Here is a 72,089-nt window from a genome sequence, read left to right as displayed (position 1 = left end):
CCAAATATTGAATTCATACAAAGAAATCAGAACATTTAAGTATACAAGTTCAGTCATAATAAATAAAGTGAAATGACACAGGGAATAAGTATTGAACACATGAAGGTGCAAAATGTTATAGAAACCCAGGAGATCACCTGAAATCTGTCAGTATTGAGAGAGAAACCCTGCCCCCTATCAGTACTAATTGATATCAGCTGCTTCAGTCCTAATTGATGGCCTATAAAGGCTTCTTATTACCTAGAGGCATACAGGAAATACTTCATGATGGGTAAAAGCAATGAACTCTCTGTAGATCTTCGTAACCTTATCGTTGAAAACCATTTTGATGGGAATGGGTATAGGCGCATTTCCAGAATGCAGAATGTTCCTGTGGGGCAATTATCTGGAAATGGAAAGAGCATCAGTTCACCATAAACCGGCCACGATCAGGTGCTCCACGTAAGATCCCTGTCCGAGGAGTCCAAAGAATAATCAGGAGAGTTCTCCAAGAGCCAAGAACCACTCGGGCAGAACTTCAGGAAGACCTTGCATCAGCAGGTACTGTTGATTCAAAGAAAACTATAAGCAATGCGCTGAACCGCCATGAAATCCATGCACGCTCAACACGCAAGACTCCATTGCTGAACAAAAAGCATGTTGAGGCTTGGTCAAAGTTTGCGAAAGAGCATTTGGAGAAGCCTGTGGATTATTGGGAGAATATAGTATGGTCAGATGAAAGCAAAATTTAACTTTTTGGCAGTCATTCTACACACCATGTTTGGAGAAGAAATGGCACTGCCCACCACCCCTAGAACACCATACCAACAGTTAAGTGTGGGGTTGGAAGCATCATGGTTTGGGGCTGCTTTTCAGCAAGAGGTACTGGCAGACTTCATATTATTGAAGACAGAAAATCAAGCTGCTTGAATGGCCCAGTCAATCACCTGACCTAAATCCCATAGAAAATCTATGGAGAGAACTGAAGATCAAAGTTCATAAAAGAGGCCCAAGGAACTTTCAAAATTAAAATACCATTTGTGTGGAAGAAAGGGCCAGAATCACTCCTGAGCAATGCAGATGACTGGTCTCTCCATACAAGAGGCGTCTAGAAGCTGTGATCACCAACAAAGGCTTTTCTACAAAGTATTAAATAAAGAGTGTTCAATACTTATTCCCTGTGTCATTTCACTTTATTTATTATGACTGAACTTGTATACTTAAATGTTCTGATTTCTTTGTATGAATTCAATATTTGGCTTGATGGCTACATCTGGTGGAAATTTTGTGTCAATAGCCCACTTAGAAATCCCCTTACTGATAAAAATGCTGATGTGTCAAATACTTATTTTCCCCGCTGTATGAGAGTTGAGTGACGAAGTGTATTAAATAACCCAGAATTCCCGTAAAAAAAACTGGGAAAAGCAATTGCTATGTGAGCTGAAAAGATCGCAGCCGATTAAGCCAAGCATGATAAGCAAATAGCCGTGTAGTCACAAATATCATCTGTAACGTCCTTGATCACGACCGATCAGAGCGCGTGAATATCGGCTGGTTCAACTGCGAATGCAAACAAAGGGTAAGTGGCGATCTTATATACTCCAAGTGTTAGATGAGGATTGGTTAGGTCTATACGTAGTAAGTGAAGCTTCCATTTCTGTGGAAGAAAGAAAGTCAGAAAGGCTGGAAATGATTAGAGGGTGGGGAAAGATTGCGGAATTTTCAGTTTGGGTTGAACTTTCATTTTAATAGACAGTATAGCCAGTTTTAATTGGACAGGTTTTGAAAGTCGTCTGGCTCAGTTTTTGTGTTTTATTCTGCACTGTTGGCTAAAGTTAGTTCCCATCTCAGTTTTTATGTCGTAACCAGAGACGTCCTTTACCAGGGAACTTGCACTGTATCTGCCAGGTTGCCATGGGAAACAAAATACCCCTGTGCCATGCTGAGAGGATTGACTACTGCGTCAGCAGGGTCAAACAACTAGAATGAGCATGCTTCAACATGTTGAATCGGCGGCGGAGCTCATCTGGGAGTCAGATCATTTTGATTGGCTTTTCGGCTTAGCGATCTAGTGTACAAGAAAAAAGCAGAAATAATGAAACCAAGAAAACAACGAAGATGCTCTTCTCATTTGTTTTAATCTATCATACTAATACAACATGCACTTTTATATCTAAAAATAAAGGCAGTATGGATTATGTATGTGTTGTAATGTTACAACAACAAAAATAACTTTAGCTTGCCAATCAGTATTCAAGAAAAATAGTTTATCAGTGCATTCCCCTACAGAGATACCATCCTTGTAGTTTGGTAGGTATGATTGGACTTAGGTCCTTCAGCATGTGTAACAAACTGAAAATATATTATACAGACAGATATGTAGTAGTATCACCGTCTAGACATAGCACTGGGGACTGGAGGCCTCAGCGTGATGACCCTGCGTGTGGGAGACCTCACCCTGGAGACCTCCTGTGATTTATAAATGACCTCCCCACATTAGTATTTCATGTGACACGTTCGCATGGGATGATTTTACTCAAATTCACTGCCTTATTTCCCGGATATGATGGCAAAGTTTGTATAGCCTATAGTTGTATTGCGTTTAATGATATATGACCATACCTGTCAGCATTTGAGACCAGTGATCCCGAACAAAAGATCACCGCAATCACGGGTCTCAAATAGTACAATATTTCCATGATAAATAAACAAACGGGAGACTCCCGGTAACTTATGGATATCACCCAGCACCCAATATAGTACCAAAACACTTCAAAGCAGCCTCCATTATTTGCAAACGGTGTATAAAACCTTTATATATGAGCTCACCAAATCACAGAGATTGCGATTCGCATGGGCCTCTGCAATTAATAGAAATGACTAAAGGTCCCCAGGTAATACTAATCTCGTGCGTATAGATCTCAGGGCACATCAAGCGATCTCAAACAGAGCAATAGTTACGTATAGGACAAAAATTATTTACTCAAATGTAACCTGTCGGTTTTGGCTGATCTCCAAAAGCAAGGCTACTGACAGACTACGCCACCCCAATTAGACAAGAAGGGGGACCTGAATAACTTAAGCACGCAGGTTGTTCAATTCAATGAACTAATATAAACAAGACAAAACCAAACAAACTTAAATGCACTCAACAAATACTCGCGAAACTTCTCAGAAACTGCCCACTTAAGGGCCAACAGTTCTAGCTTCATTGAGCTTTAGTTGGTTATATTTCTCTCTGGAGGCGCAAACCTCGGCTAGCATAGGCAATAGGATGCCTCTGACCCTCCTGTTCCTGTGACAAAACAGCTCCAAGTCCCACCTGTCTAGCATCCAAACGGTTTAGAAAAGTCTGCATAACCCAACACTGGGGCTTCCACCAATTTCCTTTTCAGAGTCATAAAGGCATCTTCCATAGCTCCTGTCCATTTCCCTTCCTGCGAGGCATTGACCCCAGCAATCCATTTCTTACCCTTTCCCTGGAGTTCTCCCACCAACTTGTGCAATGGGGCAGCATGCTGAGTAAACCCTTCCACAAACCACCTATAATAAGAAGCAAACCCCAAAAAGGAGTGAAATTCCGACAGCTTACTAGGACGGTCCAGCTAGCCACTGCACTAACCTTCTCAGGATCGGTGGACACTCCACGTGAAGAAATAATATGACCAAGATATCGTACCTCCTTTTGGAAAAAATGGCACTTAGGAAGTCTCAACTTCAGGATATTCTGTTGGAGTCTCTCCAAGACGATCTCTAACCGCTGAAGATGCTGTTCAAAGGAACTCGAAAAGATGACAATATCTTCCAAATACAACAACAGGGACTGGAACCGTTGGTCACCAAAGACCCTTTCCATCAGCCGTTGAAAAGTACTAAGGGCATTGCACAACCCAAATGGCATCCGATTATACTCAAAATGTCAAAGGGTGTTCGAAAAGCAGTCTTCTCTTTGTCTCTCTCTGCCACTGGTACCTGGTTGTACCCACTAGCCAAATCAAGAGTAGAAAACCATTTTAGCACCTGTTAGTGCATCAAGTGACTCTCTTATTCGTGGTAGGGGATATGCATCTTTCCGTGTTTTCGGGTTAAGTTGACGATAGTCAACACAAAGAGGTATGCTACCATCCTTCTTCTGCACTACCACGATAGGTGACGAATAAGGGCTACTGATAGGCCTAACCACTCCCTGTTCCAGTAGCTCGTTAATGTGTGCTTTAACCTGCTCGTATTGGGAAGGGGGCAACCGGCGATAGCGTTGCCGAACTGGAACATTATCCATGCCAGGGATTTCCTGTTCCATCAATGGAGTACATCCCAAGTCACCTACACTCTTACTGAACACAGCACCAAACCTTGTCAAAAGGGACCCAACCTGCTGAGACTTTTACCTTAGAAAATGAGGGCCAGTCTTCGGTAGGGTTAAATGTTGGGTCACCACTAGTTTCCGTGACTTGATTACAAATGACAGATTTCAGCCTGGCGCCACCTACCCCATCCTCATTTCCCAATAATGGCAACCTAAACATATACAAATGTCCCAGGAAAGTTTTTGGTCTAAGCCACTGATCTCTCTCTCCCAGATTTACCACAGGGACACAAACTACACCTTGATATACAGGTAGCAGACTGTGACAAGTATCCCTTAGCGCAATCAGTGTCGCCATGGAAACAGAGGGTTTCAACGTGGCGCAGCTGCCGGTCGTCAGAAATTGATGAGAGACGGCATAAAAGCCAGACCAACCCAAGGCATGGTGAGCTACGACTCCATAGCATGAGTTACCTAACGTGTCTCTCCTGTTCTTCCAAACAGGCTCTGACGACTGGCGGCAAGGCTCGAGTTCACGCCACACTGTCACACGGGATACAGCACGAGGAATCACCAGATCATCACGCCATCTGCGAGCACATCACCCCCCATCACCTCCCGGACCGAAGCCACGAAGTCACAGACACTTGGGAAAACCCAACGGCCACGGGAGCACTACATCATTTAATAAAATTCCCCCCCGGGGTGTGTGTTTTTGAGATCCGGTGTACGTGTCGTTTCTCCACTCGCCACACAGACATTTAAAAATGAGAACATTAGCAGGTAAGGCACCATCCTCACTTATCGGTGGTTCCAAATAGACTGAAGTAATGGTCAGGCCACACTCTGGCCGCAATTCATGGGAACCCACTGAAGGGAACACGCTGGAACGCATATTGCAGGCCCTGCTCTCACAACTGCTTTACCCACACAACCAGTCCCTGCGGTCAGGGCTAAACTTTGACACTCAGAGAGGGCTTGTCTCCACTCCCTTCCTGCCTGCTGTACTATGACCTAAGTACTGACAAAGAAGCTCTTGATAACAGAATTGAGAATGTTCATACCAAGAAGACCTAGAACTAAGAGTTTTTGTCGTCTCTTTAAGGAATCTTGGGGATCTTTCATGATTAGCACCCCCATATTAGGGAGAACTTTACCCAAAACCCTAACCTCAACCTCAAGCTCCACGTATCCACAATAGGGAATTCCCAGACCATTTGTGGCCTTTAACTGCAGCCAATCACAAGGCTGCAGACAATCCTTCACATGGGCAGGGAAGCTAGACTCAAAAAAACTTTCCGTCATCATAGACATCATAGATCCAGTGTCAAGGAGACAAGGGGTTTTAACACCCCCAAATAAAACTTCCACCACCGTACATTGACCAATGAGTCGTGGCAGCCATCTTCCACTACACATGAGCCTAAAAACCCTCCCTGCAGGTGCCAGGCTCCCAGCACCAGAGGGGGTTAGTTTCCCTGCTGCAAAGTCTCCTGCCCTACACATTGGCCTTGCGTCTTAGGCGACGGTCTAGTTACTAGTTCTCCCCTTATGGGTATGCTTCCCAGATCTACACGACACAATCTCGCAATATGTCCTACTTTGTTGCAATGTACGCAAATTGGTCTACCATCCGCCTGAAAGCGGGCAGTCCTAGGGCGAGGGGCAGCAGCACCAGCCACATTATCTGCAGTGTTCAAACTCAAAGGCTTCAAAAATTGTGTCTAATTGTCCCTGTTCCATACGGAGAGACTCTTTCAACGCTGTCAGTTCACTGGCAGGTTCGGAAGTCGAATTATGCGACGGGTACACACTAGCTATTTGAACATCTGCAGCACAGGAATGGGAACGAGGCCTGGCCCTAGGAGTTTCTCCTTCATCTGCCCATCTTATAGCTTCAGCACGCACTTCCAAAAATGACAGTTCAGCCTGCAATCGCACTTGTCTTTTTAATTCCCTGCGTAGATTACTGTAATGCATATGATCCACAAACTGGTCACGTAAGGTAAGATCTGGATCGCAAACTCCCTGAGGGTTCTTTCATTTCATTACCTCCATTAAAGCCATAAGAGCAAGTGAATACTCGTGCAGCAACTCCCCTTCTTGTTGCCGACGTTGGAAGAACTGCTTCTGCAAACTAACAAGGGACTGAGAACACCTATACCAATCAAGCAAGATCTTAAAAATTTCCCGGGATCATCCCCATTGCTTGGGGGCCGAAACTTTATTTCAGCCTTGGCTTCCCCATCTAATAAATCATACACAAACGAGGCCTTTTCGGCCATCGAAACAGGCCGTACCGTCAAAGCACTACGCACTTCTTCCACCCAATCCTATACAGTCAGCATATCTATGGACATTTTACCTGAAAATCTAGAACACTTCCTTTCACGTGGAATGTAAATAAACCGCTCTGGAGCAGGAGTGCTGACAGGGGCCCTGGGAGGAAGTGCATTACCACCATCTCAGGATGAGCAATCTCTCCCTCCTCAGGCTTAACGTCAACAACCCCTCTCTGCAATTCCTCTCGAAGCAGCCTATTATCTGCCTGTAGTTGTTGTACTAGTTCAGTCAAATTACAGAGTTGCTCTTCCATCATGAAAACAGGAAAAAGAAACTATAATAATATTAATATGAAGACATTCCTGTATCGCTGACACCGGAGCCAAATTCCAGAGTCCTCGGTCCAACGCCCTCACAACGACAGCCACTGTTTGGATGTGACGGGAAGTAGTGAACAGCGTACGGTCCCTTTAAGGGGGCGGGGGGAAGTAAATGGTCCGGGGTTTTTAGTCTCGTGGTAGTAGACAGGCTATCGTTTGTTCTCGTCTCTGCGAGCGCACGCGGCAGTAGTTCTCTCTGGATTGGCGATTGGAAGAAATGTAGGTGACTTCTGTTTGAGAACGTAAGTGTGGGATTTGCATGCAAGTAGTTTTATAAAAACGTACATAAGTGTAAGGGGGCAATGTTATGTGTTATGATAGGACTCTTATTTCGATTTTCTTATTTCCATATTTGGGGTCTCTAGGAGATGCCGTGTGCGACGGTCGTCTCCTTTATGAAAGAGGTGGCTTCTACAAGTCTAGTGGTGTTAATTATATAAATCAAGGTATGGCGTATGTATATATATTTATGATATTTGGGGAATGATTATGTAGCTGGGAGATGATAAACCTTTTTCTATTTATTTATAATAAATTGTGAAGATTTAAATGATTTGGGTTGGTGTTCTGTGACTCTAGGTTCATTGAATTGAACAACCTGCGTGCTTAAGTTATTCAGGTCCCCCTTCCTGTCAAATTGGGGCAGCGTAGTCTGTCAGTAGCCTTGATTTTGGAGATCAGGCGAAAGCGACGGGTTACACACATAAGATTGCTGCTCCATTCCTATCGGATCCAATATTGAAGACACGGCACTGCTTTTTAATTTTAGTCTCTCCACAAATTCAGTGTCGACCTGTGCATTGTTCACGAAGGAATCCTCAGAGAAATGAAACAAACAAATGCTACATGTTTTTCCCACATGAGCTGGAACGTCTTTAAAAACAAACTATAACCACACATTACTAATATCGGAATTTGAAGGAAGGTTTTGCAGTGACTGTATTCTTGCACAACCAGGGATGGCACAATATTTAGCAATCTTTAACAGCATGTTTGTTTATTGCTTGCTCCCTCCAACTGGTTCCGTGTTACTTGTGGTACTTCAGTTCTGTCATGCGAACCAGTGGGTGGGGCTAGAAAAGTATTCGTTGATATTCTTTCTGAGGAGGTGGTGTTCAACCTATCAATGTCGTGAATAGGTGCATTCCAGAACCTGGTGTTTGCTGGGCCTGGGGTCAATAACAGATGTTATCTCAGTAACAAGGGCATTTTCAGTTCTGACACTTACAGAATGTTCGTGTGAATATGATTCCCTCTTTTTTAACAAAAGCTTGGGTTAAAATTGTGATTTTAATTCATGCCTCCTTTAACAACTGTGCTTCTGTATGCTCAAGTCATCCTCACCAAGGATGCTCACAGAGAGCCATACAACTTTGTATCGCTATCGAGGTGAGCTTTGGGGGCATCAGCATGACTACCCTCTAGAATGAACACTTCAATCAAGCAGGCCCGGATTAACACAGTGTTGTGCCCTAGGGTGACCACATTTGAAGTTCCGCCCCCGAACTCACATGTTTGTATAACATGAACATTTCATACTAAATATGTTTATTTCCATCATAAATTGGATGAATGAGGACTACAAAAAATGTCCAAAAAATAATGCAAACATACCAATAGCGGAATTCAGCACCACAGAGAGCACAGCAGCAAAAACACACACAATGAACTTTACAAGCACCTAACTAACAAACACTAACAATGAAGACAAACGGTTATGTACAGAATCCTATGCAGAACAAAATCCACACTGGAGAATTAATGTATATTTGTTGTAGAGGACCTTAATTTTAGATTAACTTTCAACAAATTCCTTCGGTACTGAGATTTAACTTTTTAAACATATTTTTCTTGTAAACCAGCATCACATATTTGCCCAGAAATAATGGTAACTTTTAGCTTAAATTTAACAGAAAATCTTATTGACTTTGTGCATGAAACATCGTTAATTTAATCCTCGAAATCCATTTCCTGGACTAGTTCGGGTAAAATAGCAATCAGGAAGAGTGCAGACAGCCACTTCTGTCTCATGGTTGTCCTGTGTTTATTCTTTACTCTTTTAAGTTGTGAGAAAGATATCTCACCCTTGCAGTTTGTAACGCTCTCATCCATTTACATCTAGTAATTTAGCAGACGCTTTATCCAGTTTGATCCAAAGCAACTTACAAACTGAGAAATAATAAAAGCAATTACAATGCACATCTGGTTACCGCTTTTGCTTACAGGATTACATGCTCCTTGAGTCATACTGGTTGAGGCAATAGTTTTGATGCCTTCTGCTGGTGATGCCGATGTCTTTTCCTCATTTCAAAGAAAAAAGCGTGATATTGCAGGTACGTTTCGAAAGGGTGGCTTTGAGTCGTGATACCTTCTCTTTTTAAATTAACATTTTTGCACAACCGCTAAACTGATGCCTATCCATTTTGAAAAATAATCTAAATTGGCTGGCCCTGAGTGGGGGGAGGGGGAAAATACACTGTGATGTCAACCAATCGCAATTCTGTAATATTTTATATTTTCTCACTTTTTATTCTCTCTCTGTTTATTTACAATTGTACAATTAACTGTCATTTTGTATATGCATTTCTTCCAGCAAAGTAATACAAACATTTTAAAGGTCTAGGCATTCCTTTAATCATTTGGTGCCCCCCTATCTCATCCCAAATATTCGAGGATCCTACACTGTAAAAAAAGACATATTACTTATTAAAATACAGTCAAAACCCGTCAAATTATATTTCAAACATTTTATTTTGAACAGCAAATTTACAAGAACATGTGATTTTATAGGGAGAACTCTTTATATTTATGGTAAATTTCTTGATATTTTTGGTAAATTTCTGGTGCCCTAGCTGCTTAATTCTAATTTTTAATACGATCAAAAAGCATCAAAATAACAACACCCCAAAACTAGCTATAATATTCAGTTTGCACACAAATAATTCAATATTATTCTATCCATGCACTAGATGTCATGATCCCGGTCTTGTCGAGGTTTTATCTGGCGTGGGTGTGTGTTTCTTTTTTGTGCTTGTTGTTTTGACAGCTCACCATGTGCTCGGTGTCTGCGTCATTCACCCTGCCCTTGTGTTTCCCCATCAGGCTTTCCCTCTCACCGGTGTTTCATTACATCATCACTCTTGCACCTGTATCCTATATCCCAGATCATTATCGCCCCATTCACATATTATCCTCGCACCTAGCCTTTTGTCAGGTTTTTATCCCTCTGATTCTCTCGTCTTGTGTCTGACCGTTGTTCTAGTTTAGCTTTTTCAGACTGCCTTTGTCTTAGCCTTAGTCTCGCCATTGCCACAGCTATTATTATCCTCTGTCCTCTAGCCTTACCCTGTTTCCTCTAATCTGTGACCTCCTACAGTTCCCGTTGGCATCCTGGACCACTCTCCCCGACCACCAGGCAAGACTATTCCCCCGACGGGGGCTGAATTCTCTTTCTCTCATCGCCTTGGTCGAACAGTCTACCCACTGTTTCAATGGTTTCTCTCCCTGAGTGGGTCCTGCTCTCTCCTCTGCGAGGTTGTCATCTGTTCAGCAGGTCAAACCTCTCCCCAGCGGTCAATATGCTGCCGGTGGTGTCTGACATTATTAACTATATGGACTCTTTTCCAATAAACATTTCATTACCCCCGCACTTGAGTCTGACTCCTGGGCCTAAATGCCGGGGGGACGGAGGGGACACGTCCCCCTCCATCCGAGGGTTGTTCCCCCCAAATCATTAAAACTCGCAATGTCTGTTGTGATTAATATATCCATGTATAACTAAACCTAACTAACCTAAACCAAAAAATGTGTTTTAAGTTTAGAAACAGTTGAGTTCCCCCACTGCCTCACATTGGTTGGCCGTTTCCCCATTCATCTCACCTACACTTTGTACGCCACACATAAGTCAGGTATGCGGCTCAGTTAATCAGTGGCTGTAGAACTCCAATAAGAAGGCTATTTTATTCACTTTAAATGAAGTGATTCTCTTTAATGTAGTTGATGCCAATTCATTAATAAATTAGTTGTTGCAAAAAAAGGCTGATTACCGATGTATTTTCCATGAATCTGCTTTGTTAACGATTAAAACGTTACTTAGCTAGTTAACATTAGCTTGTTTACAGACTCAAGTGCGGGGGTAATGAAATGTTTATTGGAAAATAGTTTTATTTTGGTGTCCTGGCATGATGTGAACAATTAGCCAACGATCCTGCCATTCAGGTCCCATGTCACACACAGCCGCGAACATACCTGTGACAATTCAGTGACATTGCCATTATATTTAGCGAATTTCAGACCTATTTTGTCCACAAAAGGTGCACAAGCTTTTATTCAGTTGGAAAAGGTTGTTTTCTCCGCATCTATTTTGTGCAGTGTGTGCGCGGCAGATAAGCTAAACATGCAGTTGAATGAACTCAGGCGATTCATCAACAAAGAATTTAAGCATCGTTCACAGTTGCTGACTGTTTGGGTACTCGAACATGAACGTTTTACATCTATTTACGTAGTTTGTTGGCGGAGGCAGTGCACTACACTCTTTAATGTAGATGTATCGTGACCTTGTCAGGATAAAATGTGCTTAAGTGTTTGAAGTGACTCATTGTTAACATGTAGTATCATGGGTATTGTGTTTTTATACGTATTTCCGGTCTTGACAACAGATACAAAAAAAGATGTAAATGGAAACAGTTTTATTAGGTATTCACTTGTATTACAGTATGTGACAGTTCAGTTCAGTATTAAAATATTACTGCAAGTCTGGATGATAAACCTATAAACTTAATGCATATTGTTGCTTTGTTTCGTAGTAAGTACAATTTTGACTGTATTATTTGTATCCCCTTCAAAAATTGCTCTTGAGAAATGTTATGTTTATTGTCCCCCATACTGTTAAATGAGATTAACGCCCATGATGACACTAGAGGTGGATTTTGTTTGTACATCTGTCTATAATAGATAGTATCCACAAATCTGTCATCTAGCCATCCCTGATCTAACCATCCTACTATTACGGAGCCATAAATATGGGTAGATAAATGAATAAAATGTTGCCTACATTTCTGCAGTTATCCAATAGTGCATCTCTTAGGCTGTCAATCATAGAACAGACCTTTTCAGAAAGAGCATATCAAGTTTTTCTTTCCATTAAACAGGATTAAAATTATATTATTTTTTGCATTAAAATCACACCTCAGGGGAAAAACATGTCATGAACATGCCGTTAAAATGTATGGGAGCCTATTAAAGTGAAGTCAACAAAAATCAACACACCAATCCAGTTTGTCGAACATCAATGAATGAGTTATTTGTGTAAGGGGTGGGTTGTGAGATCTGAATGCTAGCATTACACAATAACTGTGCTTTGCCTTTTTCTTTACTTATGGCTGCTTCATGCATGTGGGCTTTTACATTGCCAACATGAATGCCTTTTTAAAAGTTTCATCGTCCATTTGTTCAGATGTTAGGTTAGGTTTCCAGAGACATTGTAACTCTATGAACAGGTAAACATCACGTATTCTTTTGTTTCATAGAAATGTGAGGGTGCTGGATTGTCTGTGCAATCATTTAAACCAGTGGTTCTCAAATCCAATCCTAGAGATACCTTTAACAGAATATTTTGGATATCTCCCTTTAAAAATTAGGTAATATGTAATAACATTTTAACAGGGAGTCTGATTCTTCTCCAGGAATTCCAGTTCTTTCCAAGTTTTGTAACAATCCACATACACTGAAGACAAACACGATCCAACACCGGGGTTAAGTGAAGCTGACTTACTTTAGACACAGTGTAATGACAAACATCCACAGGAAACAGATAATATCCAGGAGTACACAAAACATCAAAGGAAACAAGGGTAACACATGAACTATGAGGTCAGGGGATTTACAACAGGATAGAATACAAATAGACCTGACAATGACTGGTGGTGCAAGTGGAGGTTAAATGCCATGTGGGTAATTGAGTACAGGTGTGACTGAGGGGATACAGGTGTGACTGATCAGTTCAGATGAGTGAGTGCACAGAGTCCTGGGAAGTGTAGTGTAACTAAAAGTCTGGGGATAAAGTGTGAGGATATACATGAGGAGATGCTGGTGCCGGGGCCGTGGCCGTGGCCGAGACCGGTCTTGCGGGTGTCATAAGTTTGTTTCAAAGAACCAGTCATTCGTATTATCCTGGTGAATGTAAATACATCCAAACACATTAAATAAAGTCGAGTGAGTGCCTATAGCTGACATTTCATTTATTAAAAAAATATTATTCAATCATTTTATATATGTTTCCGGGGCAAAAACAACAGGACAAAAACTAAGAAACTAAATCACGACACAACGTCAAAACACAAGGCAGGGCAAGGCATGGCAAGGCAGGGCAAGGCAAGGCATGGCAAGGCAGGGCAGGGCAGGGCAGGGCAGGGCAGGGCAGGAATTAGACGAGGTAAGGTAATCCAAGGGTGTATGCAAGGCAAATAATCACACAGTCAGAGAAGCAACAAAAGCACAGAAGTGCAAAGAACGAGCACAGGACAATGGACATGAGGATATATATAGGGAGACAGACAAAGGATAATTAACAAGGGGACAGCTGTAGGGGATGAAACACTAATGGAGGGGAACAATTAGTGACAAGACCGGAGAGAGCACATGGAAGGTCAAGTGGGCCAAAATGTCTCTCTCCATAAAACCTAAGGCTTTGCCATACCAAGAAAGACATGACATGATGAGGCAGAGTCATGACAACTTCTGAAGGATATACAGTACAGTAAATAAAAGTAAACAAGTCTTTTAACAGAAACCATGATCAGGCTCATGACTGAGAGAGTAGTGGTGATTTGAGAACTGTTGAGACTGATCTTTGAGTAGAGTATTAGTATAGTAAGAAATAACAAATAGACAAAATAAATCATTTAAAATGCAAATTTACTTTTAGGTATCTCCAGCTTTGTAGTTGAACAAAAATATTTTATGTTTACATGCATTTAGTATTGAAATTGCTTTTCCTGATGTACAGACCTTGCATCTTTCCTGGACACACAGAAGCCCTTCGATCCAACCAACCCAAAACCAGTCACACAGAAATGAACCAAAAGATTAGACCAACTTGGTAAGAATAACTAAATGAGCAAAGGCTGCATGATATGACAGAAATCATTTGTTTAATTCTAAACTATTTTTACAACTTCAATTTTCAGTTTGTTTCTTAAATTACAGTATGAGGATAATATTTTACAGATTTACAAATTGATACCTGACTGATTTACTTTGTCCTCCCCAAATGCATCTACCCTGATAGTACACGTATATCCACATTTTCATCCGTAAGACATCTGGCAATTGCTGTTTGTTCATTGGCCCAACATCTCTGAGGTGTCTGCTGTCAGATATCATATAGACCTCTAGAAGATGTCTGTAAGATCTGTATGATTTAGAATGGATGTACAACAGCTTTTTCTAAGATGTTTAGTTTCTACGCAGCAGATGTTTTCCAGATCTTTAGCAGACATCTTACAGATGTTCTTGTGCTATTTGGGTATTAGCTCAGTATACTTCCTTGTATTTAATCTCATTCTGTCTTGTTCATCTTATATTTATTGCCTTTTTTTTGGGGGGGGGTTTACTTATAAAACATATCACACATTAAAAAAATGTTATTGATGATGCAAGAAAAAAATATTATTAGTTATGTTTTCCCTAGATTTTCTTTCGCAACTTCCTAGTTTATATTTGGCCAGTTTTTATGTCCTGTTACTGTCCGATTGACTCCTAAATTATTTTTATTTTCCCTGAGTATTACCTTTTGGCACATCTGTGGCCTGCATGGTCACTACAAGTTAATGCAGGTGAATATTGCCATTTGTAACTTTACTATACGTTTGGGCGAACCTCTGCCATTATTTTAGCTACACTAGTAAAACGTATGACTTTCACCTCATTTGACCCAGCATTTATATCTCGCCATAGATACTCGGGAGAGAGCAGCTTGCTAGGTTTGTTGTAAAGAAAATACCTGTTCAAGTGAGACTCATCGTGCCATAGTGCCTCGATGGATTTAGCACGATCAATACTCTGCTTCTCAGTGCATGTTTTGGTGAGATTATGCACCTCCTGCACTCTGCCACCAAACGCGCCACCAGCGTAGTAAAAATCACCTTCATCAGCTGGGATAAACGCTTCTGACTCTGGTCTACGTTCATTTGTGAATTTTTCCCTTGGATAATTATAAAACCAAGGGTGAATCACTGCTACCAGATTACTTAAAGTCTCCACACTCCAGCGGGCATGGAACATTGCATCCACATCGAAGCAGAAAATGTAGTCAGCCTCATTGTCCAGTTCACTCTCAGTTAGTTTTTCCAACGCTGGCATCCTGCCCATACTGATGTCCTGCCACCTATTCGAACTCGGTACCTTCCGCACTATCAGCTTACGTTCTTCACCGAGCTTGACATTAGGGATGGCTTCTGGTTGATCTGTAAATATGTAATAATGCACTCGATATCCAACAAAATAATGTGCTTCTGCTGACTCCAGAAAGTCTTTCAAAAATATCATGTATCTGAAAAAAAAAGAGAGCGCTCAATTTAAGAGTTTGTTTCTGGAAACATAAAAGAAACACCAAAAGTGTCACTCTAACATAAATTTGTTTTGGACCTTTTGTTGTAACAATAATTTCTTGATATTATAATTTTTCAGTACAAATTATGATTTGATCGCATTTAACTCACTTTCCCACCACAAAAACAGTAGTCGCTATGGTGAGGTTCTTTTGTTTGTAGACGTCGTCGATGAGTGTAGGATCAAAGGTTCCCTCCCAAACAATTGGTGCCAACCATGATGATACAGTAGCAATATCTCTTCGACTGATTTTAAAACACAAAACGCACTGTTGTCATTTACCATGCCATTTAAATTGAATGTGCACTGCTATATTTTAAAACTTACGCATCCAGAGCACTGGGCTGTTTGTAGTGCAGCCTGTCAAAAGATTGAAACAGAATAGAAGTTTTTATAATAGTTCATAGACTTAAATGTTGATATAAATTGAACACATCTTAACTATAACACCACTTACCAATATTTGAAAATATTTACTTTTGGATTATAAATGATCAGCTCACTGTACTAGAACAAGATTTTTGTACTATTGAGCTATACCCTTATACTATACTCTTCATTTGTTAAGTCTGACGTCTCACACCAGCGTTTCCGGGTTTAAATGCTCTTCCAGATGGCATAGGCAAACAATAAAAAATGCTAATATACACTCATGCATTGCTGTAAAATTAATTATCTCCATAACGATATCCCAGATGACCAGTTAGCGATTTTTTTCAATCATTTCTGAACATATTGAAGCCTGGAGTAAATGTGTGAAATTAATAAACAGAGCTCATAAGAACAGCTGTTCAAATAGTTGCCTTATGTGAAACGAGAGAAGACTTGAAACCAGAAATGGTACTGTTTACATCATGACTTTACAAATGGATAGAACTTGATCTGTCTCTGGGAATTTTCCAAACAGCATTTATGCACCCTTGAAGGACCTTTTCAGAAGTCTGTTAGCGTAGGGTACATTCCATGATCACTTAAAGGAAGTGAGTTCTGTTTGTGATCATGTGATCTTAGATTACGAGTTCTTGTGACGCATTTAAAAAAATATATAGAGTGAGATTAACGTTACCTATAACGTTAGTACAATAATTGAGTTACTATGTGTTTTATACTATTGTTATCAGTTATAAATATAATTTAAGATTATTCAAATAGATTAAATTTGTAAAGCCTTTTGTGTTGCACTTGTATGCTTGTGACCGATGTCCGCAAGCAGTTTTAGTGCTTCTTCAGTTTTAGATTTGCCTTCTAATTTTTTTTCTTTTTAATAGTGTGAGATTTATTTTTGAGATTTATTGTGAATTTTGGGGTGATGAGTTGAACTGATGTCGCGCAAATGCGCAAGGAGCGTTGTGGCGGAGTTGATCTCGCCACGATGAGAGACCTCGGTTAAAAAAGTAATCAAGAGTTATATTACCGATCGTGACCGCCTGCATTTTCTTTGTTCGAACCCTTCCGAGGATAGTGCCTGTTCCTTTTATCCATTCCCCTCTTAAAATAATTTGCTAATAATTTGTCATTTGGTTGATTATTTTATCTATTTAATGTGTACATTTAATTAATCTCTATCATAATATCATTGATCCGTGCAAAGCAATGGAAATCCTTTTACATTTTATTGGGAATTTCTGTCCCACCTTGAAATTCACTTCCTAAACTCTGTCCCCCCACGTTCCCCCTCATTTTAAAGGGTGAATAGCATATGATTTTTAAGGTTGTACATTGGTTTCTGGAGTGTCCAACAACAAATTTATGTACATAGTAGGTGTAAATACACTATTATGTCGTAATAATAGGTAATTATTCTTATCTTATTTCTTGACTGACTCTCAAATGATTCGTTACGCGATTCATCCATCTAATCCCCTCCTATCCGCTAGCATAGTGTCATGTGATTGGTCAGGTGATGTAGTCTGCTGTGATAGGTCAAACGCGTTTGTAACGAGTAATGATAATGAATGTCAGTTGCGCGTTGCACGGGTATCGCATCTCTTTGGAGGAGATCGGAAGCATAAAAGTACGAGCGACCGGAGTGAGGACCAGGCCTGGATTTTATGTTAAGTTTTATGTTTGTGTGGCCGGGAGTTGCCGACATTTTACTTTCGTTTTGTGGTTTGTTTATTTTTTATTAAAAGTTGTTGAACGTTCGCCAGTTCCCTCCTCCTTCTTCCCATTCCTTGAACTTGTTACATCATTCATTATGTGTCACAAATTGAACGCCTACCATCATTGCAGGATTACGGTTTACAGGTTATATATTATATACAGTGTATAGATAGAGATGTCTGGGATTTCACTTTACCAGTTTGAGCCCGAGTCTGACGAAGTAACATCAGACGATAGTAGATAATAGATAGACGATAATAGATTGAACACAAATTAGCCGGGTTCATAGATAGATAAACAAACTGTAATACCCCAGAAATAACGGTACATGTTAACTTTAGCGTTACCTGCATAGCTAAACACAGATATAAAGTATACAAATATTTCTTGAAGTTCAGACAAAAATAAATAGTCACACTTACAGGTTGTGATTCGGTGGAGCTGACATCCTGTTTCAATGATAGTCTTTTAACATATCCTGCAGTGAACGTGCCAAGATTATTGAAGCAATCTTCGGTGAAATGACGCATGCACAGTAAAACCCTGGTGTTATACTCCTTTGGTGTCATTTGAAAATTAATTGCAGGAGTCCCAGCAAAACGTAGGCGGGGACTATGTCTAGTGACGTAGATACGCGGTGGTTAGAGACACGTCTCATTTGCGTGATTCAGAGTCGACTCCCTTTTTTACAAGCCAATAAAATGTCAATATCAATGAGAAATGACCTATTAGTTAATTTGCAGTAATTCCTTGTAAATTACACATTAAATTAGAAACAGTATTCTTAAGTGTTACCTCATTATCTTTCATCAGAAACATTTCAATGCTTTATGGTTTCACAAATAAAATGCTGATTGACACGGAACTTTGATGATCACCAGCGACTGAAGCAGGTGAGTAAAAGATTTAATGTCAAAAGCTGAGGTGGCGTTTACACTAGTGCGTTTTTGTTTTGAAACGCCATTCTTTACCGCCATATTGACACACGTTTCAGAAGAAAATCTCCATCAACATTACACTATTGAAAATGCATGTCACTTGACCATTCAGACACTATAAAATGAATTTTACAATGAAAACGTCTTGGTTACATATGTAACATCAGTTCCCTGTTGGAGGGAACGATACGTTGTGTTGAACCGACAGAATGGGGTTTGATCATGAGAACCTATCTGTAGTGGAGTAGGCGGGGCGAGACGGTGTTTTTTTAGACCGGCAAGTAATTTTTTAATGAGCGCCAGCTGTGCGCGAACCAGTCTCGAATCACGTAGGAGATCGGGAGCATATAAGATAACGAGCGACCGGACCGTCGAGGAGAGAGGACCGGCCCGGACATGTTTTACGTTTGAATTTATGTTCTTTTTTTTTACTTTACTTGTTTTGGGATTTGTTTTGTTTGCCGGCGGTTGGCCGTGAGGGGCCGCCGGCTGTTATTATTTGATTACAACTTTATTTAAATGTCTGCCGGTTCCCGCATCCTTCCTTCCTTTTATTGAACCTTGTTACAGTATCATCTCAGATTGTCCTTTTTAAAAGGCAAATGAAGTTGGCAAGTAGGTAGGGCCCCAGGGCTCCACATGGACAGTACGGCTACAGTCGCAACTCGCCCGACACCTCCTCTATATGAATTACTACACCACTGGAAGGTTACGAATCACGGTTGAACTCACTTGTGACTCGCCCAGGGTGGTCAGTGTCGTTCCCCTGTATAGGAACTCCATTCTGTCAGTTCGACACAACGTTGAGTGAACGAAAGAAAGGGAACGTCTTGGTTACGTATGTAACATCAGTTCCCTGATGGAGGGAATCTGACTTTGGGTCCTTCATGAGACAATGCTTCGCCATCCGCTGCAGCGACTGGGAATGCCTCTCAGGTTCCTCAGCCCAAAGTTGAATGAAAGGGCACGCCATCTTCCGTTTTATACCCGTATGAATGGGGCGGAGACTGGCATTCGACTGTGTCCCTCGCGGCATCTTGTGGAGGGTGCTCTGGGAGTATGGGATTCTGGACCCTTTGCTAAGGGCTATCCGGTCCCTGTACGACCGAAGCAGGAGCTTGGTTCGCATTGCCGGCAGTAAGTCAGACTTGTTCCCGGTGCATGTTGGACCCCGGCAGGGCTGCCCTTTATCGCCGGTTCTGTTCACAATTTTTATGGATAGAATTTCTAGGCGCAACCAGGGGCCGGAGGGTGTTGGGTTTGGGGACCACACGATTTCATCTCTGCTCTTTGCGGATGATGTTGTCGTGCTGGCTTCATCAGACCAGGACCTTCAGCATGCACTGGGATGGTTTGCAGCCGAGTGTGAAGCGGCTGGGAGGAGAATCAGCACCTCCAAATCCGAGGCCATGGTTCTCAGTCGGAAAAGGGTGGCTTGCCCACTTCAGGTTGGTGGAGAGTTCCTGCCTCAAGTGGAGGAGTTCAAGTTTCTGGGGGTCTTGTTCACGAGTGAGGGAAGGATGGAACGGGAGATTGACAGACGGATCGGTGCAGCTTCTGCAGTATTACGGTCGCTGTACCGCTCTGTCGTGGTGAAGAAGGAGCAGAGCCGCAAGGCGAAGCTCTCGATTTACCGGTCAATCTACGTTCCTACTCTTACCTATGGTCATGAGCTGTGGGTCATGACCAAACGGACAAGAGTAGACTAAAAGCTCAGAGTAGAACCGCTGCTCCTCCACATCGAGAGGGGCCACCTGACTCGGGCATCTTTTCCGGATGCCCCCTGGACGCCTTCCAGGGAAGGTGTTCCGGGCATGTCCCACAGGGAGGAGACCCCGGGGAAGACCTAGGACACGCCGGAGGGACTATGTCTCCCAGCTGGCCTGGGAACGCCTCGGTGTCCCCCCAGAAGAGCTGGAGGAAGTGTCTAGGGAGAGGGAAGTCTGGGCATCCCTGCTTAGACTGCTGCCCCTGCGACCCGGCCCAGGATTAAGCGGAATAAGATGGATGGATGGAGGTACATATTGGTACCAAATAAATACATACCTGTACCGAAATGGTATTAGGACCTTTTAAAATGGTACTATCCCAGTGACAGCGTTTGTAAAAAAATCTCACAGTGTGTTCTCATTTCTTTATCATTCCCTATCTTTATATTTTAAACGAATAAGACATTTTGTGTATGTTGGTGTAGTTGTACACACCCAGGCGATGAGCGTAATCTCAAATCTTCATGCTTCTTCTCTGTCCTGGCAATAAAAAAAATCATATGAATTAAAATCATTAAAATCATGTGGCATCCAAGTAACTGGTCCTAAAGCACTTCCGGTTTCATGTTATTAATGGGGTCATATAATACGGCTAAAACCAATATTATCGTTGGCTTTAGATTTAATGTAATGTGTAAAAACGCTGTATTTTCCACACACCATGCATGTTTGTCTCCCCTGTTTGCCCCACCTCTCTGAAACGCACGGACTTTTGTCAAAGCTTGTCGCTCTGAAAAGCGAGGTGTCCTATGATTGACCAGTTAACCAGTGTGTAGTTATTGGTCGAAAAATGCAAGCGTGTGATCATCAGGTTCCAAATAAATTGTACTGACTGGTTCGCCCACCTTAATTGTGTATAACATTTTGGCAGTCTTAGTCAAATCATACCACAAACTGGCATAGATTTCTGGGGGTGTGGTTACACGAGGCGTTTCAGGCAGGTCTGGGTGAGCATTCGCTTTTAGATAGATTGCATCTCTTGTTCCAACACTTTAATTTTTGCAATCGTATGTGTTTAATACATGCATGGGAAACTTATAACACACCAAAGACACATGAAAACATATATGATTATCATACATATGACCCCTTTAAATTGTACAATTAAATCTTGAAGATATTTGTTTTAACATTTTAATCTGGTTGTAAATGTTCTGTTGGTTGTATTCTGTACAAATGTTTGTGTAGTGTTAAAAAAACTAAATAAGGAAGTTCTCATTGACCAGCATGTTTATGACCTTATTTGTGAGAGTTTCCCTTCAGACGCATACTTTATGGGAGTAGTATCACTCAATGAGATTTACCAACATTTGCACTCGTTAGTGTACTGGTATTTGTGCCATTATGTGAGAAGTATGAGGAGGCGTTTAGGCCTTAATTATTGAAATGACTCTTACAAACACTAGTGAAATAAAATCATCGATCGAATTTAGTAAAATTCCTCTTTCAAAACTAGTGAAATAAGTACATTGACCTACCTTAGTGAAATTCATTCATATGTATTACTGAAATACTTCGTATAACCACTAGTGAAACAAATTTATCAATCTGCAATAGTGAAATTATTCGATATGTATTAATGAAATGCATCTTACAAACACTACTGAATTCATTAATATGTATGACTGCAATATTTTATAAACACTAGCGAAAATCATACACATGTATTGAGAAACATCCTTTTACAAACACTAGTGAAATTCATTCATATGCATGCTAAAACGCCTCTTATTAACACTAGTGCACCACTGAGGCAAAATATTTCAGGTATAGTTGATAAAGATTTCTGTGTAGTTGATAAGAGTTTATTTCAATTGAAAAGTACGCTGCACCTGCACTTCCGTTAAGTTTGAGTTGAGCCCACTCAAAAATTTGCTATACATCTGTGGTTGTGTCGCAAAATGTATTTTTAGGAGTTCGTTAGAGCACAATGTGGTTGTTTAAACTTACAATCTGAGGTTGAGTTATAAAGGCGCGACTGGTTAAATAATGTGCTCTGTCATTTTAGGAGGTGCAAGGTAGGGCCCTGTGCGGGTTTTTGTAATCCCGCTCCCGGTTAATTTCTGACCAATCCCGCCCACTCCCGCAATTTGTGTGTTTAACTCCCGACCGCACCCGCAATTTGTGCGCTCGCTCCCGCCCGCACCCGTGTACAGTTTAGTTTAAAGATTTAAACAATGTTGAGGTATGCATACGTTCATAGCAACAGACACAGAACATTTGCGCTTAATTAAACGCTCATTTTACGGTTGATAAATATGTTCATGTTAGGGTTAAGTGCCACACGCCCGACAAATAATTTAACAAATGACGACATGTGACAAATTAAATTTTTTATTAGACCAACAAAACTTTTCGCTTCTGAAAGTCTATACAAATAACACAGGATGAACTCTAAGCCTTCAGCTGTGCCTATACAGCACACACAGTATTCAAACGTGACAAGTATAAAGAAAAGAGGTAGCATATAGCCAAACGAGGCACAATACTATATGAATTACTTTAACTTAAAACGTAAATTAAACATTGAACAAATTAATTAAAACAAAATAAATATGAAATAAATAAATTCTTGCGATCTCCCCTAGAAATGCCGTGATACCGTGGTTGGGTGAGGCATGCATCTTTAACATCAAATCTGCCATATTTAGCGGTAACATTAAGAAATGTTGAATGTCAACAAAGCCTTTCCCGGCAATGAATTCGTATGGCCGAATGTTCAACGCATTTCTCTGTAGTATCTTGCTTAACACATGCGGGGAGAAGTGGTTTATCTTTGAAGCAGAGCTTACTTTGACCAGTTAAAATCGAGCAGGTATGTCGCAAATGTCGCACAGTTGCACATTTAATGCAACTAACAAACTCTAATTCTTTATTTCTTTTGAGGAAAAAGTGTTCTTGTGGCACAATTCACCCTGTGCAATTGTGCCTTTGGGGAGAAAACGTTGGGGAAAATTGTGCCAATTTAACGTCCAGTGGTCTACCTTTCGAGTAGTCTTCAGTTTTATCCTGTATTTCTTCTACCTCAAGTTTTTTTTTTGTATGTTTCTTTTTCAAACCTTGGACCATTAGGATTATTTGTGTTGTATTTATTGAAGACCTTTTTTTGACTGGATTACTTTTGTTTACCTTTTTGGATATACCTTCTGGTTTCCACACCCCTGGTTTGGATTGCTTATCTTTTGCTGGAATTGTTTTTTAACCTTATTTTATTAAAAAGGGGTTCTGTGGGATTTAAGAAGTCTCGTACATCGGAGACCCGAGTTTGAGCCCCGCCGCTGACAAACGTAGGTTTTTATTTAACACCGTGGCTAAATTAACACAGATAAATCGTCAGCGATTTCAGATTCTGGATATCAGCATCATTGATGAATTTATGAACTATTTCACAAGTAAAATCCGAGATATTAGAGCAAAAATTATAACAACGCAACCAGAATTGAAACCCGCTGAACAAACTAGCTACAGCGCCCCCAATGAGAAATTGCAATTATTTCTACCTTAGGTCACAATGAACTGTCTGAAAACATTAGATCATCGAAATCAACAACATCATGCTATAAACTGTGTATTTATAATCCGACATTGCTCTGGTCATAATGTACATTTTTTACTTGCAAAAACTTGCAAAAATCCAACTCGACCCTAGAGAACATCTTGGTTACGAATGTAACCTCAGTTCCCTGATGGAGGGAATGAGACGTATCTCAATTTGAAGATTGTGCCCGTGAGCCAGCGCCACTGATAAAAGCTGTATGATTAAAAAAAAAGTCTCTTATTAAACACAAAAGAACGAAATGAATGATCTGCTGTTCATATAGAAATGCGTGGCTGACATGATATGTTTTACAAGTTCTTCGTCTGAAAGAGCTGATTTCAGTTTTAAATGCGAAATAATCAATTGAGTTCGTTGCGTGCAAGCAGAATCAGACATCACTACTGTGACTGACCAAAATTGTTCCGCATGTTAAAGTAGTTCTGCTGCGTTCAGGGTTTTCTTACGCATTTATTTTCATTATTTAGTACGATAACATCATATAATACATTTTTTCTTTAAGTAGCCTACGCACATATTTAAATAACAGCTATGAAGATTTTATATTTTTGAACTGTTAGAAGGATACACCCTCACAAAGCACACGTGGAGGAGCTGCGCAGTGCGCGTGACCGTGACAGGACCTCACCTCAGCATTACCGCCAGTTTTTGGATTAGAGGCGAAGCAGGTAAGATGTATATTTCTAAAAATATAAATACGTGTAAATTCTGGCTTTTCATTTTTTGAATGTATTATGGACCACATTTGGGAGCAGACCGGTTATCGTTTATCTTACAAAGTAGGCCTCAGTTGATGGTAATGTTACTGTGTATTTTTTTTCTTTGGGTGATTTTAACCAAGTCCTACTTTATGATTTGTTAGTTTTGTGGTTTTAGTGCGTTCTATTCCATTTCAAGAGTTTGAAAATGATTTTGAGTAAAGTTAACTGTTAAATGTAAACGCTCGTTTAACGTACACAAAAGAAGTCTGACGGATTTAGAGGGTTTTGCATCCGACCTCTTCATTTTGTTACTGGGTAACGTTAACTTCTACCTAATTTCCTTTCCAAATTTGCCGTTGACGAATATTGCATATTTTTACACTACACTGAGAATTTCGGATGAATATAAATATCTGCGGGTATATCGCCTAAATTAAAATATGCCGTTACTGAGCGATGGGTTAAAGTTGAGTTAATTAGAACGCCTGCATGGCGAATAGCGTTTAATACTTTAGTACGTTTAATATTTTGGACATTTCTCAGCATATTTCTTTGGATTTTTGTAGATCTCTTACATGTCCCTTACACTTATATGTTTGTTTTCATTCCTGCAGATAAGTTGCATGAACTGCCAAAATCAAGATCAGTGTGAAAAGGTCAGGCTCACCATGTGAAGATGTCTGCAAGTTACTCTTGTAATAGCTGTGGCTAGCTAGCTCATGTTGTTCTCAATTACTTCAGAGAGAAAGAGGATCAGATGTTCCATAAAGTTGATTAGAAAACCTTGCCTGATGAAGTGGACTGTACTGGTCTTCCAAGTACACCCTGCATAATTGTGTGTGGTATGTTTAAAAATGACAAAGTAAAGCTATATTTAATATTTGTTGTTATTCATGTTCTATTTTGTCACAGTGTTATATATCCCGTTTTTGCTTCATGTTACAATAGGATTTTCTCCTTTGACTGCAGAGTACTTTATGTTGTCTGTGGACCAGGTCATTGTTAACAGCCACATCACCATGTTCAGTGATACTGTCAGGTTGATGTTCGCCTCGTACTACTGCTTGAACATTTCCTATCCAGCTGACCAAGGAGCAACATTGAAATTTGTGCAGAGGTAAGACAGAAGCTAATATCAGTCAATATCCAAGCACATACCTTACACACATCATCACATACTCTCACTCTCAAACACACATCATCACATACTCTCACTCTCAAACACACATCCTCACATACACTCACTCTCAAACACACATCATTACATACTCTCACTCTCAAACACACATCTTGACATACACTCACTCTGAAACACACATCATCACATACACTCACTCTCAAACACACATCCTCACATACACTCACTCTCAAACACACATCATCACATACACTCACTCTCAAACACACATCTTGACATACTCTCACTCTCAAACACACATCCTCACGTACACTCACTCTCAAACACACATCCTCACATACACTCACTCTGAAACACACATCATCACATACACTCACACTCAAACACACATCATCACATACTCTCACTCTCAAACACACATACTCTCACTCTCAAACACACATCCTCACATACACTCACTCTCAAATACACATCATCACATACTCTCACTCTCAAACACACATCATCACATACTCTCACTCTCAAACACACATCATCACATACTCTCACTCTCAAACACACATACTCTCACTCTCAAACACACATCCTCACATACACTCACTCTCAAATACACATCATCACATACTCTCACTCTCAAACACACATCATCACATACTCTCACTCTCAAACACACATCTTCACATACTCTCACTCTCAATCACACATCATCACATACTCTCACTCTCAAACACACATCATCACATACTCTCACTCTCAAACACACATCCTCACATACACTCACTCTCAAACACACATCATTACATACTCTCACTCTCAAACACACATCATTACATACTCTCACTCTCAAACACACATCATCACATACTCTCGCTCTCAAACACACATCCTCACATACACTCACTCTCAAACACACATCATTACATACTCTCACTCTCAAACACATATACTTACATACACTCACTCTCAAACACACATCATGACATACTCTCACTCTCAAACACACTCACTCTCAAACACACATCCTCACATACACTCACTCTCAAACACACATCATTACATACTCTCACTCTCAAACACATATACTTACATACACTCAGTCTCAAACACACATCATGACATACTCTCACTCTCAAACACACATCCTCACATACACTCACTCAAACACACATCCTCACACACACTCACTCTCAAACACACATCATCACATAGTCTCACTCTCAAACACACATCCTCACATACACTCACTATCAAACACATATCCTCACATACACTCACTATCAAACAAACATCATGACATACACAAACTCTCAAACACACATCCTCATATACACTCACTCTCAAACACACATCATCACATACACTCACTCTCAAACACACATCCTCACATACTCTCACTCTCAAACACACATCCTCACATACTCTCACTCTCAAACACACATCCTCACGTACACTCACTCTCAAACACGCATCATCACATACACTCACTCTCAAACACGCATCATCACATACTCTCACTCTAAAAAAAACGCATCCTCACATACACTCACTCTCAAACACGCATCATCACATACTCTCACTCTCAAACACACATCCTCACATACTCTCACTCTCAAACACACATCATGACATACACAAACTCTCAAACACACATCATGACATACTCTCACTCTCAAACACACATCATCACATACTCTCACTCTCAAACACACACATACTCTCACATTCTCACATACTCTCACATTCTCGCATACACTCACGTCCTCACATAAACTCACTCTCAAACACACACATACTCGCATAAACTCACTCTTAAACGCACACATTCTCACATACACTCGCTCTTACCCAGCCCTGTGCAAATCCCCATCATGGTGTTATTTTTATTGCTAATATATTAAAGGTATAGTTCACCTTCAAAATGCAAATTGTGCATTATACACACCCTTTTTTCATTTGAAACCTTTGGGACTCTCTCTTCCGCAAAACACAAAAGAAAATGATGTTGGTAACAGAAAACCATTGGTCCCCATTGACTTGCATTGGTTTTGTGTCTATATAATAGAAGTCAATGGGGACAAAGGTTTTTGGTTACCAACATTTTTCAAAATACCTTTTGTTTGGCAGAAGAATAAAAATCCCACACGTTTAAATGACAACATGGTGAGTACATGCAGCATTTTCATTTAGAAGGTAAACTATTGCTTTGAGAATTATGTTACAGTCCTTTATTTTTTTTATTCAACCTATGCCTTTTCAAGATAAACCCAGAGAAGGGATCCAAAATTGAAAAGAGAACATCAAGAAACCAAAAGGCGGACAGTCCAAAGGTTATTTCTCTGTTTACTAAAATTGCAGACTATGAATGGATGGAGTAAATCTACTCCCACAATATACTCCCCCCATTATCTTCTCTTAAAATGTTTGGCTGTGTTACTGACTTGAAGTACATTTGGTTCTGTTGTTTAAAATTTTACTTTTTCATTCGTATTGTTGTATGCAAGTATTTTTATAGTTGAGCATCAGTTTTATTGCATGAATTGTATAAACCTGTCAGATTTTGTAAAAACCTCTCAGATTTTGTTCTCTTGTACTGCTACGTTGTTTTACCTATGTCATCAGTGAGATTACGGTGAGTTTTAGCTTTTACAGACAAGTTTGAGATTATTGTTATTATTCTCCTGCAAGAAATAAAAGCGAGTCTGTTTAACAAGATTCATCATGTTTTGTCGTGAAATATTCCGCCCATCTCAGGCAAAATTTTACTGCGGGTAAAACCATAACTGGTAATGATTAAAGCTCACAGAAGGTCTGTACACAAAACGTAGGCTAGTATGTCTAGTGATGTAGATGCATGGCGGTTAGAGACACGTCTCGTTTGTGTGATTCAGAGTCGACTCCCTTTTTTACAAGCCAATAACTTTTGTTATTTATTCACCTTAGGAACTATACAAATTGGCAGACTGCTTACTTTTAAACTGGCAACAGAACACACTGCATGAAATGTAATTTCCATGATCAAATGTGTCGCAAACGCCTACTATCATTGCTGGAATACGGTTTACAGGTTATATATTATTTTGCAACTGTAGAGAGACTAACAAATCCCCCTAGTCAAGTTCCCAGGGAAATGCTGTCTGATGACAAACTTTTTTCCTTCAAAAGATCAGTAATATCAGAATGGAAATCAGCAAAGCTCCATGCGGCAGTCAGGTCAGTCTGACTCCAGTACATCAGAAATTAGTAACTTTGTCTGAATTTCAGACAATTGATCACAAAACCCTGGAGGAAACGGTACAGCATCTTAAGGCGTCAACTTGCAGCCTTGACACACTTACCACATCCTTTTTGAAAAGAGTATTTTAACTGTTTGGAAGCAGATCTCCTAAAAATAGTTCATACCTCACTGCTCTCATGAACTTTCCCAGAGTCCCTAAAAAATGCAGTTTTCAAACCTCCACTAAAAAAGGGCAATCTAGACAAAACCTTGCTGTCTAACTACAGACCAATATCAAATCTTCCTTTTATAGGCAAGATCATTGAAAAGGTTGTCTTCAATCAGCTGACCAAATTCTTGAACTCAAATGGCTACCTGGACAATTGTCAGTCTGGTTTGCGTCAGCATCATAGCACAGAGACAGTGCTCATAAAGATAATTAATGATATTCGATTGAACTCGGATTCAGGCAAAATATCAGTTCTGGTTTTACTAGATCTCAGTGCTGCATTTGACACGGTAGATCACACCATACTCCTAAATAGGCTGGAAAACTGGGTAGGGATTTCTGGCTTGGTACTTAAATGGTTTGGGTCATACCTTAAAGGGAGTGGTTACTATGTGAATAGTAACCACTATAGGCAACCACAAATCTGACTGGACACCCATGACTTGGGGTGTTCCACAGGGCTCAATTCTTGCTCCGCTCTTCTTCAATTTATATATGCTCCCACTTGACCAAACAATGTAGTACCAAATTGCCTACCACAGCTATGCAGATGACACTCAGATCTACCTAGCCCTCTAACCCAATGACTACAGGCCTATTGACTCTCTTTGCAAGTGCATTGATGAAATTAACAGCTGGATGTGTCAAAACTTCCTTCAGGCTAAATAAAAACAAAACTGAAGTCATTGTTTTTGGTAACAAGGATGAAACTAACAAGGTAAACGCATACCTTGAATTTCGAGGTCTAAAGACACAAAATCTTGATGTCATTTTAGAGTCTGACCTTAGTTTCATAAGTAATGTCAAAGCAATAAGCAAATCAGCCTACTACCATCTCAGAAACATAGCCAGAATCAGATGCTTTGTCTCAAGCCAAGATTTAGAGAAACTAGTCCATGCTTTCATCACCAGCAGGGTGGATTACTGTAACGGACTCCTTACAGGTCTTCCCAAAAAGACCATCAGACAGCTGCAGCTCATACAGAACGCTGCTGCCAGGATTCTGACCAGAACCAAAAAATCTGAGCATATCAATCCAATCCTCAGGTCCTTCAACTGGTTACAAGTTACTGTTAGAATCAACTTCAAAGTATTATTAATTGTCTATAAATCACTCAATGGTCTAGGACCTAAATACATCTCAGATATGCTCATTGAATATAAACCAAACAGACTTCTCAGATCATCAGGATCAAGTCAGTTAGAGATAACAAGGGTTCACTCAAAACAGGGGGAGCTTAGCCATTACGCCACCTGTAGCTGGAATCTGCTTCCATAAGAAATCAGACGTTCAACAACATTAGCTACTTTTAAATCCAGATTAAAATCACACTTGTTTAGCTGTGCATTCACAACCTGAGCACTGTGCTGGTTTACAGTTGAAAGAAAAAGTATGTGAACCCTTTGGGCTTACTTGGATTTCTTCATAAATTGGTCATAAAATGTGTTCTGATCTTCATCTAAGTCACAACAATAGAGAAACACAGTCTGCTTAAACTAATACCGCACAAACATTATACGTTTTCATGTTTTTATTGAACACAACATGTAAACATTCATAGTGCAGGGTGGAAAAAGTATGTGAACCTTTGGGTTTAATAACTGGTTGAACATCCTTTGGCAGCAATAACCTCAACCAAACGTTTCCTATAGTTGCAAATCAGACCTGCACAACGGTCAGGAGAAATTTTGGACCATTCCTCTTTACAAAAGTGTTTCAGTTCAGCAATATTCTTGGGATGTCTGGTGTGAATCGCTCTCTTGAGGTCATGCCACAGCATCTAAATCGGGTTGAGGTCAGGACTCTGACTGGGCCACTCCAGAAGGCGTATTTTCTTCTGTTGAAGCCATTCTGTTGTTGATTTACTTCTATGCTTTGGGTCGTTGTCCTGTTGCATCGTCCATCCTCTGTTAAGCTTCAGTTGGCGGACAGATGGTCTTTCCTGCAAAATGTCTTGATAAACTTTGGAATTCATTTTTCCATCGATGACAGTAATCCGTCCAGGGCCTGAGGCAGCAAAGCAGCCCCAAACCATGATGCCCCCTCCACCATATTTCACAGTTGGGATGAGGTTTTGATGTTGGTGTGCTGTGCCTTTTGTTCTCCACACATAGCGTTGTGTGTTCTTTCCAATCAACTCAATTTTGGTTTCATCTGTCCACAGAATGTTTTGCCAGTAGTGCTGTGGAACATCCAGGTGCTCTTTTGCAAACTTCAAACGTGCTGCAATGTTTTTTTTTTGGACAGCAGTGGCTTCCTCCGTGGTGTCCTCCAATGAAATCCATTCTTGTTTAATGTTTTCCTTATTGTAGATTTGTCAACAAAAATGTTAGCATGTGCCAGAGATTTCTGTAAGTGTTTAGCTGACACTCTAGGATTCTTCTTCACCTCATTGAGCATTCTGCGCTGTGCTCTTGCAGTCATCTTTACAGGACGACCACGCCTAGGGAGTGTAGCAACAGTGCTGAACTTTCTCCATTTGTAGACAATCTGTCTTACCGTGGACACATGGACATCAAGGATTTTAGATATACTTTTGTAGCCCTTTCCAGCTTTATGCAAGTCAACAATTCTTGATCGTAGGTCTTCTGAGAGCTCTTTTGTGCGAGGCATGGTTCACATCAGACAACGCTTCTTCAGAACAGCAAACTCAAAACTGGTGTGTTATCACATTCAAAACACTCAAAACTGGAATCTCATCACATTGATTGGACCCCAGGTTGGCTGACTCCTGGCTCCAATTAGCTCTTGGAGAAGTCATTAGCCCAGGGTTTCACATACTTTTTCCACCCTGCACCCTGTATGAATGTTTACATGTTGTGTTCAATAAAAACATGAAAACTTATAATGTTTGTGCGGTTTTAGTTTAAGCAGACTGTGTTTCTCTATTGTTGTGACTTAGATGAAGATCAGAACACATTTTATGACCAATTTATGAAAAAATTGTAAAGTAAGCCCAAAGGGTTCACATACCTTTTCTTTCAACTGTACATCAACTGCACTTCTATTTCTAATGTATTTTTATTTTGCTCTCATTCTTTTTATATATACATTCACATTTTTTATCAATTTTATTGCTGATTTTTGTTTCATAAAATCTTAAAAAGTATTTGTGATCTTAAATTATTTGCATTTTAAACCTTATTACTATCTGTCAATCATTTGTAAAGCACTTTGAATAGCCCTTATGTATGAAATGTGCTGTATAAATAAACTTGCCTTGCCTTGCCTAAGGCTACTGACTCTTTAATGTCAAGCACAGAGTACATAGAACATTTTTTTAAAGTAGAAAAGTAGTGAGAGTGGTGAAGGATTAAAAAAAGCAAACCTATGATAATTTCTTTATTTGTCGTTTTTCTTTATATCTTAAAGAATTAGAAAAGACAGAATAGTAAGACATTTTGTGTGTATGTTGGTGTAGTTGTACAAACCCAGGTGATGAGTGCAATATCAAGTCTTCATGCTTGTCCACCGTCCTAAAAATAAAATACGGCATATATATAATGTGTGTTTGGGCATAAGGTTGTTTCGGTTTTATTCTATCCAATAATAACCACTCAAAACTTATAACATAGGGTCATCACTATGTCATCTTGACAGGTGCAGTTTATTACTACTTGTAAATGAAATATAAATATGTCTTTTCATGTACCTTTTTACACCTCAGACAAAAAATTAGACTGATAAGAAGTTATGTGTATGTTAGTGTAGTTGTACACACCTAGGTGTTGAGTTCAAGTCTTCATGCCCCCACTCTGTCCTGATAATAAAATAGTTGTTTATCACATGTATTGGGGCAAAACGTCTTGGTTACGTATGTAACCTCAGTTCCCTGATGGAGGGAACGAGACGTTGTGTCGAGAACGACAGATGGGGTTCGCCCTTGAGAACCAATCAACTCTGACTACTATAGAAAAGGCCAATGAAATTTGGCGAATGAAATTTGCCTGCCTGTCTCCGCCCCCCGATGTCCGGTATAAAAGGAAGCTGGCGTGAAGCATTCATTTACCTCTTGTTCTGAAGAGCATGAGAGCCTCTGACGACTGCAGCAGAATACGACACATGTTTGTGGCATAAGGGACACAACGTCTCGTTCCCTCCATCAGGGAACTGAGGTTACATAAGTAACCAAGACGTTCCCTTTCTGTCAGTCTCTCGACGTTGTGTCGAGAACGACAGATGGTGTTACCTATGGAAAACGCCACAACGCTGTATCGCGTCACAATCTCTAGCGAAGCGACTGTAACAGGCCGGGGCGTGTCAGCTCGAAGCTTTCGCGAAACTGTAACCTTCCAGTGTGGTGGTCGGGGGGTTCCAGAGCTTTCTAGGAGAAAGATGGGTACAGCCCTGATGGGTAACCTTTCATGGACGGGGCCTTAGCTCTCTACTGGCGAGTTGCCGTCCGGCTCGGGTTTAAACCAGGTTAGCGCAACTTCCTTAATCAGGGATGCGCTGCAGAGGCCACCTCTTACCCGTGGGGAGGAATATGGTGGATATAGGTATGGTCTCGTCTTTGGAGGAGAACGCATGGAACGTGCAAACTGAGTAGTTAACTGCGTGGTGTAGGTCCACCTGGGGAAGCTCATGGGATACCAAGAGTGGGAACCATTCTCATGAGGATACATCAGATGGAACAGCCCACGGAGGGGCTGTTACAGCGTCCTGTAGCACTAGGTCCAGATTGAGCTATCTGTGATAGGTCATATGGTGTTCCGGCCTAAGGGGGAAGGCTGCTCTGCCCAGCCAACCTCCATGGGGTGGTTGCTTAGTGATGGATGGAATGCCTGTTCTTAACCAGTATTTGGGTAAGAAGGAAGGTTGGTGATGTACCAGTTTCTTAGCCATGTGTTTGGGTAAGAAAAAAGGTAGATAGCACACTGACCCCACCTCTTGGAGGGTGGGAAGGTGCTTTCGGAGGTGCTTTTCCCCCCGGATGCCAGTCCTACATGTCGCCACGCAGGACGTGGGCTGAAAACGGGTTTACGCGAAGGTTGTTAACCCTTGCGAAGGTGTTTGGGCGTAGCCCAACCCGCAGCTCTACAAATGTTTGCTAGAGAGGCGCTTCTGGCCAATGCCCAGGAGTGGCTGTGCCCCGTGTGGAGTAAGCCCTCACTGCCAGTGGGCATGGGAGATTCTGAGATCGGAATGCCGTCGTAACGGCATCCACGACTCAGTGCACCAGCCTCTGCTTGGAGACAGCCTTCCCCTTCTGCTGTCCTCCAACACAGACAAGGAGCTGGTCAGAGCTACTGAAGCTCTGCGTGCGGTCCAGGACACAACACGGATGGGGTTGGGTCTTCCTCCCCCATGGGGAGTGTCTGCAAGTCCACCACTTGGTCCCAGAAGGGAGAACTGGGAATGTTGGGCACATATCCGGGCCTTGGTCTCAAGATAATGTGAGAGTTTGCCAGGGCCAAATTTCAGGAAGTCCGGGGACATAGAGAATGCTTGGAGGTCCCCTACCCTCTTGAAGGAAGCGAGCGCCAACAGGAGGGCCATCTTACTCGTCAGGTGAGGAATATCGGAACCTCCGAGGGGCTTTTGGACCCACGTTAGGGTCCCAAGAGGGTATGAAGCGGAGGTGAGGCGGCGGATTCGGCCCTCTCGTGCCCCTTAGGAAACTGGTGACCAGGTCGTGTTGCCCTAGAAACTTTCCATCAACTGAGTCGTGATGAGTGGCGATAGCGACTACATACACATTCAGTGTTGAGGGGAGATGTTGGTCTCCAGTCTCGTAAGTAGGACAACACAATCCTGATCGAGCACCTCAGTGGGTCTTTCTCGTTGAGAGAGACACCAGGACGTGAAGAGGCGGCATCTAGAGGCGTGTAACCGCCTAGTACAGGATAGTACCCTGGTGGTCTGCGGCGGCATTGCATGTGGTCCTTGACATGCCTTCCAGCCTACCTAATTTCACTATTAAAATCACTTTATTTCCATAATTTATTTTTCCAAACATTTTCATTTTTGCGCATTGGTGTGAATACTAAATTTAATGAAAATATTTAAAATAATTTGAGTTTGAGTTGAGATTCAAACTGACACAGGATAGGCTAGCTTTGCACCTATCAGGCTGTGTGGAGGTCACCACGACCAGAAATCCCACTAACAGGTAAGGAGTACCCCCCACACACACCCACACACACAAAATAGTGGGCCGCCGATTACTTGTTAGTCAGAATGGTGGTCCCTGGCACAGAACCAGTTGAAAACCCCTGGCCTAGTAGATTGTGCCCTAACCTGGGTGATGGTCTCTGCCGTAAAGGGGGAGTAGCCAACTCAGGATCGTCCTGTCTAGAGACCAGAAATGGGTGTTCCAGAGGTCTGATCTGGGATGCCAGAACGTGTCCTTCTCCTGAGAGAGCAGGTCCACTGTCAGGGGAAAGGTTCAGGTGGAGTCGCTGTCCAGAGCATCAACTCCGAAGCCAAGTGCGGTTAGACCAGTGCGGTGTAACACATAACACTTGGTGCTCCTCTTCCCTGACCTTGCACAGTGTCTGTGCAAGGAGGCTCCTGGGGGGGAAGGTGTGTTTCCACCCATCCCGTGGTCAGCTGTTCGCCGATCCGTGCCGAGGTGGGCCTCGGACAGGGAGTACCAAAGCGGGCAATGGGTGGTGTCGTGAGAGGCAAACAGGTTAACCTGTGCCTGTCCGAACAGCACCCAAATGAGCTGGACTGCACGGGGGTGGAGTCGCCACTCTCCGCAAGGCGTATACTGACGAGAGAGCGCATCGGCTGTCTGGTTCAGATCGCCTGGGATGTGTCTGACTCCACAGGAGGAGGCGTCGGGCAAGTCGATGTCGATCAATCCGAGAGGTATTACCACCGCGGTATATGTGTCCCAGGAGCCTCTGAAATTGTTTCAGTGGGACTGCCGACTGCCTGAATTGTTCCAGGCAGATCAACACTGACTGGGTGTGTGCTGCGGACAGCTGCGCCATCATGTTGGCAGAGTTTAGTAGCGTACCGAGAAAGAGGATGCTCTGCACGGGGGAGAGTTTTCTCTTTTCTCGGTTGACCTGAAATCCCAATCGATCTAGATGCCGGAGCACCAGGACCCTCAGTGTACAAAACAGATCTCGCGAGTGTGCAAAGATAAGCCAGTCGTCGAGATAGTTTAATTCCCGCACACCTTTTTCCCCAAGAGGAGAAAGGGCGGCTTTCAAGATCTTTGTGAAGACCCGTGAAGACGGGGACAGACCGAAAGGGAGGACTCTGTACTAATATGCCCAATGATGCCCCGAAACTTGGGAGGGTTCCTGGCAAACTGGATCGAGTAGCCAAGACGGACCGTCCGCATCAGCCACCGAGACAGTTTGGGCAACCGGGGAGAACAGAAAATCTCTGTGAGTAAGTAGGCGCCAGGCCCTTAGAAGGGTCCGGCTTTGGTGACGAGGCAGGAGCCGTCCCGTACCGACTGATCAGAGCCATGGCTGTGAAGGTCGGGCCCGATGCTCCAACCTCAGGAATCACGTATCCCCGGGTTAGCATCACTTCTGCATCAATTTTGCTTCCTCCTGAGCTCGACCGCTGGGGGTGGAGCTCGGATTTGTCAGAGTCGGCTGCCAGTCTCCCGCCGATGCTGCAAGCGACATCTCATCTACGTCACACATTGTTTCTGAGTGCGTGCCTGAGGATCTGGACGGTATGCCACCGCCGGTTGGGGAACGTTCAGAAGAGCGAATCGGGGTGCGATCAGCCCGTGAGCACTTGGCTGGCGGGTTTACGTTCGCAGAGGTCCCCACATCACTAACGCTGCTAATGAAGGTGGACTTCGGGGCCGTAGCCACCGATGTCACGGCCCGGGTAGCAGACGAAATAGTGGCTGGTTCCGGTAGGAAGACAGCCACCCGTGACCGCAACTTCTGAATGACAATCTGCCCGCAGTGCGGGCAAGATGCGTCAGCGAACACTGCTTCAGCGTGCTTGACACCCAGACAACTAATGCAGCGATCGTGTCCATCCCCCTCCTCGATGAGGGTGCCGCACCCAAGAGAACAGCGGGACATGCAGCGCTGGGGAATGCTCAGTCCTGAAAAGGATCTTTTTAGATAACATCTCTAACACCTCCGGAACCACCGTGACGCCCAGGGGAAGGTTGCTGCAGGTAGGGACGATCCGCTGCTCTTCTTCGTCGTACATACGGCAATGTAGAAGAAGAAGAATTCATTGAATTTCGTTTTGTTCGTAGTCATGAGCGAAGGCTCTGAAGAACAAAAGCTAAATGAACGCTGCACGCCGGCTTCCTTTTATAGCGGAAATCCGGGGGCGGAGACCGGCATGCAAATTTCATTCGCCAAATATCATTGGCCTTTTCTATAGTAGTCAGAGTTGATTTGTTCTCAAGGGCGAACCCCATCTGTCGTTCTCGACAAAACGTCGAGAGACCGACAGAAAGGGAAAGTATGTTTCACTTTTTTTGTATTTATGATATAATAGCAGCAAATTCTAAAATTGCATTTTTGTATGCCTACATATTAAGAACCTGCGAAACATTTAAGATATAAAGTATTTTACAGTATACTGTACATATAAATGCGTACATGAGGTTGCATGTGTGTATTTATTAGCACCTACTTGATTCTGTCTATTTGTTGAGGTCTGCAACTAAAAACATATTGTCATTTAAAATCACTTCACCACAGGTACATAGCCATTTTTATTTTACTTTTTACATAATGTATGTGTGTACTGTATGTATAGCTGTGTGAAATTTACCTCAGCCAATTGGAGGAGTACCCCAGAAAAAGGACCCTGTAAGAAAAGAAAGAATATTCTATTAAAATATATAACATTTTGTAAGAAAATAATAAAAGGTTATAGAAATGGTTAAAGAGTTCGGGAAAAGTATTAAAATTACAATCTTAAAGTCTGGACAAACAGAATGTGACAAGGACCACAGTATAAAGTGCACACCTACAGTCACTTTAAACTAGTCACAGGGAAATAAATTTTAGCTCACGTTCAGCATTTACTAATTAAGTCAAGTTTGAAATCTTAGGCCCGGTTTCACAGACACGTTTAAGCTTAAGCCAGGACTATGCCTTAGTTGAATAAAGATATGTGTCGCTTTTATAAACATGCCTAAGTAGAACACATACTGGTGTGCAACTTGAGACTATACAATAGCACTGATATATTTGAAGATATATTTGGCCAAGTTATATTCAAGACAGGTCACGATTTCATTTTAGTCTGAGACTGAGACTATCTGTGTGCGTGCTTGTGTGCGTGTAACACTGCTTTGCAACAATCCAACTGTGAGAAGGTCTATAGAAATAAATCTAAATTGAATATACATATGATGTTATTTACTGTTGGTTAGGTACAATATATCATTATTTTGAATATATTCAAATTTCCTTTAATTGGCGAAGGAGATAACATATTTTCACAACACGCTCTGTAGAGCAGTGTGTCTGTTTAGGGCTACTGTAAAAACAACATGATGAATTCCGTGGAAGAGACCTAAGGTGTATGTAGGGAAATAGCTCACAATGTAACAATGTAATAAAAACATAACGCTTTATTTGACGACATAATTATGTATACTCTATTGCATTTCTGTCAAAAGGTCCTCCAAAAATTACATACTGTACCTTTGAAAAGGTTTACCATGCAACAAAAAATTGCAATGAATGTGTAGAGTGACAAAACCAACACCCTGATCCATTCTTCAAAGATAAACCAGGTAGTGTGTTTTAACTAGGTGTGTTATCAAGGGAATATAACGTAATATAAATGCCTGCTGACAGAAATGTATCTTTGTTAATGCATTTTTTACACTGAGCACACCCATGAATGTATTTTCAACTATTTAATCTGGATGTTTTGTTTGTGTGACATATTGAGACTGTGAACTACTTAAAGTCTGATTTGTTCCTAAAGTTGGTACGTCTGTGTGATTATCTAGACTATAGCTTCCATATCCCATGCAGGTCATGTACCCCCACACATCAACTAAATAGACTAAATATAAAGAAAATATATGTTAAAAAAATACATTAACGTGTAAATTTTAGAATGTATTTACTATATTTACTGGATATGTCCAAACGATTTCAGAATACGTCTGTGATTAGGTGAGTACAGAATTAAGATGACCTTAAGATGATTATAGAATATTAATTAAGTCATCTATCAACTTGTCCTCCTTACAGTCTTGTGAGTTAAACGTAATGGCTACCCATTCAGTTACTTTGTGATCATAGAAAACACTTGGTATTAGGCAGAGCTATTGCAGAAAAAGTAAACTTTTTTTACCTTATAAACAACATTAAAAGTAAATACATTTGAATAGTTTGGGATAAAATCAGTGAATAGGTATGTATGTCTAAAAACTTTGTGATAAATCAAAATAATTTGCTTGTATAATGTATGTACAGTATATGTATATACAAACAATTTCTGAATTTATTAATTAGTGCATGTTTAAGTAAAATAATATTTTTTTTCATTCTGTGAAATAGTGACAACATTTTCCCCAAATTCCAAATGAAAATATTATTTTTATTTGCACTCATTAACAGAAAATTTAAAGGGGCAGACTGGTCAAAATAACAAAAAGATTTTTGTGGATCTTAGATACTGCAAAGAAAACAATCAAAAATGTTCATGTTTAAACAATTAAATCCTGATGTTTATACGTGCATTTTAGAAAAAGTTTAAAATGGAATATATGATATTATTGTCAATACTGGTATATTATGACACAATATATAGTCTTCAACATTAATGTTGGCTGATAATGCAAACATTGTGTTGCTATTGATGTTGGCTTTGCGAACCTACATCGGCATCCAAACACGGGGAAACCAACGTGTTCGAGCAGCTCGCCGTAACTTCTATAGACGGGTATTTCAAGCGATTTGTGCTAAGGCAGGACCAAACCGCTTTATGCAATTACAGGGGTGTGGTCGGTCAATAGGGATGTTTACATTTAGGTTATTGGGGATTTTTAACTTTTACTGCCAAAAACAAAGAGATCATTCATTTTATTAGTATATAAATATATATACTGAATGATTTAATAATATTATGGTTTAATAATAACCAGCCATTGTAACACACACTGTGAGTTAGTTGCTTCACCTATATGCCGCTAATTGGCTCACTTTTGGTGTGAGATCTCTAATCTAGATCATAACCTGCTTAGCCATGCAGTGTAAATTATCTTGGCGATGAAAACACAGGGTTGGTGCAAACGAATCCTACCTGGCTAGCCACCTAAACCGGCTTCATGGTAAAGACCTCAGGTCGAAAGGTTGGAGATTGATAGACTGATAGATACAAATACTTTATATTGCTGCATTTTGTTTACTTTCATGTGTCCGTATTCCTGCCCTGCATGACTGCACTAATTTTGTTAAAATAAGCACATTTTTAATGATCTTCATGCTTCGTCTTTGGTGGGAGAGAAGCAGCGCATGTGACTCGGAAAGGGTAAAAATTAAGCGCGTTTGGCGTTGGATAAAGATATAGCTGCAACAGATCAATTACATAAATGTTCCTGTGAGTGTGTGTGATGTGATTATCCATTGTATAGACAAAAAAAAAACGAAATTGTGAGATGTTTTAAATGGTTTATAAGGCAATGTCTTGAGGTATGGTTGGAACGAAGCAAAGGTCCGGATCCGGCCAGCAGTCCTCCAATTGAGAATGACTGCTTTAGTCGATCTCCTTTCATTTCTACAGCGTGAGGCGAATTGCAGTGCTGCCGTGTCTAAAAGCCCTTTAATTGCTGCGCTATTTAAGGCACGTTCAGTGAACAATAAAGCCTTGCTTCTGTCGAATTCTATAATGGACATTAAACTGGATTTGCTGGAATATTGTGGATGTGGAATTATAGTGGTCTACAAATTGCATTTATCCGGTATCTGTTCCTCTATTTAAATCATCAATCTAAATATATCTGCGCATCATACTCCTATGGTTACTATTTATAGACCTCCAAAACCAAATGGAAACTTTTTGTCTGAATTTGCTGATCTTCTGTCCATATTATCAGCCAAATTTATGAGATTTATGATTCTAGGTGATTTTAACATACATGTAGATCTGAACACCTGTCCTATGTCTAACGATTTTCTATCTCTGTTAGACTGTTTTAATCTCTTTCAGTTTGTAAATACCCCAACTCACTGTAAAGGCCATACGCTGGATTTAGTTATTGCAAATGACTCGTTTCTCTCTAATCTCTCAACTATGGATGTAGGTCTTTCAGAGCATTCAGCTTCTTTGATATTGAGATTGTTCATACTAGTATAAAGCCCACTCGTACTATTATACTTCGTAAATGGCAGTCGATTGAGCATGGTGTTTTTGCAAACTCAGTTCTCTCTACTTTAAATGCTATGCCCTCTGTTTCCCTCAACGATAACATTTCAGCATGTATTAATCCTCTCAAATCCAGTTTAGAAGTTTTTGTTACCCTAAAAACATGTCATGGCTTATTGGTACGGTCGGCCCCTAGGTATAATGATGATCTGCACTCAAAGAAGGTTGCATGCCGGAAATTGGAGCGAAAGTGGCGTTGTACTGGCTTAAATGTGTTTTACCAAGCTTGTAGAGACCGCCTGGCACATTATATAGTGGCTATTGATATTGCATGATCATCATTTTATTCATGTATTATTGAAAATAATCAAAATAATACTAGAAGGCTATTCCACACAATTAACAGTTCACTGAATGCAGATGCCTCCAGCTCCTTGACTGCATCTGATCAGTTGTGTAATGATTTTCTTCAGTTTTTCAGTTAATTATCCATATTTTAATGTCCACAAACTGAATGCAGTTCTTCTGAAACTGCGTTTTCAACTGTTTATTCATCAACCTTCTCCGGTAGGCCATTTTCTAACTTTATTCCAGAAATCCGAGTCACTCTGCAGGCAAGTCTTTCGAAGGAAAGCTTCAGCCTGAACACTCGACCTTCTGCCCTGTAGTCTCTTTAAATCATGCTTTGATTATTTTTGTCCTTCAGTGCTTGCTATAATAAATTAATCTTTAGTGAACTGGTGTTGTGTCTGTAGCACTTAAAACTGCTGCTGTCACTCCCATTTAAAAAAAGCAAAGCACTGATGTGAACTCTCTTTCTAACTATCGCCCGATCGAGTGTTCATTTTCTGGCTAAACTCTTAGAGGGTGTAGTTGGGGCCCAATTGAACAACCACCTAATAGAAAATAATCTATTTGAGCCCCATCAATCTGTGTTCTGGAATTTGCACAGCACCGAGACTGCGTTGGTCAAAGTTATTAACGATTTACTAAAAGCATCTGATTCTGGCTCTTTATCCCTTCTCATTTGCTTGGATCTAAGCTCAGATCTCTGTACACCATTGACCATTTAGTGCTACTTAATCGTCTTGAATCTGTATTTGGTCTGTCAGAGACAGTCCTAGACTGGTTCAGATATTATCTTAATGACCTCAGGCAATTTGTGTGTATGAGTGGCTATAGATCCAAGGTCGGTCCCTTGTATACTGGTGTTCCACAGGGGTCAGTTTTGGGCCCCTTACTTTTCAGCATGTATATTTATCCACTTGGTGAATTACAAAAATCGCTCAATCATAATTTTCATTTTTATGCTAATGACACACAGATTTAAATTCATTCAAGATCAGGCCAAAATGTCGACAATGTGCATCTCTCTTAATGTGTAATTATGATCAAGAACTGGATGTCTGACAATTTTCTGTCTCTAAATGGCTCCAAACAGAAACACTGCTAATCGGTTCTCCACATCAGCTGCGGAATGCCGGCCCTAGGACATTGTCTACTGATGGTGTTGCTTTGAATTTTCAAAACAAACTAAAAAGTCTTGGAGTCATCTTTGATACCTAGTAAACCTATTAGCCTTTTATTCAGAACTTGGTTAAGACATCCTTTTTCCACCTGAGAAATTTTGCTTGTTTTTGTCCTTTGTTGCCCTTCTAAGTTGTTGAAAGGTTGATCAATTGTTTTGTTTTCTTACGTATCGATTGTTGTAATGCACTTCATGCTGGACTATCAAAAGCTCAATTAGCAAACTACAATATGTACAAAACTCTGCAGCTAGAATTCTCAATACCTGCCTGATCAAACCTCCTTACAAACCTTGTCCAAATCTACGGTAGGTAAGACCTCAGTATGGTCTTTTAGATGTTCCCAAGACACGGCTCCGCTCCATGGGTGAGAGTATTTTCTGCTTATGCTCCTAAGATCTGGAACTCTCTCTCGATAAACGTCAGGGAGGCAAACTCTCTTTCAAATCTCGTCTTAAAACACTTCATTTCAGGACTTCTTTTACTTGATATATATATACAGTATATCCATGTGTATTTCTTTAGTGTGGTTGTCTGTTACTGTATGTGTGTGCGCTCGAGCATGTGCATTCTCCGCTCTGCAGCGCACTCCCGTCATTTAAAAATTAACGATCATTTCGATTTAGCTCACCCACTTACACATCAGTTTAGTGGTTAAATTATTTCATTTTTTTATTTAAAAAATACAGATTTGAGAGATGTGGTTGACGGGAGCCGTGAGGCGGGGCCGGTGACATGATAGTTGGAATCAGCTGTGCGCACACCGGTCCCGCATATCTCACGGAGGAGATTGGGAGCATAAGAGGGCGAGAGACGGGACTGCTGACGCATTCGCACCAATTGCGTATCACGCTGTGCATAATCGTATAATAAGGTATGGATTTTAGTTGTGGTTTGTTTTATTCGCCGGCAGTTGTCCGTGAGGGGATGCCGGCATTTTACTTCCTGTATTTGTTTGTTTATTTTATTAAAACTTTATTTAAATGTGCACCGGTTCCCGCATCCTTCCTTCGATCCTTCCTTTTAATTGAACCTTATTACAAGAGTAAACTTTTGTTTTCGTGATCTTTGATTGATTTGACACATCTAAATCAACAGACGCACAAGGGGATTAAATAAGGACCTTAATGCCATGTCCTTCTCACACTAAACACGTGATACTATCATCAGACACATAGTGTGGTTTTATTAAAAATGATAAATTGTATAAATCGAGAACTAGGCTACTTCAGTAATGAAAAAGTAATTATTAGGCTAAAAGAATAATCTAATGCATTGATTTCATCCTCCATATTGTGTGGGTTAATGCATTTAAATTATTTTTATTAGATTAGAAAAGCGATGGATAAAAAACAGCATGGATGTATTCATGTGAACATATAGCAATAGCTGCATTTTCTCGTCTGGTAACGTAACCTGTTGCTATCAAAGTCACGTTGGTCAGTTTTATTTTTAGATCCTTGAACATTTTTGGTAAAGTCCTAATAGTTTTGAAATGTGTGATATTGCGTTAAATGTGAAAACCTAATGTTAAAAACTGAGTCTATGTAATGGTTAAAAACTAATGCTAAAAACGGAGTTTATGTAACGGTAAAAAGCTAATGCTGAAAACGGAGTTTATGTAATGGTTACGTTGGTTATATAATGGTAAATTGTAAAAGTGGTTAAAAACAAGTAAAACATGTGTCAGCTCATGCATTTCTTGAAGGGTAAAATTTGTTTCAGTTGGAAATGGAAATGCATTGCATGCAAAGTGGTAACATCAGCAATGTTTTATTTTAAGTTGAAAAGAGACAACTTACAGGGTAACAGTGGTTATTGTGATTTTGATTTATTTAATAATTGAATTTGCCGAAAGATTAAAAAAAGGCAAATTTTATTTCATTTTCAAGTCATGTTAATTTCATAGAGAACATTGAATGTTTGTAACAGAGGAGGATTTAAATTGTGAACGTTTTTACTGATTTTGTGGATTAAGTAAACAATGTTTGATAGCAAAAGGTTTTCACTGCCCAAGTCATGCAATAAATCTGACATATGTAACTACCAGGTTAAATATTAACATATGCCAGGCTGTGATCTCCCAGATGAAGGTTAGTTTGAAAGTTACATAAAGTTTAATGTTTTACAGTTTGCAAATGACTTGTAATCGTAACCTAATTTAGTTTGGTGTTTGGTAACAAAGGGCCTTCTATGTATCAGCAACACTGACTCAATGTCAAGCATCATTCAAAAGACGACAACTGATGGCACCTGTATTTTTTGTTGTTGTTGCGTGGAATCAATCGTTGTCACCATGTTGAGGTTTGTAGAGGAGTGTTTCTGTCTAAGTGTGTCAGTGAGGTTTTTGTTTTCCTTTGTCACAGTGCTTTCACAAACTTTACAGTTTCCCACAGTCACAAAAAGTTTATAACTTTTTTAGAAGCAGATATTGTTTGATTACAGTTTATACTATAAAAGCAAACAACCGCAAATTTACATGTGTAAAACATCTCTTTCGTTAGGCTTCCTCAATGTTTAAGTGTTTTTTTAAACACAATTTCAAGCACTGAAAGAAAATTTAATTTAATGTAAGTCAAGAACCCAACTAAATCAAATACTCAAATATATTGATGATTTGTTGAAAATTTTATATTTTTCAACAATTATATCGGATGTAAAGTATTTTTTGATTCAATGTAATTATAATTGACCAATTAATAATCTATTCCTTATCAATTACCAAAAAAAGGGGTTTATATTTAACATACATATGACAATTAAGATTTTTCGAGAGAATACATTATAATATAGTTTTACACATGTAAATTTGCGGTTGTTTGCTTCTATAGTATTAACTGTAATCAAATAATATCAGCTTCGAATAAAGTTATGTACTTTTTGTGATTGTGGAAAACTTTAAAGTTTGTGAAAGCACTTTGACAAAGGAAACCAAAAACCACACTGACACACATAGAAGAAACACTCCTCTACAAACCTCAACATGGTGACAATGAATTTCATGCTCCCACCATTGTAAAAGTATTTTGTAGTATTTTTAAAATTCAAAGATACAGTAGTTTATTTTGATACAGGGTTTGGCTGCTGTATTTTTTTGTTTATTTTGATACACTTAAAAGTAAGGTATTTGGTATATTATTTTAAAATACATTTTGATGCATTTTTACCCAGCCCTGGGGAGCATGACATTTAAATAAGGTAAGTGAGAGCAAGAGGTAAATGAATGCTGCACGCTGGCTTCATTTTATACCGGACATCCGGGGGCGGAGACTGGCAAGCAAATTTCATTCGCCAAATTTCATTGGCCTTTTCTATAGTAGTCAGAGTTGATTGGTTCTCAAGGGCGAACCCCATCTGTCGTTCTCGACACAACGTCTCGTTCCCTCCATCAGGGAACTGAGGTTACATACCTTCTTAGCAGTGGCATTGCGATGGTGGGGCTTTTGGTGCTTAAGCCCCTAGTCATGTCTTGCCAAAGCCCCTCATCTTTTTGAAGATTTAGAATGTTTATTTCACAAATAAGATTATAATCATATGACTTTTAATATGTTTTTGCGATGCGGGTCGTGGCATATTATCGGAATTTTAGACACGAATGTAATTAAATGCAGCTAGTGCTCGTTGTTTTGGGCTGGTAAACAGTACCTGATCATGCCAATAGCTGTTTCAACAAAAATAATTTATTCACAGTACAGTGGTCCGCGAAATGAACAACTTTAAGGGCATTATTTAAAATATGTAACTATTATCCTGAGATAAAACTTTAATTTAGTCTTAGAGAGAGAGAGAGAGAGAGAGAGAGAGAGAGAGAAAGAAAAGGAAAGAAAGAGAATGGGGATTTTTGCGTAAGTGTGCTTTCAACTGTTCGTATCTTTTCTCTTTTATTTAGAATGAATTTCTGTACGAAAGATTGTGTGAATAATGATTTATTCCTGAAAGCGTTCGTATGCAGGTTTCACACAAATTTGTGCATACGCATGCTTAGTGAATGAGACCAAATATCTCGCTTGGCACTGAACTTTGAGCTTTCTCGTTTTGCAGGTATTATTTATGCTCTAACAGCAACATTACACTAAAGGTTGAAAATAAGATCGCGGATAAAGTGGCCTTTAAGGGACCATTACAAAGACCACTTTTTGTTTTTCTGAAATTACCGTTAATAGGTATGTGCTCATATACAATTATTATCTTTGTTTTTTTCTGTGAACTACAAACAATATTACTCCCAAATGTCAAATTAAAATATTGTTTCTTTTTGCCGTTATTTGCAGAAAATTAAAATTGGAGCAACAGGTGAGATAAGATGCTCCGTATTTTAACAGAACTCAAATACTGAAAAGAAGTATTCATATTCACTTTTGAACAATACATACAATCATTTATACATGTTTTTAGGAAAAGTTCAAAATGTTTTGTTTAAGTATCTTAATAAGAAATTCATGATTTGCAGTTTAAATAAGCTTGATATGTGTTTGGGAAGATGTTCTGTCTATGTTTTGTTAAAATGTTCAATTGTTTTCCATATTATATTTCGTTTTTTAGACCAATGGTAATTGCTAATTGTGATGTTGTTCCGCAGCTACCTAAATTGTATAATCGCATGCAATGTATACAGTAACTGTGATGAAGAAGGGAGGGAATTGATGAGGAGGAGGGACAAATTGTCATTATTAAGCAGAGTATTTATTTTATAAATTAAAATTATGAATATAATAATAATTAATATACATTTATAAAAAAATATATATTTTCTCTTTTTTAGTATCACTCATTTAAAAGGGAAGCTTTTTATATCTTGTATTTTATACCTTTTGTAGCCTTCTGTCATTGTATTCATCGATTTTATTGTTAACAAACACCCACCACCCCTGCACTTTTGAAAAGCTCAAGCTATGCGTCATCCAGCGAGCGAAAGAGTATGTCCACGCGAAAATTTTCACATAATGTCAGAAATGTTTGCATTGCTTTTTCCCTTAATAAATAAAACCATCCCAGCGGGCACCTCGATGTCAATTTGACGTCAAATTTCAGACAAGATTTGATCAAGATGGTGCACCACATCATTTCAAATTCAAATCATACATTAAATTCTTCAAGGTTTTTAATGAGGTGAAAATATGAGGTTCATCCCATACTGAAATTGGTTAATGTAAGTATAGCCCAATATGTTTGACATTGAAATGACGTCAAATCAACGTTGCATTATAGGCATTCATTTGATGTTGTATTGACATCATATTGACATCAATGTAAATCCAGTTGAAATAGCATTTTTCTTCTAACTGGCCCCTCAAAATGCATCTATTTGTCACATCTTTTGAAGCAGTTCTTGGATTTGTACATGAAAGTGGACTGCTGTAACTTCTGTGGTAAAAAACACTTTTTTTAAAAGTATGTAAATACTCATGCTGAAATAAAAGGAAACAGTGATTGTTAAATTTTACAAGAAAATATACTGATTTGCCAATAATACATTCAGATGTAATTACAATTTAAAATATTAAAAACAAAAGCAGCATTTTTGCTGTAACCCCACATAAAGTATTATGTATCCTTATTTTTGTTATTTATAGTGATATTATATTACTGTAAAATTAGAAAAACATTGCTGTAATTGAAAATACTCATAAAATTGTAATACCTTATAATGTATGTACCATTTTTACAGTATTACAACTTCATGTTCATTTTAGTCAAAAAACTCTTATAAATTTTTTATAAATTTTTATTTTTCCTTAATTTTTATTAATAATCATTAATTAATCATTAATTTTATTATGAAAAATGTTGGGCCTACAATGCCCATTCATTCTCTGTAGTTTTAATGCCCATTTATTATCTGTCTTATGTATTTCTTAATACCACCTGTAGACGGCGCCATGGCCTATTTCACATTTCCGGGTTTCTCAGCAGCTGAAGTTAGTGAATGGACTACAACAATTAATTTATTTTTTGTGTGAAATTTGATGCAAATGTAGTATAACATATTATTTTATACATACACGTAAAAATATAAAATTTATAAAAATATTTGGAGGATTTACTACGTTGACCGTTGAAACGTACGTCATCACGTCTTGCGTAGAGGCCAGTGTTTGCTATGCGGTCGAAGCATTGGACAAGGTTGTCGCTTTTTATCAGGTGAGTAATAAACATCTCATGAAATAAAAAATACGATATATATTGGGTAACTTTGAAAACCTAGAAGATTGTGTTTTGATGAAATATATGACTTGGCGATATATTAGAATCTGGTGAGTTGAAATATCCCGCCAGAAGTACCGTGAAGATTTCTGAGGTAATGTTAATGTGCGATCCATTAAGCGTGTAACGTTGAGTTAACGATTTAGAAATGTCAGTGAGTAATGTTAGTTTTGCAATTAATATTCGGATAAAATAAAAATGCCCTCATTTGAATCTCTTTACCGATGCTATGCGACAAAGCGAAACATACCCATAATTATAATTCATAATTTGATACACACTGATGAAGTGTTCTAAAATGTCCTGGTAGAAGGTCCACTGTGTCAAGCAGGACCAGCCCACACTACTAAAGGTACCAAAAGCTGGTTCAATGACCATTTGTGTTACTGTGCTCAAAGGAAAACTTCTCAGCTGTTCTGGTCACTTAGTTGTATTGTTCAACAATCTTAACAATCATTGAATACTGATATGGTTGTCTTTTTTTTCAGAATTCTTACAAACAAATTGATGTCAACAATGAATATGGATGGCTCAGGAATGAAGAAGGCCTTTGGAAAACACGGCTATGTCGTGTTATAATAGGTACTACATTACTTTTCTTGTATGATTAGAGGATGTAGTGTCTATCAACATATGCTACATTTTAAGTAAATTAAACATGTAATGCTTAAATTACAATCTTATCTTAGTAAACTGACACATTTAAAACATTTAACAACTCTTAAATATTTGCAAGTAGTGCACATTTCTAAATTTAACAGATACTTATTTAAACCTGGGAACATCTTAGTGTTAATAAACATTTAAGAGCAGCAACTTGCATTAACTTCTATGTACAAGTGATGGTTGCCGAAAAATGTTAGGTATATTTTAATGTCTTAAAAGGTGTGCTAATTGTGGTTTCATCTTCATTTAGGTGCACTACAGCAGTCCAAACCTTCATTATCAGAGGCTGAAATAAAAAAATACAGCTAAAAAATCTCCGGTCTGCTCCCGATAGATGTGGGGGTATGGGACGACAAAAGGGGAAATCGGCGATTGATGTGTGTTCAGATTCTGAATAAGTAGGCCTTAAGCCAATTGTTTATCAAAATTATTTTTGTTCATTTGGGATATGATCTGGGAAAACCCATCACATGGTGAAATAAAAAATACTGGTTTTAGGATCATATGAAAGCTATTAAGCCCTTTCCAAAACTGTTTTTATTTAATTTACAAATTGTTTTTATGGAGTGGGTGGTCTAGTGGGTTAAACCACTGAACTGGTAAATCAAAAGGTTGCTGGTTCTATCCTAGTAGCCACCACCAGTGTGTCCTTGAGCAAGACACTTTACTCCCCGTTGCTCCAGGGGGATTGTCCCTGTAATAAGTGCACTGTAAGTCGCTTTGGATAAAAGCGTCTGCTAAATAACTACACGTAAATGTTTTTAACAAATGGAAAGGGCTTGAGAGCTTTCATATGATATCAAAACCTGTAATATGTACAATTTTGTCATGTGATGGCTTTTTCCTGATCACTTAATATTTATATATCAATTTAAATGTTAATATTTAATTAAAAAGTAATTCAAGGAGGATTTTATATTTATTAGTGGTTTAAGAACATTTTAAATTTCTGGAATTGTAGCTGATTGTATTTAATAAAACATGTCTTACATTAAGTACTGTTGTTTCATTATTTATTGGTCTAGAATAGGACATCAATTTGTTAAAAAATGTAAAAGAAATTGCTAATCAAATTAACGTCAAAACTTGATGTCAATTTGATGTCAAATTTTGACATCGATTTGATTTGCATTTTTGACCAATTCTTTGATGCCGATGTTTGACGTCAATTTGATGTCTATTTAACATCAATTGCCCACTGGGTATAATTTAAAAACTGTATTTTGTATCTAATCAAAAATTATTTGATGATCTGAATCATTTAAGCATGACAAATGTCCAAAAAAACAAAAAATCCGGAAGGGGGAAATACTTTTTCACACCACTGTATGTTCAACACTCTTATATTATAATTGAGTAACAACTGAATATCCTTAAAATGCCTTTGACATACATGCTGATTGAAATCTGTATTTCATAACATAAATACAAGAGTAGATTTTTGGAACATAGTATATTCTGGAATATAGTTCCAGTTAAGCACAAAAATGTATATTTAAAGTTCGGAAGGAGTCTGATCATATGATCCTGCCAATCATTTCCAAGCCGCCAACTAGCCTACATACCTATTACATCAGCTCTTCTGGCTTCCCTTCACAACACCGACTCTTCCCGTTATGTAAATTATTTTGTTTTATCTAATTCAATTGGGTACCTCTAAGCTTGACCCAAGTCTCGCTTCTAAGATTGGCAAAACCAGATTTGCTTACAGCCATAATTGTGCTAAGCCTGGATGGTCAGGTGAACTGAAAAACAGCTCATGTTTCACACTTTAGAAAAAAAAGGTTATTCTTTATTTTAAGGTGCCCTTGTTACAAATTACATGTATTTATTATAGTATTTACTATAAATGATGCATAATTACATGTAACTAACACTAAACAGAACTCTAATCCTAACCCTATAGTAAGTACAAGTAGTTAATTTTTATTATGCAATACATAAATTAATAATCACACTGTAAAACAGGCCCTATAAAATAAAGTGTAACCAAATATTCTTAACTTCCTTACATTTTTAGTACAATCGACTTGGCTTTACAATTCATCTATCATGAAATAAAAGTTCACCAAAACAAAACAATCACTGTATTATGACGTGGAGTTATAATTATGTGATTCAAATATTGTTGTTTTGTCAGAAAAAAGCGTTAAATAGACAAAAAGTATAGCTTCAGGAGACCAGTCTGTCAATCAGTCAACGTAGCTTAGGAGACCAGTCTGGCAATCAGTCATTGAGACAGTTTACGCATAATATTTTGTTAACTAATAGTGTATTAATATAGTGCCTAAAATACAGTCAACTAAAAATCACATGAATATCTACCAAGAAGCATCATTGCCAACACAGCATCATAGAGTAATACAATTCAAGATCAAAGCAACAAAATCTAAATATATAACCTATAAGTAACATCCCATTAACACACATGAGTAAATCTGCTACATATATTTTTTTAATGAAATTACATACCCAACCAGTGTCATTCCAGCAAATAAATAAAGGAAATTATTACGAATCAGCATAATTGTTGGATCGTGTTCCTGTCTTAACTTTATGTCTGAACTGGAGGATGATAGAGAGTTGGCTGGTTAGTATCACACAGGAGGGCTGTACAAAAACAGATATTTAACAGTCAAAGGATGTCTGCTCAGTGAATGCAAATCAAATATATCACACCCATTTTCCATCCACAATAAACAGAGCTTCTGTCTCTTGTCCATAGAGGACTATTCTCTACCTAATACAACAACTCCTCCTAGTGGGAATTTTCATATCAACAGGTTTTTACTGTAAGTGAACTCAACATCTTACCCACATATAAGAACTGCAGCTACACTGAACAGCAGCAAAAAAAATGTTAAATGTTAAAGATGTTAAACGATTAATAGGAATTTCCAAATCCAGAATAAAAGTTTGTGTTTACATGATATATGTCTGTCCACTGTGCATTTCAACTTTGCATAAACAGATGATTTTTATATTTTTCTTAAAAATTTATGTGTTTATAAATACAAAATTAATATGCACAGTACAAAGACATCTAATATGATTCCGGAAGCAATTAATCGTTTAACAGCTCTAAAAACCAAAACATGGTAGTTTTTATTTTTTTCCTGTTACATTTATATAAAATGCTACGGAGCCCGGGAGGGGACATGCGCGTTTCACTTAGTTTTGTCGTGGCCACGAGATATTAACTCGTGGGAACGTGATAATATGACGAGACCACGACATATTATCTCGAGGGAACGTGATATTATGTTGTCGCCACGACATCAGCATGTTGAGGTAACGCCATCCTTATGTTGTGGCCACGCGATGTTAAGTCGTTCCCTCAAGATCCTATAACGTGGGAACGACATCCGTATCTCGTGCCCACGACTTCTTACGTTGAGGGAACAACATCAGTATCTCGTGGCCACGACTTCTTATGGCACGTTGATCAACAGAGAATCAACATGGATCAGCACGATTTTTTTTATTTTTTAAGGCAACGCAACATTGAGGAGGAAAACATAGCCCAAATCGAACAAGACAAGGTGATGGGACATGTATTTGCTTATAAATATGTAAGAGGGCCAGTTTTTAAATGTGTTTATGTGTGTCATATCGTGTTCACACCACATGTACGCCACGCGATTCTTTTCAAATAAAGAATTCAGCTTGTGCTGTATTGCTGCTGCAGCTAGTGTGGACAAAGTCTTTAAATAACATGGAAAAATAACTAGTGCGTTGAGACGTTGGGCATGTAGATGTGACACTCTCAAAATATAAGTGTTTTGCTGAGATAAATTTTTGTTTTCTTTCTTTCTAATGTAATTTCATTTTATTTTGACTGAACGAATTGAATAGTTCACAAAGAAGCGCAATTACATGCTGTTTTAAAATGGACACAAGGTGGCACCACCTCGCGGCAGCGTTACACTGGGACTCTTAGTAATGCGCAGAGCAAGAGGAGCTCATAATCCGAGTGATTGGAGCATGAGCTGCTGTTGTCCTGCGTCGCTGATTTCTTTTCAATATTTTCAATATTTCCAGGTTAGTTATACAACTTTTATATGACAAGAGATGTTAAGAAACTAGTATGAATCCCTGGTGATGTGTTGTCAATAAGGCAAAAGTATGTAAAGTGCGTAAACGGTTCAATTTGATGTTACGTAGTTGAGGAAATGGCGGCCAACGGCCTCATCTATTGTTTTATTTGACTTGTTTCTTGCGGCTCCTGGGCATTTGTGTGAAAAGTAGCTGTGTATGTGTGGTTCAATGTTTAAAGAGTATTAAATTAATACTAATGTGCAGAGTAAGACCAGTTACGGCCGCAGCCGTGTTTAAATGCGCACATGTTAATATTAGACAACGAGACAGTTTTCGTTCATAGGATTGGGTGCCTTGTTATGAGGCAGAAATGTTTACTATGGACGTTGGTATCTATATAGAGTTGTGTAATACAGCTTAACTGCAAATGATGATTATTCTGTTATAAAAAAGTGAACACTTATAAAATGTATGGTGATACAAAAATATTCTATTGATGATAGACAGAAAATGTGAGTTAAAAGGAAAATGGTTGTCTTGTGGTTCATACAAATTTTCTATGTTGGGAAAATATGGGAGGAGACGTTTATGTGAAAACAGACTTTGGAAGAAAATATGGCTTCATGTTATTCAAATGTGGATATAACCTGTGCTCAATGTAAAGCAGAAAAAATAACAGAAATAATTCATGATTGCAGATATAATGTTAAAATGATGTTAGAAATAAAAGATAATCCGAGTGATTGGAGCATGAGCTGCTGTTGTCCTGCGTCGCTGATTTCTTTTCAATATTTTCAATATTTCCAGACTCCTATCAGAGGGTTATCTATATATCTGTCAGCGGAGACCTAGCTGGGACCCGCTACATAGACACGTATGTGTTTTAAGGAAATTCGTTCGCACTTTATGAAGCCCGTAAACAAGATCGTGCAAAATTCATACGAACTAGCCACCTTCGTTCAAATTACCCTAAAATTGTGTTGAACAAGCATATTACGTTCATATGCAATGAAACCATGCATTACACAGAACTGGCATTTGTAAATGAGTTAGAGAAGAATAAGTGTTTAATCCCAAATTTCCGTGACATTCCGCGCTTTATTTTTATGCCCTCATGCCACATCGTGGCGGAAAAAGTGGAAGCTGGCAGAACATCTAGCAATAAAGGATTATATTGCAAGCTCTCCTCGTATTTATAATTTTTTTTTGTGCTGCAATAATTATCAGAATTGACTCATTGATTTCAATTGAATTCATAATGTTTGTCAAATGGATACAAACAAGGTATTTTGATTGTCTTCTTTCTCGTGGACGCACATTTTCTTTCTACCGGTGATTGGCGTTATATATCCTCGTTTTGTCCGTAACATTTACATTAAGGAATTTAGCAGACGCTTTCATTGCAAAGTGACTTACAAAATCGAGGAAACAATGAGGCTTTAATTCTTAAGGAGTCCACTATAATACAAAAACTGCTATCACAACCATTAAAAGTGCTTGGCAGTATCTGCACGCAAAACATGCCTCATCATTTGAATGTTATTCAATTATGTGGCAAATTTCCACATAAAATGGTTGCATTGATATTTTTTCTAATAATGTTTTTGGATGAAATCAAACTTTTTCTGTTGGATTTATCACAATCACTGAACTAATATGATTAAGTCAAACTTGGCTATATACGGCCTAATGTATTTGTTATTCAAATCAAACGTATATACTTTATACTAAACCAATGTGTTTTCAGTCAATCAAAATACACTGAACATATTACACTCACCTAAACTGTTTTCATACTGATTTAATCTTGAACAATATTCTTGAATAAAAAATTCTTTACGCAAAATTTTTTTTACCGAAATATGCGCTTTTTGTTTTAGACTTAATGCATGCTCAATAAGGATTCAATAAATTGGTAATGAAAACAGGAGTCAAGAGTACTTTCTTTCAAATTTCGAGAAGTAAAAAATTATTCAATGTATTTAATTTAGCAATGTAATTGTATTTTCCAAATTTAATGCATATAGAACACCTATACTTAAACTGAGATGAGAGAATGGCGTCGCCTAGCTGCCTAAAAATGCATCTTAGAAGTGGAAAATTACTTTGATCCAAAAATCAACACGAAATTACAAACCGTTTTAATAAACGTAATCGCTTAGGAACCTCTTAGACAAAAGGCTAGGCTTTGCAGCCAGCCTGATGACTGGTTTTACACGACAAAGCACGTGAAACAATATTAACATGATAATCGCCAACTAGCTCGAGTGTTTATGCATGTTCTCTAGGTTTTTTTTTTGTGTGCAGTCTGCTTTATTATTGTTTTTGTTCGTGTGCTAAAAATGCTTTTGTTCTGCACCCTTTAACTCCAGTAATCTCGGGATATCATGTAAGTTAGTTGTGAATATAGCTTAGCCCTATTATCAGCTATATGTTCAAATAATTTATTAATAAAAATGCCATTTACTAATACTTGTATGTTGTGTGTAGCTATCGCTGCACAAATTTTGGCTAAATTTTAACTAAATATATTAGCCTATATAAGTTGTATTTTACTTTATTTTCGTTTGACAATTTATATTTAGCTTAAGATGCAGTGTTAGCCATGGCCCGGCCACTTTAGTAAACTGTGCCCTCTCACTTTTTGAAATGATAATAAACGGAATCGTTTAATATTTGCCACATGAATTTGATGAACACGGATTAAAGAAACAATACCAGCAGGACCATATATGGCGTCTGTTTTATTTCCAGATTCCGTCTTTCTCTGCGTGTATTCTGGCCTGAAATTATTTAACTATTCAGAATTCTTCTTAAGAGGTTAATTATTTTTTGTCAAGCGAAAAGCGTGCACACTAAGAATTGCTGGGTTAGAAAATAACCCAACCTTAACCCAGCTGCTGGGTAACTATGGGACAGAACACGCGCTGGGTTATTTTGACCCAAGTGCTGGGTTGAACCATTTGACCCAAAATGCTGGATTGTTTGTTTGACCCAACTAGTGGGTCGGGTTAACTGTGTTTCTGGGTTAACATAACCTAAACATTGGGTTATATGTTTTCCCAATGCCTTGCTACTTTTATATTTACCAATAAAAATAAATAATCTCAAGGGAATGTAAAATTATTATATTTTTTCTGTAATACAATTACACAAAACAAATGCAATTGTAAATATGCATTTTTATTAACTTTATTTCTTTACATTTATTGAATGGGTGCAATTGTCATACATTTCATCCAACACCTACAGACACATAAAAACAAGTTTTTGTAGATCAGTTTCTTTAAAAACACAAAACTGGGTGAATTAGGCACTGTAGATTCCTATTCTATATGTCAACATTGCAGCATTAGCACACTCAAAAATATATTATTGGCACATGAGAATCAGTCCAAACAGTGTGCCATTAAAACTAAGCCAAACAAAGACTCCAAACAACAGACAATACATGTGAAAACTTAAAGCATGTTACAAGTGTCCTCAAAAACTTCCCTCTTCACTCATGTCCATCAATACGATAAACTGCATGCCGGAGAAATTTCTAAGTAGGAAGAGACTGCTTAGTTAACATCAAGCACAGAAAAGGACTTGAAACAGATCAACTGAGCAACAAATCAGTTTCAATGGCATGTCCCGAAAAAATGGTGAAGGTCTGGGATGTCGTTGCTGCCTCGTCCCAAAGGCACAAAATGTGCAGAATACGTCACTGTTCTCTGCATTTTGCAAGTATTCCACCATGAAAGTCCCCACCTGTTAAATATATGACAGTTAGTCTTAAAACATAACTAAAATTTAAGTTAAAATGCATTTAATGAACAAACACAGAGGCCTTATAAAAATGCTAATTTTAGCACGTCACAGACACTTGAAAAAATATCCCCTTAGATCAAATTTTGTATGAAATTATCTAATTCTGACTAAACATTACAAAGCCATACAGTAGGCAAATATTAACCGAACTATACCATGTATTTCTGCCCTAAGGCTAGTTCATACATTTCCATGAGGATTTAACGTGAAGGATAAAAACCTTTTAAAGTAAAAATATACACACGTACACACATATATTTATAACATAACGATAAAGCGATTGTTAAGGACTTTTTTGTAAAAAAAATAGCATGCTAAGCTGCTAAATTACTTAACGTTAATCAATCACAGAATAAAACACTTCCTCCGCACAGAGACAGATCAAATACTGCATTAAACAGTAAAATCAGTGTGCTCTTACCACAAGTTATTAAAAATAATAATATTATCATATTCATTTACCTTATAAAATCAGCTTGCTGTGATGTGTGTTGCCATCTGACAAGGAGACGCGTGAAGGATGCAGAAGGTTCGATGAAGTGGAAAAATGAACAAACCGGTTGGGTTAAAATAACCCAACCCAGCTGTTCAGTGGTGAAATAACCCCTACAATCCATTTGACCCAGCATGAGCAACCCAACTGTGTGTTTACAGTACCTCAAACAACCCAAAATTATGACCCAGCACAATTAACCCAAAAATGTGTTTACAGAAATAACCCAGCATTTTTTAGAGTGTGTCTAAAAACATGAAACGTATACAATTAAACAACAATTATTAAAAGTTTAAGTCAAACATTTTATAAAAACAAACATTTCATTATTTCAAAATCTAAAGATACTAAGATAGAGGACATCTGTTTAGTGTACAGTTGTGAATTGTTGTGTTCAGATTTGAAATTATAACAAAAGAAATTGAGCTATTGATTACATTTCATAATTTTCACCCTGAATGTAGTGAATTAGAAATGCACAAGTTTTAAGCAATAATTGTAATCACTTGTTTCATTCAACAGATTGATGTATCTGTAATACCATTGATGTCAGAGAGAGAGCTAGCCAAGTACATTCCCTGTTATGGGGACAGAGTGGCAGTAGTGGCCTTTTGTCGAAAAACGCAAGATTCCATTTCAAATACAGACAGAAAAAGTAACTTGTTTGAGAGGTTAAGGAAACGAGTATGCACCACAAGTACCAAAGAAGAACATCAACAACATATTTCAAAACGATATGTTGGAAACTCAAATGCCAAGAAGAAATCTAAGCGTGTGGAACTGGGCTGGATGAACTTCAGTGCAAGAGAAAATGACTTCAAACAAGTTCGGTCTGCTAAAGGTGGAGGAACCAGGCATGTTTCTATGGATGTGAAGTCAACAGTTAGAGATGTACAGAAACTAGCAGAGGGGCTCTTTTTTCCAAATGGTAAATCCAAACATAACTGAAAAGTCTTGACAGCAGCATTCGAGATTTCTCCCACAGAATGGTTGAATCAGAATTTACCATTGAAGATTTGTATGAAGAAACAAAGGTAAAAATTCTCAGACTTTATCTTTTTACCAAAACCAACAATAGAGAAAGTACTGCAGAGAATTCTGACACAAACCCTGAACCAGATGTCATGTTCACCGAGGGCGCCCAAGATGATGGTCAATCATCTAGCAGCTCTGGCATCAAAGAATGTGAAACAGTTGACCTCACAACTTTAGAAGAGTCAGAGGAGACTAGTTTTATGTTACACAGTCCACTTTATATCATGGACCAGCAAATATCAGTCATGCAGACTGAGACGGTGTTCGATTACATGGAGACAGAAAACAGTGATGATATAATGCAAGAGCAAATGGCAGCACTGATTCAGGAAACTTCTGAAAATGTGAACACAGTGCAAGAAGTATGGAGTCAAGAGGCTTTCAACACCAATACCCCAGCACAGAACGTAAGGATTGCAACTGATGTGGAAGAGTCGCCATTTGAGGACTCATTTGACAATGTGGTCACAATTGGAGAAGGTTTAAGTGATGTTGGGACTTTGGAGGATACAATTCCACTTGAGGATCCTCCAAAAACAATTATTTTGGTGCGAAGAGGACAAGCTCTTTGTGATTTGATGCAAGCTTTCAGTGACCCAGCATTAATGGACAAAGAGATCAGTATTCGAATGAAACTCCCTAATGGACAGATTGAAGAAGGTGTTGGTCCAGGTGTTTTTCGTGACTGCTTGTCTGAATTCTGGGATGAATTCTATTCTAGGTGTGCTTTAGGCACCGATGTCAAGGTCCCATTTCTAAGACACGAATTTCAGAGTAATGAATGGCAAGCTGTTGGGAGAATATTGCAACCTGGTCTCATGGGTAAGACGACCTCTGCACACTTTTTGCAGCGCCACTAAATACGTTCTAGCAGGTACATATTTCTACAGTTTTACGACACGAAAGTCCACTGGGGGCGCTAAAGAGAAGACCTCTGTGTGACACATCGATGACGGTCGACTCCACATACAACACGATTGAGCGTCAGAGGTATGTACAGTATATCACATTATCCTAATGCTGTCTGCGTTATTTTAGTGAAATTGTAAAGTGTCACGTTGTTTTACTGAAACATGTTTGCTCTAATGGTAACTAAACTGTAACGTTAGAATCATGCGACTGCCCGTGACGCCAGTAGGACAGTTAAGTGAAGCTAACGCATGAGTAATTTAGCTAGCGTTAGCCACCGCCGACAATTAAAGTTTTTTTTTACAATTACCTTTACGAATTCTGCGGTAGATTTAGTAGCTATGTGGCTTGTTATCCGGTAAGCTTAATAAAGCTTTTGGCGACCTTTGAAAATATAAATAGATCGCTTTATAATTCAGTTTATTGTTCGCAGTGGTGGACAGTAATGACGTTTTTATCTTTTTACTCCGCTATATTACATAAAGCATATCGTTACTCCTTATTTGGAAATAAAGAAATTACGATGTGCCCCTCATGAAAGAAATGATTATTTTTAACGAACCGGGTAAATCGGTTCGCAAATCACGCCAAATGATTCATCTACGATTGTATGAACAACTCAATGATTCAAATGAGCCGTTCATAGCGAGTCTTCAGTGAACTGAATTCACGCGCGCGTGCGCGCTATAAGTAAGTTACTCATGTCCAGTTTAAGGATAATCTTTGTAACTGAAAATCACACTTAGGTCAAAACCTACAGTTGTTGGTGTAGTCTTAATCTGCAGACATCGTTGAATGTGGACACATCGAAGTCAATTTGAAATGTTTAAGTGAAAAGACGAAATATTATAGTAACAGAAGTTAAAAAGTAATTTAAACGCATGCATCATTCATCATCCCAGTTGATGTGGTATTATAATGTTATGCATTTATCCATGCGTGACCTCTGTTTTTAACTTGTTTTTCAACACATTACATACGTGACAAGCACTAAGCCGAAATAACTTATTTATTTATTTATATGAAAATGTTTCTAACCTGAGAAACTACATGATGGAATAAGAAAGGACGTGATGTACATACTTACTATCAGTGATACCTGCTGGGGTCGTTTTACCCCACAGACTAGGTTTAATAAATAATTATGGAAAAATATGGTCCATAAAATGTAATCCCTTAATACAGTTTGTATTCTTATGTCAAATATAACTCAGATTTTCTGCAAAACGTCAAGCTTTAAAACACTTTTCCATTAACCAATGAAAATTGGTTGTATTTGTCTATTGGCATAGTTGTAATTAGGCTAAATTACATTTTAAAATACTTTTAATCAGACTACAGGTAATTCAAAAACGTACAGTGAAACGTTGAACTATCAGGTTAGTCTTTCCATGTAGCACCAACTTGTGCCAATGCCATGCTTGCATATGAGTACATATTACTACATTTATTTATGTATTGAACATGCATTTTATGTAGCAGCCGTACCTGCCACAGAATGAGTGGTGCTCGAGCTAAAGATAACTGCCCATGTGGTTGGACTTTAAAGTAACAACCTCGTTTTAAAAAGTTAATTTATGTTATAATGATATGTAACGTAACAATTTGACCCCTTTTTACTGGATCATATGGTACAAAAATATGTTGTATTACTTTTTTCTTCTATTTAGAGATGCCGGGAAACACACAGAAATTGTGCCCCGGGTGCAACACCCTGATAAGTGTTGCATTCAAGACATGCCCACTCTGCAAACAACTCCAGCCGTACAAAACAAAAGTTGCAAAAAAGAGATGCAACTTTCAAAATAAGAAGGCTGAATGGAAGAAGTCAATCGAGAAAAACAACAACAGGACAGTTGTACTTAATAGCTGCCATGTAATGGTAAGTTTAGGTCAGGGATAAGCATACAAATAGGCCGATTCATGGGGTCAACTCAGTAAACGTAGTAAAGTTAAACGGTCAATTGTCATGTTTCCATGCAGCTGTCAAGTAAACTTTTATGAAATGTGAAAAAAAAAGAAAATATGAATCACATGTGTTTCCATCAACTGGTTTTGAGTGAATAAATTCCTGCAACGGGATCCTTCCGCCATGAGGCCGTCCCGTTCCCCCCCCGGGAAAAATACATTGATGAAAACATGGCTGATGAAGCAGAAATAAATATGTTAGTGATAGCATTTTGATGAATATTTAGTTACAAACCAGTAGTAATTAATTTCTTGATATAAGTAGACATGGGCTGGTATGAGATTTTGGTGCTATAATAACCTTGCTCAATGAATACCACGGTTTCACGGTATTGCTATTACAACACTAAAATGTGTTACCTTCAAATGTATGCATATACATAGAGACTGGACACAATTCATTTCAGTTTGAACCATAACTTGTGTGTCAGGTAAAAATAAAGCCTTAAAATTAAAATATTCTTAAAAAAAAAATATATATATATATATATTAGACATAAACATCAAACATTGAATTACATGATTAAACAATCTATTCTTATGCAAACACAGCTCTTACCTTAGAAACTGTATCACATAATTTTTTTTGTGGTTTTGAAACCTTAACTCTTTTAAACCTTGGTATACCTTGAAACCGGTATGCGGCCCATGCCTACGTATAAGTGGCACATTTTAAGAGTTTTTTTCCAATGACCATAAAAATGAAATGAAATTAATATTTTAGTCAAATTATTTCATTCTATGCATGTTTTTTTAATTTAAAGTTTTTATTTCAGCTTGACAAACTTGCTGCCCTTGATTTCTTCCCCATACTACTTTTGGGAAAGAAATTAAAGGGAAAGTTGGTGGCCGATGCCATCCTTGGAGGGGATTACGTTTTGGATCCCGATTTGTTTCAGAGGGTTAAATTGATGTATGAAGCAGTGCTAAAGAGTACGTTTTTTTTACTAATATTAAGGTCTGTAATCTGGAAACACTGATAATCCACATGTTTCATTCTCTTTATTTTTCATATGGATGCAAAGGGTGAACCATTACATTTAGCCATAATAGGATAAAGCAGCATGTGGTGGCTCTATTGCAAAACAATACTATTGCCTGAAGTCAACAAAATAGATAAACAGTATTAGGCAGACTGTTTTGTGACAATAATTACAATTGATGGGAGAAGACATGTTTTAGGTCTATCAATTGCCCCTGATTTAAGTTAAGGGTAAAAAATGATCTACCTATTCCTGATAGGGGCAGTATACTGCACATGTAGTTTATGCTTTCTGGCTCATAGCCTTTGGTAAGAATTGATCTTCCTGTGGAAACAATGTTCTGAAGCTAGCGTTCTTTAAATTTTGGCCATGGGCCAGATCATTGATAGCTCAGGAGACCTGGATGTAATCTCGTTATTGTTTCATTTATGTATCCATTTAATCACAGATTTTGCTCCATTTCCTTAAAACAATCAGTTTGAGACAGAGAAGATATGAGGAACTCTATTGTAAACTTTTACCGTAGATAAAAAGAAAGATCTACTACATTTCCCTCTCCACAACAGCTTTGAACAGTCTGCTTCTCATAAATTAGTTAGGAACATTTCAGCCTCCTTCACAAACACCAATGTTGTCTTGTGGGAGAAACAGAAAATGTAATATTAATTTAAGTATAAACTCTGCTTGACTATTTATCCTGTTGAGACTTCACCTTAAACACCTTTGGAGAAATTTGGTTCTAAAAAGTGATAGAAGCATGAGAATACATTTAATATTTTGGGGTTGGATACCTCCTCTTTATATAAAACTAGTTGCAGCTTCTTTAGCATTATCCCCCTGTCATAATCATGAAAATTTAGAATGCTCTGATCAAAAGCTAAGTACAGTATTGCCTTGATGACTAGATCTCTTGACATATACCGTAGATCCTTAATGGCTCTTTTCAATCATAACATAACACAACACACATGTAATGTAGAAACCAATACTATTATAAAAACTAGCCTCTTACACTTGCATTCAGATCATCTTTGTGTTTTTAATAATTAGTCATATGCAAAGTTCTTAATTTTGATCTTTGTCTTGTCTGCAAGTTCATTGTCAAAGACAGAAGAAGGCCACAAGTAGCACAGAAACTACTGACCCTCCAGAAGCTACTGCCACCAGCCCTCCAGAAGCTGCTGCCACCAACCCCCCAGAAGCTGCTGCCACCAGCCCCCCAGAAGCTGCTGCCACCAACCCCCCAGAAGCCGCTCCCACCAGCCCCCCCAGAAGCTGCTGCCCCCATTCCCCCAGAAGCTGCTGCCACCAGCCCCCCAGAAGCCGCTCCCACCTGTCCCCCAGAAGCTGCTGCCACCAACCCCCCAGAAGCCGCTCCCACCAGTCCCCCAGAAGCTGCTGCCCCCATTCCCCCAGAAGCTGCTGCCACCAGCCCCCCAGAAGCCGCTCCCACCAGCCCCCAAGAAGCTACTGCCACCAGCCCTCCAGAAGCCACTGCCACCAGCCCCCCAGAAGCCACCAGCCCTCCAGAAGCCACTGCCACCAGCCCCCAAGAAGCCACCAGCCCTCCAGAAGCCACTGCCACCAGCCCCCAAGAAGCCACCAGCCCTCCAGAAGCCACTGCCACCAGCCCCCAAGAAGCCACCAGCCCTCCAGAAGCCACTGCCACCAGCCCCCAAGAAGCCACCAGCCCTCAAGAAGCCACTGCCACCAGCCCCCAAGAAGCCACCAGCCCTCCAGAAGCCACTGCCACCAGCCCCCCAGAAGCTACCGGTATTGATATCACAGGCTCATCAGAAGCCACAAGACCCCAGGCCCAGAAGGCCAAAAATAGACCAAGAAATGAAGTACACTGTATGTCCTTAATACTCAGTAAAGTGTGTCTGAACTCTTGACATTCTTAAGAAGTAATAACTTACTGTATAATAAAGTGTGATGTCTTGATGCAGATCCAGTCCAACAGATGGAAGCCAGCAAGAAAAAGAAAAAGTGTTAAGTACATTTTCTGTATATACATTTGCATCAGTAGCTTTCCTGTAGCCCATTGGTAAGAGCTTTGCATTAACAGCTTTGGATAAAAGCGTCTTCCAAATGAATAAATGTAAATGTACATTAATATGATTTATTAACTACTCTTTGATTCTGCAGTCGCTGTTTGGTTTTATTTGTAGCAATATACTTATTTCAAAATAATATTGCCTATCTTTCAGATGAGTGTCCAGAATGCTGTAGGAGAGTGAGCCAAAACAACTTTGATTACTCCAAGGTTTTGAAAAAAAGAGTGAGAGAGGTTTGTCTTTCCAAAGCATTTTCACACAGTCTTGCATTATATCGATGTACTTGCAGTCATAGACTACTTAAAAAATCTGCTTAAAATCCTTCCAACCATCTCATCTGCCCCAACACTGCTTAGCGTCAAATTGTAAAATTGATAACCAGACTAAAAATACAACATGAGATGAACCACTCTACCCAGTATTTTCAGATTGGATTAACTTCAGGTTTTTTCTTTGGTATAACAATTGTGATTCATAAACCAACAATGACAACAGGCAAAGAAAAACTATTATGTAAAAGATAAGGGTGAATAGTCCAGCTAAAGCATACACTGATCACCATAATGGTGACTTAATAAAATAAATTCACATTGAGCTAACATATTACTAACATAATAACATAGTGACATCACTATGATCATCCCATGACCTCATGTGTTGACTGTGTAGTTATGTTGCCGTTTATTTAATGCTAGTTATTCTAGGCCTTTGTTGTTGTCTGACCAGTTGAAACCTACGATTACACACTGTTCTGTAAATTAACATACTTTGATTTTCCTTCATAGCCTTCATACCTTTTGCAAGTATTGACATGAACCTTTAAAACATTCTTACATTTAATTAATAATGGTCTTAAAATTGTCTTAAATATCTTTAATTTTACTTGTTGAAACTTGCAGAAGCCCTGAAAATGTTAGAGCATAGATAAAAAAGGATAACACTCTGGACATGCTGAATGTGAAGTTAACATGAATTGAAACTGAATCACTTTGAATTCTTTGTATTTAATAAAAACGCATTTGGCCCCAACAATGTATTCATGTGATTGTTACTGAGCTGGATCATGACATCATTGTTTTCTTCAAAGCTGCTGTTTTGACAGATGAACTAAGTAAAAACTAATCAATAAAGACTGAACTTAATAATGCTGGACATTGCCACCCGTTTTTCTAGAGCTGCTACACAATTTATATTGTAAATAAGCAGTATTTAAATAAAGGTTACATGATGACATAACATGATATGTTAGGACTTTACCACTGTACATTTTACCATCACAATTGCAAGATTTGTGCCATGACGCACATGGCTGGATTTTGTGTTGTGGAAAGTTGTGTTGTGATCATGCTTGTTTTTTGTTTGTTCTATAGGGAACAGAGGAGGTCCTCATTCGTTGGGTTCCATGCAAGACCTGGTACGTGTACTAATCGACGGTTTATTACATACAGACCATATACAACAGTTTTAATATTTGGGTAACAGTAACAATGTCAATAGTTCACTGAAATGTTAAAATATTTTCAATTGTTATATTTCATAAAGTGATATAACAGTTTGCTTGCCTGACAGAGTCACTCAGCAAATGTAAATTTTTACTCAAAACGTTGTCTCTTACAGTGGGACCAAATGGAAGGACTCATGGGAGCCTTCTTCTTTTCTTGAAGAATGAATTAGAAATATGTAAATTAATTTAAAAATGGGGCTTGTTGTTCATTGCCTAAAATGTATATTCCTTCAGGAATAACCTAATAAAAATCAGTTTTGTATGCATCATTATTGGACATGGTATGTCACTTACAGTATGTCTTGAAAATTTAATGGTGCATGTGTTGCCTTTTAAACTTCCAAAATGTTGCTGTTCAATATGAAATTGAGTCCATGTGCAAGAGCAATTCAGCTGTCCTGCCTGCACCCCAGCAATGCTTACATATTGGTTGAAGGAAACATTACTGTTTAAAGTGTATTGCAAGGTATTCTAGAATCTACACATTCACACATGAATGGCAAAATACACAACTATGTATTGTACACCAAGTTACCTTTATCCATGTCAAATCTTAAATGTTAGTTCCATTTGTTCTTGTTTTTTTTAGATCTGAAAGTGGTCGGGATGTGAATACATTTCAGAATGTATAGTTATTTGAACACAAATTATTCTTTCCTTTTTCATATACCTATTTGATACAATTCTTACATCATGACATAATGATCATTTGTCAGTTACGATTTTTCGACAATGTAGGTTATTGGAATATGCATTTGTGTTGGGGCTTGGTTGGCAGCCAGAGAGAATTCCCACAAATCCTGCAAGAAGGTTTATGAGGAGCAACTGGAGTTGGCTGTCTGCAGGCACGTTGAGCAGAGAACATCACAATGCTGCTGGTTCCATCTTAGGGCAGGAAGTGGAGAAGTAGTTGGTATGCTATGTAGATGTGCAATCATACAGTATATAGTATTTGGATAAAAGACCAGAAGAAGCCATGGCAGTTGTAGTTCTATCTTTTGATCTATTATTCATTGGCGGTGCAATAATTATGCATTCAAAGCATCAAAAAGATTTAATATTGGCAAATAATTACATTAAATAGAAATACCTAAGAAAGACAAATGTTTCTATTTACAAGAAACATGTTAATGGCTTCACATAAAATGGACAGGACTGAACAGTATAAACTGTATTATGGTGATAAAAATATCAGATAACAAATAATGATTCATACTAATAATAATAATTCTTCTCATCATTTTAGACTTCTAAAGCTATATAGATCCCCCTTGGGACCTGGAAACCCTGAATGCTCACCTTCACCTGGAAATGAGAGCATGGGCAGATGGTAAGAAAAGGATGAACATCATCTGACATTTGTGTCAATCCCTTTTTTTCAGGAGAAACTGACTATCCAATATTATTGTAAAAAGGAATCATGATATGATCACCATGTTATTCTGCAGAAGTAATCACAAATGAAATGCTTAACTATCACAATTTCACAAGCTCTCCATCCACATTTTAGTTCCTTTGTATGATATCGTGGAATTGGTTACATTGTAAAGAAACAATGCTATCACTAAAAAGATGTGAAAAAATACAAATAATTGTCCATGTGGCTATTTTTGACACAGAAGCAGGATAGTTTCTGATTGAAGGTCACACACATTCAGCAGTTGTTTGCTCGAACTTTCCATAAACATTTCAAAATATTTGAAATTTGCTTGTTTGTTGGACATTGTCTGCTGTATGGTGATTTTTCTTTCTGTTTTTCTATACAATTCCTCTACAGGTTTGGGTGACTTGACAAAGGATATGCAGTCAACTGTCTTCTCAATCGGTGCTACCACTCACTCAGTAGTCAACACAAACAGGCTGTAAATGCATACAGCAGTATAGCCGTTATGGAGGACATTGAGGACAACTCTCCGGTGCTGAAGATGTGCACAAAAAAGACTTTCCTTTCTATTAAACAGGCCTTTTTTTGAGGTGATTTACTCTAGATAGGGCTCATTACAAACCCAACTGTTTGAAAATAGTGCACTTTGATTTTTTATTTTTGAACTAAATCTACTAAGTGTTGTCACACATAGCTTACAGATAATCAAGGCCAAAGGTCCAGCACATATAGAATGGCAATTCTAAGCTTTTATTAAGATAAACTCAAAAATTGAAGAAGGAATTTGCAAACACTAATATTGGACTATTATTATTAATTTGGTTCAGCTTTTTTGTGACAACAAAGCTGTAGTTTCTCCAGACTGGCGTCACTACATAGCAAGTTAATCATGCTAATTTCTTAAATAATCCTATTACAAAGCATAATTTGTTTTTCACACGCTTAAATTGTACAGATTTTAAGGGAAAATATTTTGTGTATTATTGTGTGTGTGTGTGTATGTATGTAAGCTATGATTGCAATAGAATGTGGAAATGTCTTCATTTGTCTTGATGCATACATGCTGTTTGTCGTTTAAGCATACTTGTTGATGAACCCCATCAAATGGAATTTAAATCATAGATGTATTTCTATAATGATTTCCATATCGCATCATCCAAGTGTACATCAATATAGACATAAATCAAATCCACTTTCACTGACATTCTGTAAAACTGTACAGAGAAATGTATTAATTTGTCTTTATGCATATGTTCACTGCTGTAATAAACACAATAATAATGGCATAAATGTCTGCTGTGTGAACTTCCTATGAAAATAATATAACATTTGTCTGACTTTAGACTACTGCAGATGCTTACAAGTTCATGACTCATGCATACACACTGAGTCTTGGGTGTGGTACATACATATGTTCACTACTTTAATAAACACATTGTTGATGAAGGTTGCTCAAGTTTAGGAATAGGAATGTTGTACCATTCTTGTCTAATACAAGCTTCTAGTTGCTCTACTGTCTAAGGTCTTCTTTGTCGCATCTTCCTCTTTATGATGCACCAAATGTTTTCTATGGGTGAAGATCTGGACTTCAGGCAGGCCATTTCAGTAACTGGATTCTTCTACGCAGCCATGATGTTGTAATTGATGCATTATGTGGTCTGGCATTGTCATGTTGGAAAATGCAAGGTCTTCCCTGAAAGAGATGACATCTGGATGGGAGCATATGTTGTTCTAGAACTTGGATATACCTTTCAGCATTGATGGTGCCTTTCCGGATGTGTAAGCTGCCCATGCCACACTCATGCAACCCCATACCATCAGAAATGCAGGTTTCTGAACTGAGTGCTGATAACAACTTGGGTTATCTTTAGTCCGGATGACATAGCGTCCCAGTTTTCCAAAAAGAAACTCAAGTTTTGATTCGTCTGACCACAGAACAGTTTTCCACTTTGCCACAGTCCATTTTTAATGAGCCTTGGCCCAGAGAAAACGCCTACGCTTCACAATCGTGTTTAGATATAACTTCTTTTTTGACCTATAGAGTCTTAGCCGGCAACGGCGAATGGCACGGTGGATTGTGTTCACAGACAATGTTGTCTGCAAGTATTCCTGAGCCCATGTTGTGATTTGCATTACAGTAGCATTCCTGTATGTGATGCAGTGCCGTCTAAGGGCCCGAAGATAATGGGCATCCAGTATGGTTTTCCGGCCTTGACCTTTACGCTCAGAGATTGTTCCAGATTCTCTGAATCTTTGGATGATATTATGCACTGTTGATGATGATAAATTTAAACTCTTTGCAATTTTTCCCTGAGAAAGTCCTTTTTGATTTTGCTTCACTATTTTTCGCCGCAGCATTTGGGGAATTAGTGATCCTATGCCCATCTTGCCCTTTGAGAGACACTGCCACTCTGAGAGGCTCTTTTTATACCCAATCATGTTGCAAATTGGTCCTCTAGCTGTTCCTTTATATGTACACTTTTCCGGCATCTTTTTCCTACCTGTCCCAACTTTTTTGGAATGTGTACCTCTCATGAAATCCAAAATGAGCCCATATTTAGAATGACATTTCAAAATGTCTCACTTTCAACATTTGCCATTTAAACTCCGAAAATGTATTTTGTTTGGTCTTATTACAAGATTTCATTTCAATATTTCATGGAGACTGCCCGGTACCAGGCATTGTTTTAGTGAAACCTTTGGAACCCGACCTCACCCTTCATTGGCAATGCCATCAACAATGTGTTTATTAAAGTAGTGAACATATGTATGTACCACACCCAAGACTCAGTGTGTATGCATGAGTCATGAACTTGTAAGCATCTGCAGTAGTCTAAAGTCAGACAAATGTTATATTATTTTCATAGGAAGTTCACACAGCAGACATTTATGCCATTATTATTGTGTTTATTACAGCAGTGAACATATGCATAAAGACAAATTAATACATTTCTCTGTACAGTTTTACAGAATGTCAGTGAAAGTGGATTTGATTTATGTCTATATTGATGTACACTTGGATGATGCGATATGGAAATCATTATAGAAATACATCTATGATTTAAATTCCATTTGATGGGGTTCATCAACAAGTATGCTTAAACGACAAACAGCATGTATGCATCAAGACAAATGAAGACATTTCCACATTCTATTGCAATCATAGCTTACATACATACACACACACACACAATAATACACAAAATATTTTCCCTTAAAATCTGTACAATTTAAGCGTGTGAAAAACAAATTATGCTTTGTAATAGGATTATTTAAGAAATTAGCATGATTAACTTGCTATGTAGTGACGCCAGTCTGGAGAAACTACAGCTTTGTTGTCACAAAAAAGCTGAACCAAATTAATAATAATAGTCCAATATTAGTGTTTGCAAATTCCTTCTTCAATTTTTGAGTTTATCTTAATAAAAGCTTAGAATTGCCATTCTATATGTGCTGGACCTTTGGCCTTGATTATCTGTAAGCTATGTGTGACAACACTTAGTAGATTTAGTTCAAAAATAAAAAATCAAAGTGCACTATTTTCAAACAGTTGGGTTTGTAATGAGCCCTATCTAGAGTAAATCACCTCAAAAAAAGGGCTGTTTAATAGAAAGGAAAGTCTTTTTTGTGCACATCTTCAGCACCGGAGAGTTGTCCTCAATGTCCTCCATAACGGCTATACTGCTGTATGCATTTACAGCCTGTTTGTGTTGACTACTGAGTGAGTGGTACCACCGATTGAGAAGACAGTTGACTGCATATCCTTTGTCAAGTCACCCAAACCTGTAGAGGAATTGTATAGAAAAACAGAAAGAAAAATCACCATACAGCAGACAATGTCCAACAAACAAGCAAATTTCAAATATTTTGAAATGTTTATGGAAAGTTCGAGCAAACAACTGCTGAATGTGTGTGACCTTCAATCAGAAACTATCCTGCTTCTGTGTCAAAAATAGCCACATGGACAATTGTTTGTATTTTTTCACATCTTTTTAGTGATAGCATTGTTTCTTTACAATGTAACCA

The 72,089-nt window shown here is 38.7% G+C and overlaps 2 protein-coding genes and 2 long non-coding RNA genes across 13 annotated transcripts; 3 read left to right on the top strand and 1 right to left on the bottom strand.

Annotated features, from left to right (window-relative positions):
- Positions 1 to 11,621: 11,621 nt before the first annotated feature.
- On the bottom strand, positions 11,622 to 52,494 carry LOC130439580 (histo-blood group ABO system transferase 2-like). 3 transcript variants are annotated; one of them, XM_056772225.1, is made up of 10 exons: positions 52,352 to 52,494; positions 37,926 to 37,961; positions 37,785 to 37,814; positions 32,929 to 32,967; positions 32,639 to 32,683; positions 20,804 to 20,848; positions 15,886 to 15,918; positions 15,669 to 15,803; positions 14,951 to 15,499; positions 11,622 to 13,119 (listed from the first exon to the last, which is right to left on the bottom strand). In XM_056772225.1, exons 1-10 carry the CDS (start codon positions 52,402 to 52,404, stop codon positions 12,945 to 12,947), a joined length of 1,140 nt encoding a protein of 379 aa, XP_056628203.1. In that variant the 5' UTR covers positions 52,405 to 52,494; the 3' UTR covers positions 11,622 to 12,944. The 3 variants fall into 3 exon arrangements, with proteins under 3 accessions (XP_056628203.1, XP_056628205.1, XP_056628204.1); XM_056772227.1 differs by lacking the exon at positions 20,804 to 20,848; XM_056772226.1 differs by lacking the exon at positions 11,622 to 13,119 and having other exon boundaries at positions 13,847 to 15,499.
- On the top strand, positions 24,199 to 28,475 carry LOC130439643 (uncharacterized). Of its 2 annotated transcripts, none has more exons than XR_008909469.1 (5): positions 24,199 to 24,592; positions 25,240 to 25,281; positions 25,367 to 25,467; positions 25,595 to 25,742; positions 28,022 to 28,475. It is a non-coding gene; the product is annotated as an uncharacterized LOC130439643 (long non-coding RNA). The 2 variants fall into 2 exon arrangements; XR_008909470.1 differs by having other exon boundaries at positions 25,574 to 25,742.
- Positions 48,776 to 50,874, top strand: LOC130439632 (uncharacterized). The gene is made up of 3 exons (XR_008909468.1): positions 48,776 to 49,150; positions 49,702 to 49,795; positions 50,130 to 50,874. It is a non-coding gene; the product is annotated as an uncharacterized LOC130439632 (long non-coding RNA).
- A 1,293-nt stretch (positions 52,495 to 53,787) lies between the features above and the next one.
- On the top strand, positions 53,788 to 69,347 carry LOC130434556 (uncharacterized). Of its 7 annotated transcripts, XM_056764781.1 has the most exons (10): positions 53,791 to 53,920; positions 58,746 to 60,248; positions 61,838 to 62,049; positions 64,213 to 64,972; positions 65,068 to 65,109; positions 65,329 to 65,408; positions 66,546 to 66,589; positions 67,418 to 67,592; positions 67,926 to 68,009; positions 68,457 to 69,347. In XM_056764781.1, the coding sequence occupies exons 3-8, from the start codon at positions 61,840 to 61,842 to the stop codon at positions 67,587 to 67,589; spliced, it is 1,308 nt and encodes a 435-aa protein (XP_056620759.1). In that variant the 5' UTR covers positions 53,791 to 53,920; positions 58,746 to 60,248; positions 61,838 to 61,839; the 3' UTR covers positions 67,590 to 67,592; positions 67,926 to 68,009; positions 68,457 to 69,347. The 7 variants fall into 7 exon arrangements, with proteins under 7 accessions (XP_056620798.1, XP_056620790.1, XP_056620784.1 ...); XM_056764806.1 differs by lacking the exons at positions 67,926 to 68,009; positions 68,457 to 69,347 and adding an exon at positions 67,269 to 67,305 and having other exon boundaries at positions 53,789 to 53,920; positions 67,418 to 67,557; XM_056764789.1 differs by lacking the exon at positions 65,329 to 65,408.
- Positions 69,348 to 72,089: the final 2,742 nt, after the last annotated feature.

This window comes from Triplophysa dalaica, chromosome 2, assembly GCF_015846415.1.
Source record: "Triplophysa dalaica isolate WHDGS20190420 chromosome 2, ASM1584641v1, whole genome shotgun sequence".
In the NCBI taxonomy this organism is placed as follows: Eukaryota; Metazoa; Chordata; class Actinopteri; order Cypriniformes; family Nemacheilidae; genus Triplophysa; species Triplophysa dalaica.
Note: the sequence above shows the minus strand (reverse complement) of the source record. Positions and strands in the feature narration are given on the sequence as shown.

Excerpts from the sequence above, each read along its gene's own strand:
- LOC130439580 (XM_056772225.1), bottom strand. The coding sequence starts at position 52,404 with ATGCTGATTCGTAATAATTTCCTTTATTTATTTGCTGGAATGACACTG. Across the intron at positions 32,684-32,928 it reads GACTTGAACTCAACACCTAG|GACGGTGGACAAGCATGAAG; the intron begins GTGTGTACAACT and ends TTTTATTTTTAG. Across the intron at positions 20,849-32,638 it reads ATATTGCACTCATCACCTGG|GACAGAGAAGAAGCATGAAG; the intron begins GTTTGTACAACT and ends TTTTATTGCCAG.
- LOC130434556 (XM_056764781.1), top strand. The coding sequence starts at position 61,840 with ATGCCGGGAAACACACAGAAATTGTGCCCCGGGTGCAACACCCTGATA. Across the intron at positions 64,973-65,067 it reads ACCAAGAAATGAAGTACACT|ATCCAGTCCAACAGATGGAA; the intron begins GTATGTCCTTAA and ends GTCTTGATGCAG. Across the intron at positions 65,110-65,328 it reads CAGCAAGAAAAAGAAAAAGT|ATGAGTGTCCAGAATGCTGT; the intron begins GTTAAGTACATT and ends CCTATCTTTCAG.